General features: G+C 43.5%; 1 protein-coding gene and 1 pseudogene across 2 annotated transcripts in view; both read right to left on the minus strand.

The window, feature by feature from the left end:
* Positions 1-13,244: 13,244 nt before the first annotated feature.
* On the minus strand, positions 13,245-28,498 carry LOC123482418 (annotated as a pseudogene).
* Positions 28,499-40,457: 11,959 nt separating this feature from the next.
* Positions 40,458-72,089, minus strand: part of LOC121582900 (protein FAM189A1-like) — a 53,010-nt gene continuing 21,378 nt past the window's right edge. Inside the window, exons 2-11 of one of the 2 annotated variants that reach the window (XM_045209968.1) lie at positions 68,887-68,997; positions 62,625-62,756; positions 58,113-58,220; positions 52,782-52,942; positions 46,526-46,673; positions 43,025-43,103; positions 42,496-42,852; positions 41,840-41,911; positions 41,279-41,598; positions 40,458-41,123 (exon numbers count right to left, since the gene is read on the minus strand). In XM_045209968.1, the coding sequence (XP_045065903.1) occupies positions 40,908-41,123; positions 41,279-41,598; positions 41,840-41,911; positions 42,496-42,852; positions 43,025-43,103; positions 46,526-46,673; positions 52,782-52,942; positions 58,113-58,220; positions 62,625-62,756; positions 68,887-68,985 (1,692 nt within the window). In that variant the 5' untranslated portion in view covers positions 68,986-68,997 and the 3' untranslated portion in view covers positions 40,458-40,907. Of the gene's footprint in view, positions 41,124-41,278; positions 41,599-41,839; positions 41,912-42,159; positions 42,853-43,024; positions 43,104-46,525; positions 46,674-52,781; positions 52,943-58,112; positions 58,221-62,624; positions 62,757-68,886; positions 68,998-72,089 lie in introns of both variants that reach the window. The other variant, XM_045209967.1, reaches the window with a different exon arrangement.

Raw genomic sequence — 72,089 nt, forward strand, 5'->3', positions numbered from 1 at the left:
CTCTCTATCCACCACTCCCATTGCACTGCAGAGAAACCCACTGCATCTGCATTACATTACCATGGGGCCTGGCCTAAACAGTGATCACACTTTCTCAACAGATCCTAATATAACAAAGTCCATTTACTTCAGATAAACATTGAGGAATGTGAACCCACCATCCCTTTTTTCAGTCACTACTGTAAAGTTTCCATCCCTTGTCAAAACGTGTGGTGGACAAAAATAAATGTATTACCCAAATGAAATTAGCAGTTGATTACAGGGCAGGGATTCAGGGAGCGTATGTGCCTTGTACAATATTTCCATAGATACAAGACAAGTAGTCAGACTTATTCAATACATGCCAGAGGGAGGATTATTTACAAATGAACACTAGTCTTCACCGTGATGAAGCAATAGCTGTGATGTTGAACTAGCATAACTGGGATGTTATGTGTTACTATTGATGTAATATGACAGCATTAGTGTAATTGTAATGCCTGCAAGCCCCATGGGCACAGGGGTGTCAGTCAGTGTGAGCAATCCAATGCCGCAATGGAGAGGGGAGCATGAAGGTTTGCAACAAGTCATGGATTAAAAATAGCTTCAAATCCAGAGACACAAAAAACAATATAGCCAGTAAATAACATTTATGAATGAAGGAACAACCTAGCTCTCTGTTAGGCTAAGCCACGCATCAAACAAGGCCCGCGGAACGAATCCGGCCCATGACACATGTCTATCTGAAAGGCACAATGATTTGGGGTATCAATTCATTTTGGCCCGCTTCCATGCCGCCCATGATGCGCTGCACTACAAGTCACAGCAAGCACTGCCAACGTGCTGCACGGCAAACAGCAGTGCATTGCCACACACACCAGCGTGCTGTATCATATCACTAATGGCACTGACTGAATCTTCTCCCAGACCAAAAGTTTAAGGTGTTGTAGTCTAAATGTCCAAGCCAAGTTTCAGTTCCAACTGGTCATTGCTGTAGCCTACAGAAAATGTCATCTTTGTTGTCAAAAAGTTAAGATAAAGGATTCACACGCGGGTATAAATGACTACTAAAGGACAATAGGACACACAAGCGAGTATAAATGAGTCAACAGTTGAGTCCTCTGCTTTATGAAATTACAGCGCTTGCATCTGTGAATTCAATGTCAATTGCTCTGCTTTCGTGTGTCCCTTACAGCACGCAGCAAAGGGAAAGTGTACCGTACAGTCCTCCTAGGCTACAAAAAATGTTGAAGTCTGGGTTTGATTTAAAGCTGAACAATGAATAACCGAAAAACAAAACATTACAATAAAACACCATGCAAAGGAGAAATGTAGGCCTATGACAACATGAGCAGTAACCTAGGCTTGCTACTCAACTACAATACATTTTGAGTGCACCATACAGAAATACTGCATTCAACTGCACTAGTGATCCATGCAGTGCAAAAAAATGAAAAACATGTTTAAATGTTACAACTACCTAGTTATGTTTTTGTTATTTGGGAGTTATGAAATACTTTTTGATTAGGGTCGCAGCATATTATGCACATCTGCAAGCATAGCAGCAAAGGCTGGACAAACATGACTTAATCTCTTTTGTTTTAATATGTTAAAATGCTATATACAGCTTTATGTACATAAGTGGATATTATAAAGGGCCATTTTCTTGGCAATAAAAAAATGGCCCGTTTGGGTTGCGGTTGTATGCACATTTTTTTTTGTAAAAACAAACAATAGGCTATGTCTGGGCCGCAAATTTGTTGTGTTTTTTCCCCAATATGGCCTGTGTGCTGATTGAGTTTAACACCCCTGGGCTAAACCATCCAAGGAGCCAGCAGAACTTCCAATGCAGCAGAAACGGCATGCCTCAATTTTGCCTGCAGAACTCAGCATGGATGCAAGAGCCAATGAACATGAATCACACACACAGTTCCTCTAGTCACAGCATGCCTATTTTTTACCATCTCAAAGCATGACTCATTCACAGTTTCCAACAAACCAAGGCTGCTGCCAGCAGCACCAGAAACACTATACTGGGGAAGAGGATTTCCTTTTTTCTTTCTAAGAACAAAAAAGGAAATCTATGGATATATAATACACAAATCAAGTAAGGTTGTGGATAAAGCTATATTTCTAAAAACTACAGTACAGACTATCCATTTTCACTGCCCCAGACTTGTTTTTCTGAAATTACAACCAGCTGTTACACATGCTACAAAGAAAATGACATCTATAGTAGCTAGATGCTAGCTACTCCCGCATACACACGACTTGCACACCATTATACCAGAGCGCTTTCAAAAAAAAAAAAAAATGTTTGAAGCGGTGTGACACAGTGATTTAAGTTGTTAAAAATGTAAACAGGGTATTACCTCATTTTATCGTGGCTCAGTTTACCCTACAGCAGGGTTATTCAACTAAATTCTTACGGGGGACAGATTTGAAAAAGGTTACAGCGGGGAAAAAAGTATTTAGTCAGCCACCAATTGTGCAAGTTCTCCCACTTAAAAAGATGAGAGGCCTGTAATTTTCATCATAGGTACACATCAACTATGACAGACAAAATGAGAATTTCTTTCCCAGAAAATCACATTGTAGTTTTTTTAATGAATTTATTAGCAAATTATGGTGGAAAATAAGTATTTAGTCAATAACAAAAGTTTCTCAATACTTTGTTATGTACCCTTTGTTGGCAATGACACAGGTCAAACGTTTTCTGTAAGTCTTCACAAGGTTTTCACACACTGTTGCTGGTATTTTGGCCCATTCCTCCATGCAGATCTCCTCTAGAGCAGTGATGTTTTGGGGATGTCGCTGGGCAACACGGACTTTCAACTCCCTCCAAAGATTTTCTATGGGCTTGAGATCTGGAGACTGGCTAGGCCACTCCAGGACCTTGAAATGCTTCTTACGAAGCCACTCCTTCGTTGCCGGGCGGTGTGTTTGGGATCATTGTTATGCTGAAAGACCCAGCCACGTTTCATCTTCAATGCCCTTGCTGATGGAAGGAGGTTTTTCACTCAAAATCTCACGATACATGGCCCCATTCATTCTTTCCTTTACACGGATCAGTCGTCCTGGTCCACTTTGCAGAAAAACAGCCCCAAAGAATGATGTTTCCACCCCCATGCTTCACAGTAGGTATGGTGTTCTTTGGATGCAACTCAGCATTCTTTGTCCTCCAAACACGACGAGTTGAGTTTTTACCAAAAAGTTATATTTTGGTTTCATCTGACCATATGACATTCTCCCAATCCTCTTCTGGATCATCCAAATGCACTCTAGCAAACTTCAGACGGGCCTGGACATGTACTGGCTTAAGCAGGGACACGTCTGGCACTGCAGGATTTGAGTCCCTGGCGGCGTAGTGCATTACTGATGGTAGGCTTTGTTACTTTGGTCCCAGCTCTCTGAAGGTCATTCACTAGGTCCCCCGTGTGGTTCTGGGATTTTTTGCTCACCGTTCTTGTGATCATTTTGAGCCCCACGGTGAGATCTTGCGTGGAGCCCCAGATCGAGGGAGATTATCAGTGGTCTTGTATGTCTTCCATTTCCTAATAATTGCTCCCACAGTTGATTTCTTCCAAACCAAGCTGCTTACCTATTGCAGATTCAGTCTTCCCAGCCTGGTGCAGGTCTACAATTTTTGTTTCTGGTGTCCTTTGACAGCTCTTTGGTCTTGGCCATAGTGGAGTTTGGAGTGTGACTGTTTGAGGTTGTGGACAGTTGTCTTTTATACTGATAACAAGTTCAAACAGGTGCCATTAATACAGGTAACGAGTGGAGAACAGAGGAGCCTCTTAAAGAAGAAGTTACAGGTCTGTGAGAGCCAGAAATCTTGCTTGTTTGTAGGTGACCAAATAATTATTTTCCGCCATAATTTGCAAATAAATTCTACAATGTGATTTTCTGGATTTTTCCCCCTCAATTTGTCTGTCATAGTTGACGTGTACCTATGATGAAAATTACAGGCCTCTCTCATCTTAAGTGGGAGAACTTGCACAATTGGTGGCTGACTAAATACTTTTTTCCCCCACTGTATTTATATTATAATCTTATAAAGAGCTTTCATTCAAATTAAATGTTGATAGAAGTTCATTTTGAGTGCTTTAAGATCAGCCTAGTTCAGTGCATCAAATGGTTTAAACAACAGAACACATTTGTACTTTAACACAGTTGACCTGCATCACATTAATTAACTTCTACTTTCCTGTCTGTTTTACATGCATAGCCTCATCTTTTGTTTTTATTTACACATAGAAAACCTTTTATGCATGGCATCTCTCAGTTGACCAGCATCAAATTCTGTCCCATTTTCTTCATTATTTTCTCTTTCTCCTTTTGTTGTCGTTTTTACACAGAAACCTTTTATGCATGGCATATCTCAGTTGACTAGCTTTTGCGGAGAAGTCTCTCTCCCACCGCATCAGTAGAGAACGGGTTCCTATAACAAACTGCACCACCCCTGTGGGGACTAACTTTGCAACAACATTTTATGAGTTTGCTTTCAGTTTATCTAAAAACTCAGACATCACGGGAGTGATCTGTACCGATGACTGAATATAGTTGCACAGTGTAGGGAAATTGAAGGTTTTGTTTGAGCTTAAATCAGGAGAAAATAACATTTTGAAAAGTCAGTTTTTCCAGTCATGTCAATGACTCCCCTGTAGTCCCAAATTAAGTCAATTCAATTGATTGAAGATGTCACAAAAAATAAAAAATAACCTGATACAAGCTCCTCAAGCATTTTCACTAGATATGTTGATTTCTTGTGGCAGCAATCACGGAAAAAAGCAACCATCTCCTCCATAAGCTCACATAGGCTGCTCTCGAGAGCATTATTACCCTTGCTTAGCCACCGAACATCATTATGTAAACGTAGATCATGATTCTCAGCAGACTACAAAATAAGCGATGTTGCAGGCTAGGATGTTGATGGGATAAAGTTTATGATAGTCCAGAGTTAAGCACAAAGCACGCTCTGGTGTATCAGGCAGTGTAGTAATCTCATCCGCGGTTAAAGGGCCGATAGACGGGCAGACAGACCCTGTACCCCTGTTAGCAACACTGATTGGCTGTAACTGGTATGTTGGGTGATATTAATTGACAGCACTTAATGGGCGGGACTACAGGAAAACAGATTCTCCCATTGGAGAATATTGAACGAGGGCTCCGTTTGGCACAAAAAAATCTCATTTTTGCTTTTTTTATATGAACGTAATTAATCAAAGGGCCATTCTAAATTGATAAACGTCCAGTTGAATAGCCCTGCCCTAGTGTATGACCACATTTATAATTTTCCAAGGAGTGCATGAAAAGTTCAGTTAAATTGTTTGCATCAAGACCAATCTTGAGTTGGCCTGGTATCCAAACTGAATATCAATATTCAGTTTGGATTAATCACCAACACTCCACTTTACTCCCAAAATACATACAACACGGTACCTAATTGTAGGCAAGACAAACCTGTTTTCACGATTTCTGGTAGGTTATATCAGTGGTTCCCAACTTCGCCTACCCACTGGGAGTACTTGAGAAGACTCATGGGCCTACTGGTAAAATGCACATGGGCGGGTACTCCGGGCAGAGCAAAATTCAGTTGGTGGTACAGTAACCGAAAAAGGTTGGGATCCACTGGGCTATATAATCAAAATAAATAAATCACAGCATGTTTTTGGACTCAATCAAGTTTTACCTGATTAAGTAGAATACTATTGGAAATTAATGTTGAAAGTTCTATTAATATTCCTTAAACATAGTTTGAAAAAGATGTTGTGGCTGCTTCCTGTTGACAATAACTTAATTTTATTAAATGAGCACCTTATAAATGGCATATGAACCAAAAACCCTGTTGGTTTGAAAAGTAGCAATAAATCACTCATATCGATTGGGGAAATCAGGTTGCACGTCCGGTTAAAACTAGCACAGCTCAAAAACCACAGGGAATCTGGGAATAATTTGTATATGACTGGTAGAAGACAACTTGAAGACAGCCAGCTACATTGTGAAGTGTTGCATTTTGATTGAAATGGGTCGCCATTGAAGTGTAACACAACACTTTTTTGTTAATCACTCATATCGATTACACGTTTAAATCAATTGAACTGGGGCAAAACGTTTGGGTTGTAAGCACTGTTAAAACGTACATTATACAAAGACCACTTGGAATAATCTAAATTATATATGATTGGTTAGATGAGAAATTGTAGAAGGCTTCCATCTACATTTTGGAATGGCGGATGTTGATTTCAGGAGGCTGCCATCACAGAAAAGTGACCAAAACACCTTTTCTGTGGTGACCAAAACACCTTTTCTGTTAACTTCAACGAATCATGACCCGGCATAGGATATCAAGTGACATCGGTTGGCTGCTATTTAAGTGATAGTTTGACTGTCAAATCTGTGTATTGATGTGGCCAGCGACTTTTATAGAGAGACCACCCGGAATTTGCCGTGTCAGATTTGATTTAGAAACTGAAGTCCTAAAAACCCCAGAGCGTGTGACAAAATCAACGGTACAAAAACAAAGATAATTATCTGTTTTAAGCAACCAATCTTATGTCATCGTGATGACTAAACTTTGATGCTAACATCACCAATCAGAGGTAAAAAAGATGGGTAATTCCCCCCAATCTGTTAAAAATGTGAGCTTGAGTAACGTATTAACACATTGTCCACATCAAGGAAGGTAGCGCAACCTAAATTAATGAAATATGGCAAATTCAATATTTTAATGTAGGATGATGCAAACTCACAGATGCACAATTTAAAGGTCGTGAAGCACTTATTTGTCAATGCCAGAAACACATAATAGTGACTAAGAGCTCCCAAAGAAAACGTTCCCAAATTACAAAACGGTTAAATCAATTGTTATATTATGTTGTTCTAAAAGTTGGGTTTGAGGTTCTCCAAATCAACACTAACTTCGGAAAAAATCCCACAATGCCCGCGGTCAGCGTCACACGATGAATGAAAAACTTTGTCAAAAGTGGGATTAATGAGAGGGAATAAGGTGGGCGAATTGGGCATCTACTCATCAATCTGCAGGTCACATTTCATCCCTGAGAACTTCCACGGCGATCAACAATGGAAGGAGTGTTTCAGCAAGAAGTTGCTTCTCAAAGTCCCTACCACCAATGTGGCTTTAAAGCATCTCAAAACAGCCAGCGGCACCAGCCGAGCCCAAGCATTATCATATGCTTCAGTGAGCATGGAAGTGAACCGGGTAAGTGAAAGAGCTATGCTAACATTAGCTAGCTATAACGCATTTAGCTCACGTCTTCCATCTAAATAACACTGATAAAACTAACCAACATGTAAACATGTCTGCCAGTAGTTGGTAGCTAACTGCTGATGCTGTCATACTATAGATAGTACAAGCCTATGGGAAAGAGTAGTTTTGTCTACGACGGAGGTCACTTACTATACAGAGCAAGTTTAAGGTGTTTGTGGGGGCTGAGCGTTGAAGTAATTCGGCCATTCTGTGGCTCAAGGGGAGTTTTCTATACAGCCTGCCGAGTGAAACGTCGGCCATGGATCTGATCGCGGATCTGGTGGCATTTCAGAGAAGCCCCAGATACATGTTTTCTTTGGAGAGGTTGATTGTGGATTTTGCTCGATAGGAACGTTTATTTTAGCTTGATAAAAATATGCCATTTAGCAGACGCAAGGACTTACAGTGCGTGATACATTTTTGGTTGAAGGGCGTGCTCCAGCTGGTAAGAGGACCACAGGATCAATGTTGTCACAGTTACTTATTGTTGAAGAGGCAGCTGATAACATTAGCTTGCTATAGCTAGCTATCCTCTTCCTCCATATCTGAATGAATTTGTGGCCATTTCTAGGAAGCAAAATAAGTGATCTCGATTTTGTTTGTGTACTGCCATATGTCAATAACATAGCTAAGTTTGTCACTGGTGTGGGCTAGTAAATATCCTAAACCTAGCCAGCTACTGTAGACTGCAAGCTAAAACTGGAGAGAAGGAGAAGAGAATTCACTTGCTTCATCTGCTGGTGGCTTGATAATGTTCACGCAGATACATATTTCCACATATAATTGATGAAATTACATTTTTATTCTATAAATATTGTAATTGTGTCAATATGTTGTGAATATTCTTAAAATCCTCACAGCCGTTTTCTATATTAAAAAGTGAAAGTGCCACTTACAGCTTACCATGTACATTAGGCTACAGGCAATATGTTCCTCCACCAAGTGAGTCAGAAATTACGATCTTACGTTCAGGGCTTTCCTTATATGCGGGGTGCATAAATTGTACAATTGTAAACTAACAAAGATTTTTTCAAGTTAAAACCCATGTATATTTAAGCAGTAAGGCACAAGGGGGTGTGGTATATGGCCAATATGCCATGGCTAAGGGCTGTTCTTATGCAGGACGCAACGTGGAGTGCCTGGATCCAGCCCTTAGCTGTGGTATATTGGCCATATACCACAAACCCCTGAGGTGCCTTATTGCTATTATAAACTGGTTACCAATATAATTAGAGCAGTAAAAATAAATGTTGTCATGCCCGTGGTACACGGTCTGATATCCCACAGCTGGAACCATTAAACTATTATTATAAAGATAAATTATAAACTAACTATTAACTTTTATAAACTGGGTGGTTCGCGCCCTGAATGCTTATTGGCTGAAAGCCGTGGTATATCAGATGATATACCACTGGTATGACAAAACATTTATTTTTACTGCTCTAATTACGTTGGTAACCAGTTTATAATAGCAATAAGGCACCTCGCGGGTTTGTAATATATGGCCAATATACGCGGCTAAGGGCTGTGTCCTAAGAACAGCCCTTGGCCGTGGTATATTGGCCATACCACACCCCCTCGGGCCTTACTGCTGAAACATACAGCACCAACTTCATAAATATCTGTTTATGTCCATTATAGGCGGCAGGTAGCTTAGTGGTTAAGAGCGTTGCGCCCAGTAACCAAAAGGTCGCTGGTTCTAATCCCCGTGCCGACTAGGTGAAAAAATTGGTTGATGTGCCCTTGAGCAAGGCACTTAACCCTAATTGCTCCTGTAAATCGCTCTGGATAAGAGCTTCTGCTAAATTACTTTAATCGGGGGCTCTAGAAAGAGTTCCCATAGTAACTGCAACAGCCCATTCATTCGCCCTCACTACTAATTGTTTGGTGGTGGCAGTGCATCGTTACATAACATGTTAACATGTGGGAGGTATGGTTAGATGAGGGGATGGCCGTTCAACATGAGTGGCAAGTGGGAACACCACTCACACTTCCTTGAAATAGCTAGTTAGCTAACTAAGTTTGTTCATGTCTTCTGGCAAGTTAAACGACTTGTCACTGTGCAACATGTTTCTGATTCCTTCGTGTAATGGGTCAATGCTGGTTGCAATTCAAAAGAAAACATGGAAAGCTTTTGCACTTGTTCCACAGCTATAGTTACCAACTAACTTTTCATATGTCCATGGACGGCAACCCTATCCAGGCTTGCATACACAAAGTGGGCGGGAAATTAAAGCTTGCTACCGACCACTCGTGTCCAGGTAGAAGGCCTGAAAACAGGACACGAATAATAACTAAATAGCTAGCTAAACCTCACGCGAGTTCCCAAGCTGCTAACAAGTAACAAATATCGTTCGAATACAGCGCGGGAGGTTAGTTAACGTTAGCTAGCCGTGGCGGCTAGCCCGCTAGCTAGCAAAAAATATAGTACCTAAATAACTAACTACTGTACCTGACATTTCTCACTGTCCGTTTTCAACTGAGAAATGTTAGCGGTTTAGCTATGCATTTAGCTGTTAGAACATTTAGCTAATGAAATTAAACTTAGCTTGCGAGAGGCTGGACATAACATTTTAGTTCCTTGTTCTGTCCAAAGACAAATTTGACTAGCTAGCTAGTGTACCGTTAGCTTAGCAAAACTTAACTACCACTACCCAAACTTCGCTAGTTAGTTAGCTACCTAGCTTGGCAACATGGATCTAGCCAATTAGCTAGCTATTTAGCCAATAGTTAGTTAGCCAAGACTATTGCAAATGTACAAGAAATCAAACCAACATTTACAAAACCATTCAGTAATTTTCCGCTGCAAAAGGGTTACCAGGAGGCCGAGATTCTAGCAAGACAGAGATCAAGTTGGCTGGCTAGCTACTGTAGATTGCTGTTGTCCATGCCATGGGGGCGAGAAAGGAAAATATTTATTTGTACGTCACTCACACATGCTGAAAGACGCTTGAAATAATCCCTACTTACTTTACAGTACTCCACAGTATCTCGAAAACGAGTTGACTGATCAAGCACTGCTGGCTGCCACGGTGCGGACAGCAGCTTCTTCTTCTTATTGGTACCTCTCTGCCTTTGCTGTTTTTACGAACCGTCTAGTAGCTGATACTGCGATGTGCTCCCAGACGCCATTTCCCGCCTCCTCACCCACACTCTTTCGGTGGCAGATACCCGGATGACAGAGGACCGCTTGAGCCAGAGGCGTCAATGAGGTGGTTCGTTTATCTGTCCCGGGTTACCCCCGGTGCGAGGAGTTTAGACTGGGTTAAGTGATTGCATTCGTTTTGGAACCGGGCTGCTCCCGGCCGACGGCAAAGTCGGCTCAAAACAAAAGTGATGTATTACACGAGTTATAATGCATTTAGCGAGTTAAGTGTGCGGATACACGGTTGGGTTGAGTGTAGAGCGGTAGTTATAGATAGGTTTCTGTGTTTTCACATGCAAAGTTATTGCTTTGGATAAAAACGCTTTACCTGCCTTCCCAATGAAAACTAGTTTGAAAATTCAAAAATTTATTTTATGGAAAGAGATGTATGTTTCTGGACGATGCACCGTGCTGACATGACCAAGCGGCGCAGTTTACTGTTTGATTTGAGAAGGGCGCTCCTCCCTCCCCGCTTTCGCCGGATGACGTGCCGGGCCATTGGCCGGTTCGACCCGGCCAGCGTAATATAACTCTATTTTTCCTTTGCGTTGGCACATGAACTCACACCCCTTTCATTTGAATAACAGTACAGTACCAGAGATACTCTCTGCCAGTACATACCGTTACCTGGCCCTGAATCCCCCGAGCACCCATGAGTGTGGTTCCTCTCGAGGTTTCTTCCTTCCGGGGTATTTAGTAGTTTTTTTTCTTCCATACAGCTTGTGGTTTTACTTGCAATTGCTTGATCTTTGGGGTCTTCTATGAAGACTAATAACGCTTACAAATGTTGAAAGAAAGAGCGAGTAAAATGTAATTTATTCATTGAAAATACTATAAATGTTATGGTGGCTTTATGGGCATTTGAACTGAATCAAGATCATCTGGTGATGTGGATTTGATTACAACAGAGAGGATTCTGGTAACACTGACATAGTATATATACAAAACGTGAAGAACACCTGCTCTTTCCATGACATAGACTGACCAAGTGAATTCAGGTGAAAGCTATGATCCCTTATTGATGTCACTTGTTAAATCCACTTCAATCAGTGTAGATGAAGGGGAGGAGACAGGTTAAAGAAGGATTTTTAAGCCTGAGACATGGATTGTGTGTGTGCCATTCAGTGGGTGAATGGGCAAGGCAAAACATTTAAGTGCCTTTGAACGGGGGATGGTAGTAGGTGCCAGAAGCGCACCGGTTTGTGTCCAAGAACTGCAACGCTGATGGATTTTTCACGCTCAACAGATTCCAGTGTGTATCAACAATGGTCCAACACCCAAAGGACATCAACCAACTTGACACAACTGTGGGAAACATTGGAGTCAACATGGGCCAGCATCCCTGCCACAAGCACATGCAGTTTTCCCATTGTCAGTCAGTCACATTTTCAGGTGAAGTACAGTTCACATGCACATTCACAAGAGGTTACAATTTATTTTTTTATTATTTATAAATCATGGATCAAAAAGGAATTCAGGGGGAAACAATTGTTTAATTACTTGTATCAATAATACCACTTAAGAATTATTTATTATTCTTCAGTATGAAATGATAAATTAATTGCCCCCAAGATCAGTGATACCAACAGCTTTTAATAATCCCCAGCAGATAAGTAACACGTTGGAATTTGAGGGAAAACTTAGCTGGGGACTGGCTGACTGGTTCACAGTTATATCCATTAGCATCTAAATTGTACAGTTGTAACAATTAACTACCCAAATATCTTAATTACATTATGATCTTGAAAAACCAAAACATCAGCAGCGTACATTCAATATGCCGACCTTCCATATGAAATCACCAACTTTTAGACAAACAAAACTGATTTTATGCTTATTATTTCAAGGAAGAATAGTCTCGAGTCCTACAGTTAAAATAGAAACAGTTCAAATATGTACATCTATGCCTACTGTAGTCCATTCTTATTAGCAGGACAGGTGTGCATTGAGCTTTTAGTCCTCCACAGGATTCCTAATTCTAAACTGGTCTAAGTATTGTATCCAGCTTCAAGACGTTCTTCAGGTTGATTAATAAAGATTGCATGCACTGTAGAGTGTTATGTCTGTGACAGAAATAATATGAACAAAGAGGTTTAAGCCATGAGAAGTCCTTGGCATAAGGCATGTTTGGCGCGGAAGTTGGGGCTGCGTTGGTTGGCGCGGCTGTGTTTGAAGTGTGGGCGTCCATACAAGAGTCCAACAATAAGAGAGAGTCAAATTCATTGACACAGTTCGAGCAGCAGTTTTCAGGTTTTTTTTCTTTGTCAAGCAACAGCTGTCCCAAATCAGAAGGGAAACATATTCCTTTTTAGGTAAAGACAAGTAAAATTAAAGTTCCCCATTTCAAGCAATATGCTATGCCTGCCAGTCTAGGTGACCAGGTCAGCAACAGAGTCATCTAAGCCAGCGAGGTTCTGGGCCAAACTGGCTCTTTTCAGACCCACTACAGTCTATTCTTGCAGCTGACAGTTCATTCAAAGTAGTAAACAAAACAAAAGCCTTCATAATCTGTCATGAAAAAAACATTACAAATGTACACTGTATAGCACTCTTGTACATTATATCATTGTAATCGCTAAGGGAATTCTAATACCAAATAAATTATAAAATCATTATTTGCAAGTCAACGGCTGCACAGAACCATATTATCATGAATTGTTTTATAGATTCAATGATACATGGTTTCAGGTCAAACTGCTTCATGGAATAATAATCTGTACCGTGTCTTCAGAATAGTCCATCGCCATAAGAGATGCACCTAAAACGTCTTCATGATTCCAACCCAGTCCTAAGAATGACATCCGAAGCAACAGTGAAACAAAATGCGGAGGACATAAACCCTTTGCTAGAATTTGCTATCCCACTCCATTTCAGTAAGATCCTAGAGCGAGTTGATAAGGTTTACAAAATGTCGATGGCTTGACGTCTCTTTCCATAGTCCACTGCCCGGTCTCCTGCATGTCTCGGTCTTCATCATCTGAAAGGAGATTGAGGACAGAACATCAGGGAGTAGTCATCTCTCTCATCCGTAAATAACAGCTGCTAGATAGATTTAAAAGGAAATCCTAAAGATTATCATTAGGAATGCTCAATAGAAGAGCAACATATTGTATGTATTAGTCTTTGTCCCATGTCGGCCATAGAATTCCTTAACACTACTTTGTCATCACAGTAGCCTATTCGAAAATGGCACTTTCAATGGCAGGAACAACAACAGCTGTTATAAATGGCGTGATTTACATTAAAGGTTACACAAAACACTTCACAATCTAACCTGTCGTGGAGAAATGAATAACAGCTGTAATAATGATAAGACCAGAACGCACATGCATTTGAAACTTCGTACTACTCAAACACAGCATCTATTCATCTACTGCAGGTGTACACAGATGTCCAGTGGGCACAGACAGGTGGCGGAGCACAGACAGTGGGGAAGCGCACAGCTGGATGGGGCATGCAGACATTGGAGTGGAGTCACACAGAACCATAAGTCACTGAGGGAGAGAAGTGCCCCTATCCACATGTAGAGGTAAGGCTTTATTGTGGTATACAATGATGGGAGGCTTGCCCTCCAGCCTAAATGATCCACTGAACAGTCCTCAGGCTTAGACCCTGAGGGGTGGTTGGTTATGGATGTTCCTGAGACAGGAATGGTGGGTAACTCAGGGTGCTGTGAGCTATGGCCGAGCTGGTGGTACTCAATCTAATGCAGGGGCAGCAGGAGTGGAGGAGGGAGAAATGGTGATACAGCTGGACTTGAAGACCCCTGGCCTGGCTCACCTTGGACGTCTTCCTCCCCACCATCACCATCCTCTTCCTCATTGTAGGCCAGCTCGGCCTGCTTGTCCGCCTCGTACTCACCCACGTTCCCATCGTCCCCATTGTAGTCCGCCAGCTTAGAGCCGTGTGGATCTACAGGGGACTCGTTCTCTTCAAAGAAACGCCTGTAGAGGCAGAGAAGGGCCCCATCAGGAAGGGAGGGAAGCAAAGAGATTGTGACAGAGTCAGAAGAGAAAGGAGGGAGAGAGTGAATGAAAAGAGAGGATGATGAAACTAAGAAACGGAGGGTATGAGATGGACTGAAGGAGGAGGTGATGGGTTGGACAGTAAGGTATGAGAGGCAGGCATAGTATATCATGTTTAAGGTTTTTGGGGGAGAAAAAAAAAGTAATTGGCAATGAAGTGAGGTCAGTGTAAAGGAACTTGGGAGGAAAACATGAGTGTGTGTATGTGTGGTGCAGAGTGTGTGAAGATGAAGCAAGGAGAAGGGTAGCTGGCAGGGCAGCTGGTTGGGGTATTGTTTGGAGAGTAGGCAGCGAAGGGAGGGAGGGAGGGAGCAGAGCTGAAGCCAGGCAGGCAGCAGGAAGGAACACCCCGAGACCCTTGAAGTCAGGGGCCTCTCTCACTGTGCGTACTCTATGGCATCTGGCCATCTCTCAATTCAGTCTGTGGCGACAGCACCTCTAATATGAATGACTTTATGAGCAGTGTTGAGGAAGGTTTGTTAAACCCTGATAGCTAGGGAAGGCAACCACTTATAGTAGACCTAACGCAACCTTGAGAAAGAAAACTCTAGATAGGGCTCGGGACTGCAGAGTGCGTTCAAAAATAGCTTATGTAATTGTAAAGGTTATGTTGTAACCTTGACACATCTGCAAGTGAGAGAAGCTCTTCTTACTGGGACGCTGCAGTTACATTTCAGAGTAAAGACACAACCACAGCATAAGTCTCCATGTGTCACATCTCCTGTGTACTGAGAGGTCCTCAGTCTCCTCCCATCCCCACCAGCCTTTGGAGGCACTCACTCTGTCTGTGACGCAGGGGCTCAGCAGGCTTGGGGTCTCTGGCATGCCGAGGTTCTATAGGGTTGGGCACCTGGGCGGGGTTAGGAGGCAGAGGCAGTCCTGCCCCTTTCCTCTGTACACCATCTGCTTTCATCACATTGTCAGGAGCTTCAAGGAGACAGCGAAACAGAGGTAGCATCAATAATGACTTTTCTGTTAGAAATATTTCACCAGAAATTTGGTCATCCTTTGGGCTTTTCATTTCAAATGTACAGTAGAGAGGTTTAGGTGAACTCTGTCCTGTAGTACTGAATGTGCTCCTTCACAGAGAGCTAGCCTACAGTTTGAAGGAGCATGTTTTCAATCTCCGGGAGAAAAGGATTAATCACCTTTAAAAGACAGAGGTTGCCAAACAGAGAGCAGAGCACTGCGCCAACAATACTTTTTCCCTCCATTTTCTACACAAACATTCCATGAAAAAAAAATCTGAACTAAAAACAGGAAGCCAGCATGGCTCACGTTTTATGGCAGCTAGTGTGGAGTTGAAGAGAGGCCAAGAGCAGCGGGAGCCTCTGCTGCACACAGCCATTAAGAGCCCAGTCAGAGCAGTACCCAGGCCATGGCCTCAAGTCTCAAACTCAATGGCAGACACATGATAGCATGTCACCACTAAAGCATTACTGTTCTAAATAAGTGGTTTTGTCTCTGTGCAGCAAAACTAATAAAGTAAATTGAAAATGCAAATATGTAGTGTGTGGAGCATGAGTTGAGTTGACATACCTCTGCGGTCTGTGCTGCTCTCCGAACTCATCTGCCTGGATGGCTGCCTTGTTGTCCTCGTCAAAGAGGATGGGTCTGTCTGCCACCGCCTGGGGGGCTGCTGCTGGAGGGCCCCGCTCGCCCCCTCCATCCCCAACCCTAGGACCTTGTCCTGAATCTGGAGCACAGGCCGGTCCAGAGAGAGGTCTCGACTCAGCCCCTCACCTGCCCCTGCACCCGCCTGCTCCCATACCGGCCCCCACCTCTCTTAACCCAGTATCAGGTATCTCTATGTGGTTCTGGGGTGATGGCTGGCTTCTTCAGAGCTAGAGACAATGAGAGGGGAGGAGGACAGTTCCACTTGATATTTGAGCAATGATATTTTGACACAAACTTACTGCCAGGGTCATCATCAAAAGTAGAATAACCAGAGAGAATAAATACTCACCAAATTGCACATCATCTATTTTTCCCACTTCACTGTCCTCAATACCAGGCATGCCAGCATCATTGCCAGGCTTACCCAAATCTTCTGTGCCAGGAGGGAGGGGGAGAGAGAGATTGGGGAGAGAAAAGAGTGGATGGGGTGGAGGGAGAGAAGAGTGGATGGGGTGGAGGGAGAGAAGGGATGGGGAGAGAGAAGAGAGGGGTGGAGGGAGAGAAGAGTGGATGGGGTGGGAGGGAGAGAGGTGGGTTAGCTCTGAAACATATTACACAGGCAGAATGTGGCAATATGAGCTGGTTGTAATGTTACCTTTGAGGTCAGTGTCTCGTTGGTGTGTGGCCACAGTGTGGTGCTCTTCTGCTGTCTCCACCTCAGTCCCTCCTTCTGCAGCTCCGACCTTCCTGCTATCCAGCACACTCTGCAGAGGGTGTGGGAGGAGAAGAAACAGAGAGGGAGGGATGAATATAATCACTATTGCTGGGTAAGCAAAGAGTCACAATGACTAAGTGCAGAGCTGCTGACATCCAGGACAAAGGGATATTCCACAGTGTATGATCTATGAACACCAGCAGGGGGGTGGTAGACAACCACTTACATTACAGGGAAAGGAAGAGGTAGGGACATCATGACTAGGTGCTCTGATAGAGGGCCTCACCTTTCTCAGCTCCACCGCCTCCTCCTCCAGGGTCTTTTTAGCTTCTTTATACTCGTCCATTAGTTGTGTGATTTGACGCCCACACTGCAAACTAACATACACACAAACAATTGGTTAGACAAATCAGAGAGAAAAGCAATGAAGCTCGTGTTAGAATTCACACCAATGGCTATATTGGTGCGATAGTCATTATAACCTCAACTTTGCTGTGATTTTGTGAGCCTAGAGCAAGAACATGAAAGATTTATTGAAAGAGTTCATTCTCTGTACCTCTCATACTCCAGCTTCCTCTCCAGATTGGTGCTGTTCTTCTTCACCTCCCTCAGCTGGATCTCCTGCCTCATAAACTCCTGTTTCAGCTCCTTCAGCTGCTCTACACCCCCCAAAAACACACAATATAACCTTAGGGTTCATATTCTATGCACAAATGCAATTTCAACCATGCAGGATATTAGGCTACAGCTTTAGTGTTGGACAATCATTCAATAAAGAAACTAGGAATGACAACATTGCAAATCTGTATGCATTAGAGTCCACTTGGGACTTGAGATAAAACATCTTAACAGCACTAACAGCATTATGCAAACTGCTGTTACTGCTCCAGGCTCCATCTATGGTAATACAAGCCCATACTGCCTTCTGCTAGCCATAAGACCCCAACAGAAGTGTGCCCTCTGCTGGCCAGTGTCTGCTCTTACCTTTCAGCCTCACAATCTCCGACATCTGTGCTGTGACATCACCCTGCACCTTCATCTGGGAAGGACAGAAAAGAACATCAGTCTGAGGAAAGGTCACCAGAACATTGAGAACCTTTGTTATCATCGTAATGCCAAATACAACCGGTTTAACTGGAAATATAAAGTGGCTGAACTAGCCTAACTGGAAGGATGACATTTTTATACTAAGGCCAGGTGCAATAGCACTTTAATGTCAGCTCAGCAACCGAGATATCTAGCTGAATAAAGGTTCTGCTGAGTGAAAACTCTGCTTGCAAAATGCTCCATCGGATTCATTGTGTCTGACCAGCCGAGTGACTAGAAGACCATCTGCAGCCAGATAGAGTCAGATTAGATGGAAGAGAGATCCTAGGGACAGCCAGGCTGAGGAAGTCAGAACAGACCACAGAGCAGCAGCTTTCATTAGATCTCCTCTCCCCTTCATAATGAAGCCTGATGGAGGGGAGAGAGGGAGACCTATCTAAGATGAACACATCTATGGCTCACTGTAATAGGAATATTTAAGATGAATAAAGTTCACATTCAGTTTAGAGTGATTAACAATGTTTAGCATTTTTATCGTTTCCCTTTCTGTAATACAGAAATGGTTTCTAGTGTTCTGTTTGTGACACTTGGGTTGATGTCACTAAACTGGATGCTGTATGTTGTGGGTTAAACTCATATCTGTTGATAGTGATTGACGCCAGACTGGAGGTACAAGGACACAGTGATTGCGATTGTATTCTGTGAAACACTGATTCTGTAGCAACTTACAAAGTCCATGCCTTTTGTTTTGACTTCCCAATAGCCTCTCGGGTTTACAGAACCGTTGTCTGCTGTTTAGAATATAAGGGCCTTCTCAGAGAAGACCAGTTAGACATTTTCTCTGCTTCTGTGTTGGAGGTGTCTCCCTGTTGCAACTTGTAAAACAGAATTGATTTACGATTGACTTTCTGTGACTGCTCTTTTGTTCACCTGGAAATTCCTTACATCCCCAGACCGCTTAGAGTGAAACCAGCTTATAGTCAGAACAATGTGCTATTGACCCATTACACAATGACACACTGACCGCCTAAGGAGTTATTCCACTTCTTTTCATACATGTACAAAGACAAAATTCAATTGCAAGTGTTTTTGTTGCCTCAACGAGAGGAGAGCAGCTGTGGCTTTGAGGTAGATTTCAGGAGCAGCAGGAGGGTGCAAGCATTGATCTCAGGGGACTGAGGGAGGAGGTGAATGTGAAATGCAGCTGGGAGAGAAACAGAGGAGGATGGAAGGCCATCCCCAGGGCTCTATTTGTGCATGCTTAGAGGACAGAGAACGTGAAGTGTCTACATGTCTGGTGTCTGCACATTTCTGTGTCCATATGCGCAAGTTTGACAGACATTAGCCTACGTGGCCACACCAACACCTGAGCTGTATTAACGTCTATTCATGTATACAGTTACCTTTGTATTGAACATAATATAACACAGTAAAAGAGGTGAGGCTGAGTGTGTGGAACATTAGGCTACATCAAATAAGAGTAGGTATTTGCGTTCTGTGCTCAACATAAATCAAGCATGTTGTATCTGTGGATTTGTTACAAAGGCATTATGAGATTAATTTATGCATACATCCTGTGTTCAGTTTCATATTTGTGCAATGGTTATACACGTTGCCAGATGTAGGCTACACCTATTTCAAAAGAGAGAAATCCTAATTTATCCAGTTTGCTTTCCTTTGTCCGGACTTTCCTCCCTACCTTGACCACAATAAAAGACGGCTCAGCGCCCAGTGTTACCCAGTGACCCAAAGAGGGAGCCATTGTCGCAGCCCTCCTCATTGGCAGTACAATCAGTCACAGCAGGGAGCTACTGCACATGCACTGCCAAATATACTTGGTATCCTCTCCTCTACCATGTACAAAGTAAATGCATTCACTTGGTAGAACAAATTAGTAGATGCAATACTCCATCTTTTGAATATACCAAACCATATCTAATTGAAAGCGCTCAAGCTGTCCAAAATCCAACACAGGCCATATATGTCCACTCAGGTCAGTGGCTGAGAGACCACAGATGGCAGACTGAGTGAGAATCTGTCAGACGAGAGAGTTCTGTCCTCCTGAGCCCCTGACTGATCCAGACAGGCCCCTCTCTGCCCTCCACTCAATTATACCATCTCCCTTATCTGGGGTCTGACTATGTCTCTAAAGACCAGCCAAACATATAACCAGTCAGAATGAGCAAAACTGTCATCAGTGTAAGGACAGGAGATTAACTTGCGAAAACACAAGCATAGGACCATCAAACCTAGGAGCTTCATAGACCTACTGTATTCTACACCATCAATGCATGAAATAAACTAAGACAAAAGTAAGCGTCAAACCCAGCCCGGAGAAACCAAATCGATTTGAGCATGGTGCAGACACCAAGGGGATGCCTTGCTGGCTGGGATTACCCTTTCAAGGTGGAAGTAACCACAGGTCAAAAGAGATCACTACTTTATTTGCCTGCCCCATACATGCAATCCAATACTAGTCTCTCCCAAAGCAGATTCTCTCTCTGATAGCTCCATTGGCCCAGTCACTAAACAGTGTGTTAGGCTGCCATCATGTCTGATATTCCTTCTTCATGTGGTCATGTTTGTTCATTGAAGGGAGGAAAAGCGAAGGAACCGCTCAATGAGTAAAGAAACCGTTCTTTATAGGCTAAGGAGGGAATAGTATCCATTCGGGCACCCCCTATATGACTGTCCCACAGACAAACACCTCCCCCACAAATGAGATTCACGTCTCCATCAGTAGCCACTAGCCACCAATCAAATCACACGGGTGGATTCTCCAGGGAGAACAAAGGGCTTGAATCAAATCCACACAGAGAGGGAGAGAAAGAGGGGCTCAGGACTTTAATGAGACAGAATGCACAGAAGAGGAGTGTCAGTAATTACAGCATCAATGTCAGCCATTGTGGAGATAAAAGCTTCATGCTGTCACCTTCCCTGAAAAGAGACACTGAGTGGTTCAGTCTCTCCACCTAATCTGCTGTGTGGAAAATAACAGTGCTCTTTCTAGGCACCCACAAAGCACACTGCGGATGTGGAGACCGAAACATTAAAGCAAAGCACCTCAAAGACTTTTACATCATGTTGCTTCTCTATCCTTCAGCCCTTTCAGCAGTACTAGGAGAGGACTATTGGCATAACTAGGCTATGCTAATACACCTTGATTCCTACTACCACCACAACTCAAATCCCATTCCTGATATGGTGTGTGACTGACAGTTACTAACACACCCTGTCCTTGGTAGTGGAGTGGAAACACCTGCACAGGAGGAACAGAGTGAACAGGATGCTGGTTAGGGTTGGGCGATATTACGATAGCATCGTTCTATCGACGACGATTGACAACCATCGTCGATGGCGAACTGACATGATGTGAGACAGTTTAGCCTAGATAGTCTATTAGTCACATGCACAGGGTCGCTGATGTAACCACAGGGTACAGTGAAATTCTTATGCGCTGAGCTACAACAGTGGAGGTTAAAAAGAAGGTGAATTTAGACAATATTTGCCTATTTCAATAAATATGTTACAGTGCCTTCAGAAACACCCCTTGACTTTTTCCACCTTTTGTTGTGTTACAGCCTGATTTTTAAATGGATTAAATTGAGATTGTGTGTCACTGGCCTACACACAATACCCCATGTCAGTGGACTTATGTTTCTAGACATTTCTTTTATTAAAAATGAAAAGCTGAAATGTCTTGAGTCAATAAGATTTCAACCCCTTTGTTATGGCAAGCCTAACTAAATTCAGGAGTAAAAATGTGCTCAACAAGTCACATAATAACTGGCATGTACACTATTATTTTATTTTTTTGTCATTTAGCAGACGCTCTTATCCAGAGCGACTTCTAGGCGCAATTAGGTTAAGTGCAAGTGCACAGACAGATTTTCACTAGTCGGCTCGGGATTACGAACCAGCAACCTTTCGGTTACTAGCACTACGCTCTAACCACTGAGCTACCTGCCGCCCCAGGCATGATTTTGGAATAACTACCTCATCCATGTACCCCACACATACAGATAATTGTGAAGGTCCCTCAGTCGAGTAGTGAATTTCAAAACAGATTCAAAAGAAAGGGCACCCATTGGTAGATGGGTAAAAAATACAAATAAAGCAGACATTGAATATCCCTTTGAGCATGGTGAAGTGGATTAATTACACTTTGGATGGTGTATCAATACACTCAGTCACTACAAAGATACAGGGCATCCTTCCTAACTCAGTTGAGGAGAGGAAGGGGGGAACCTCAGAGATTTCACCATGAGGCCAATGGTGACTTCCAAATCAAATGTTATTGGTCACATACACATGTTATTGCAGGTGTAGTGAAATGCTCTAAATGCTTTAAAAACTGTTAGAGTTTAATGGCTGTGTGCAGAAAACTGAGGATGGATCATCAACATTGTAGTTACTCCACAATACTTACCTAAATGACAGAGTGAAAAGAAGGAAGCCTGTACAGAATAAAATATTCCAAAACTAAAAGTAAAACTGCTAAAAAAATGTGGCAAAGAAATTAACTTTATGTACAGAATACAAAGCATTATGTTTGGGTCAAATCCAACACATCACCGAAAGTGCCACTTCATATTTTCAAGCATGGTGGTGGCTGCATCATGTTATGGGTATGTTTGTCATCGGCAACGAACTAGGAGTTTTTTTTGTAAAAAATAAAAATAAACTGAATAGACTTGAAAACGGCTGTCCAGCAATGATCAACAACCAACTTGACAGAGCTTGAAGAATATATATTTGTTGTATTTTGTAATGTTTTAAATGGAGCAAATATAGTACAATCCAGGTGTGCAAAGCTCTTAGAGACTTACCCAGAAAGACTCACTGCTGTAGTCACTGCCAAAAGGTGATTCTAACATGTATTGACTCAGGGGGGTTGAATAGTTATCTAATAAAGATAATTTTATTTTTTCATTAATGTTCTACAAATGTTAGAATTTTTCTTCCACTTTGACAGAGATCTTTGTGTAGATCGTTGACAAAAAATAACAATTAAATCACTTTTAATCCCACCTTATAACAAAATGTGGAAAAGTAAACGGGTGTGAATACTTTCTGAAGGCATTGTATGGGCTAAAGCACCCCATTGTGACATTACTTCACATTCACTGTAAACAATGTAACTCTTGACACAAATCAGCTACTTTGACCACTTTCCCAACAAGTTAGACAAAATGTTATAGGATATGACATCTTGATCAACCTCTCTGCTATTCAAATATGGAATCAGAACAAAAATATATTGTACAGATCTAACGATACAGCTGTTTTAGTATCCACATCAATAACTTGTTGTATACATTTTTTCAATTTGACCACTTTCCGAACAGACAAAAAGTTATGAGAGGGTATGAAATCTTCCTCTACTATTCAAATCTGGAAATAAGAACAGAAATATCTACTACCTATAGTACAGCCTTTTAGTAACAAACTAATTTAGCCAACTTTCCACTGTTGAATTAACTGCTGGAACTTTTCAGAACTTTCAAATATATAACAATGGGGGAGCACACTCTAAGCATGAGAAAATTGATGTTTCTCAATATCGCATGCTATCGCCCACACTCTCAAGCGCCGAGTGCATTCTCTGAGGACGTTCTCTTGAGTACATTATTGTGAGGACGAGTGTGGAGAACGCATAAAACATTACATTTGAGAAGCTTTACTTGCAGTACTTTATTACCTTACGCTGCACCTCCACTGAACCTTCTTCCAGCCAGGACAATGGCAACAATAGAAAATGAAACAAGATAAAAAAGCAAAGCGTTTTACTTATCCAGCTAGCTAAGTGTTAATCTAGCCAGCTAGTTCAACAGGCAAAATGACCTCAAATGTTATGCAAGGTAGATGTCAAATCTTTGTAGGTAGCTAGCTAGCTAACAATTATTAGTGACTATCTGGCTAGCTAACAGTAGTAGCTAGCCAGTTAGCCCTATTGACTTACTATGGGCTTGCAACTAAGCACACTACAGTGGGTATTGTAGGCAAGTAAACATACCAAAATTAAACAGCATGTATTTATTAACGTATCAAGATAAAACATAGTCAGGCAACATATAAGATGTGAATAAGCAACATTTCATTCCGAAGTCGGAGTGTATTTTCTCTCGCTTCAGCTCAAATAATGACCGCCACTTTTACGTGGTTGCATCACATTTCTGTGCATACTTTATATTGAAGCTTGCGTCGACGCATGCTTCAAAATATCGTGCAAACAGAGTACGCGTTGTCGAGAAGTGCCCTCTTCGACATACATTGATTTGGACTCATACTCCGACCCTCCCGTACTCAGAGCACGGTGTTATGCATTTGAGAAACACCAAATGAGCAAATGTGACTTTTGACACAAATCAGCTACCTTGACCACTTTTCCCAACAACACATCATAGATAAAAAACTTAAAAGGGTATGACACCTTGGTCTACTTCTCTGATATTCAAATCTGAAATCAAAACAGCAATAATTACAACCAATCACAAAATAAGCCAGTATAGGTAGAGAATCATTGTACCATCTAAACCACTGTGAAATATATTTTTCATAACCAAAAAATATTGTATTTTCAGCTGGTGTACAAAACTGAAGTAAAGACGCCAAAAACTAAAAAGAACGGGAAGCATAGAAATAGTGCACATAGAACCGATCTACCGCTTCTTAAACTTGCTTTTAATGACAAATCATAACTCATATTTCTATGTCTTCTGTACTCTATTATTACAGTTTGCATATACACTGTGGTATTGTAGTAAGAGAGTGGATAACAGTGTAGTAGGCTATCGTCTGAGTGTAGTTATTTGTGTGATAAAATGACTGATCTACAGTGGGGAGAACAAGTATTTGATAACCTGCAAAATTGGCAGGTTTTCCTACTTACTAAGCAGTGTAGAGGTCTGCAATTTAAAAAAATCCAGAAAATCCGTTGTATGATTTTTAAACCGTAATTAATTTGCATTTTATTGCATGACATAAGTATTTGATCACTTACCAACCAGTAAGAATTCACGGCTCCTCACAGACCTGTTAGTTTTTCTTTAAGAAGCCCTCCTGTTCTCCACCTATTACCTGTATTAACTGCACCTGTATCGAACTCGATTCCTGTATAAAAGACACCTGCCACACACTCAATCAAACAGACTCCAACACTCTCCACAATGGCCAAGACCAGAGAGCATGTGTAAGGACATCAGGGATAAAATTGTAGACTGCACAAGGCTGGGATGGGCTACAGGACAATAGGCAAGCAGCTTGGTGAGAAGGCAACAACTGTTGGCGCAATTATTAGAAAATGGAAGAAGTTCAAGATGACGGTCAATCACCCTCGGTCTGGGGCTCCATGCAAGATCTCACCTCGTGCGGCATCAATGATCATGAGGAAGGTGAGGGATCAGCCCCAGAACTATACGGCAGGACCTGGTCAATGACCTGAAGAGAGAGCTGGGACCACAGTCTCAAAGAAAACCATTAGTAACACCACTACGCCGGTCATGGATTAAAAAAATCCTGCAGCTCACGCAAAAGGTCCCCCTGCTCAAAAGCCCAGCACATGTCCAGCGCCCGGTCTGAAGTTTGCCAAGCTGACCATCTGGATGATCCAGAGGAGGAATGGGGAGAAGGTCATGTGGTCTGATGAGACAAAAATAGAGCTTTTTGATCTAAACTCCACTCGCCGTGTCTGGAGGAAGAAGAAGGATGAGTACAACCCCAAGAACACCATCCCAACCATGAAGCATGGAGGTGGAAAGATCATTCTTTGGGGATGCTTTTCTGCAAAGGGGGACAGGAGGACTTGGGTAACGATTGAGGGAGGGAGGATGGATGGGGCCATGTATCGTGAGATCTTGGCCAACAACCTCCTTCCCTCAGTAAGAGCATTGAAGATGGGTCGGCTGGGTCTTCCAGCATGACAACGACCAGAAACACATAGCCAGGGCAAACTAGGAGTGGCTCCATAAGAAGCATCTCAAGATCCATGGAGATTGGCCTAGCCAGTCTCCAGACCTGAACACGCAATAGAAAATCTTTTTGGAGGGGAGCGCTGAAAGTTCGTATTGCCCAGCGACAGCCCCCGAAACCCTGAAGGTCTGTATGGAGGAGTGGGCCAAAAATCCCTGCTGCAGTGTGTGCAAAACCTGGTCAAGACCCACAGGAAACGTGATGATCTCTGTAATTGCAAACAAAGGTTTCTGTACCAAATATTAAGTTCTGCTTTTCTGATGTATCAAATACTTATGTCATGCAATAAAATGCAAATTAATTACTTAAAATCATACAATATGATTTTCTGGATTTCCTCTTTTAAAAATTCAGTCTCTCAATTGAAGTGTACCTATGACCAAAAACTACAGACCTCTACATGCTTTGTAAGTAGGAAAACCTGCAAAATCGGCAGTGTATCAATATACTTGTTCTCCCCACTGTAACTGCCCCACAATCCAAAGTAATAAAGTTGATAGTGTAGTCTCAAAACAATCAGACCAATTATTTTACTAAATGTAACTTTGAATATATTTAACTGCTTGGTTTTAGTAAAACATTTAAAACTTCTTCCCCTACCACAAAGACACTTGTAAAGAGTTAAAGTCCCACCAATTTTTCTTCATGGAGAATGTCCATCTAGTTTATTTTTCTATTATTTAATGAGGGGAAAGACTGCTTCTATCCAGCCCATGATGTAGGCCTATAACCTAGCGCACTATGGTAAGACAGCCCGTTCCTCACACAGTCACTGCTCTATCATGTATGCGCCACACTGACACACACACAAACACAAACCTGTTCTGCTCCTCCACCAGAAAGGAATATTAGAAAATATTTGCCATTGCCTGCACTTAGCCTCTGTCCAGGCTTTTAAAAATCATCTTTCGTCATGATTCGTCCAGTTGCATTCAATTTCACACTATAGGCCAACTGTCGTTTTATTTTATTTTATGGAGGGTACAATAGGGGTACATATGGGTACATAATCACAATAGGACTAAGGTTGACGTCGCCCAACCCTATCACTGGTAACATCAGAAAATAAGATCCTGATATGGGACAACGAGCAGATTAACGCTGGGAAAAATCTGGGATTGGTATTACACTACACCATCCCTCATGTTGAACAGAAGATTTGCACTGTTGGACACCATTAACATTCAGGAGATGAGCTGTAATTAAAATATACAATCCGGTTTGGGCATGGCTAGCCCACACAATCCGAAGAGCAAACATCCGTGTGGGTACGGCATAATGCTAATGAAAGGTAGGCCCTCCCCTTCAGCTGTTCTCGCCACACCTCCTATGCAATCTGATGCGGCACATAAGCATACATTGCGGCGGTTGGGACAAGAGGGGGGGCAGACAATGTAGTAAGGGTAAAAAGAGGCTGGTCCCCAGCACTGGGCACACAGACAGGCCCTTGCAGAGGGGCCCCAGCTGGGACTCATAACCCCCATGTCTGCAGGGAGGGAGACTATACCTCCTGTCAAATGACTAATATAAGAGCACAAATACACACCAATAAACAATGTGCAAACTGCAATGCAATGCCAGGTTAGCAGGCGCTATTGTGATGGGGAAAAATGAGTTTAGCTGTTACACGATATGGCTTTTGAAATCACCTTTGAAATTCAAAGGATCTGATGGCTATCACAGCTGAAGTAGATAAACAATATTTTAGTTTAAGTGGTTAATTTATGAGTTTAACCTAAATTTAAAATGACATCAAGACTCATTCCTTGAATTAGGAAGTAATTAAAAAAAGGTGTCACTTAGGTTGTACTGATGTGTACCTCAAACTCATCTCTAAGGCTTAGATGACGACAATGCACTGGGACAACCCACTTTCAACTTTGGCTTGCTTGCGTGTGTGTTTTGGGCATTCAAAACATTGCTGGAGACTGCTCAGTCTTTACCCATGTTGGTAGGTGACACTAGGTTTTGCCCTCTACTGTAATACAACAATAGGATGCAGGTGCAAGGCTGCTTTCCACCTGTCAAACCTCTGGCACAGTTAGTTCATATGCCTGAGACCTGCATGAACTAGGAAGCATAGTTACTACAGCTGGATGAAGTGATCTAGTATCGAGTCCTACCCACCTTTTCATCTGTGCACTTTTTGATGAGTGCTTCACGAGCGTGCAGCTTGCCCTCCAGCATGCTGTTATCTCCTTCCTTCTGATCGATCTGTTTCCTGTGCGTGTCTACCTGCACCATCAGCTCCGAGTTGCGCTTCTCCAGTCGACTGCGCGCCGCGTCGGTCCGCTTCACCTGTGTCTGCACCTCAGCCAACTCGTCCAATAGGCGCCCTTGCTTGTTGGACACAGTCCAGTAGTTGAAAGACAGTATGGCAATGATCACCATCAATGCGATCAGGATGAAGGACGGCAGACGGCCTCCCCGTCGGTTTGCGCCAAAGCCAACCATTTCAGAATGTGTTCTATAATTGATCTAGAAAAGCCTATACTTCCACTGGTAAACAAATTGGGTAGCTGACATGCCGTTCAATTACGGCAAACATACAGCCACTGACATAGTCAATAAAGAAAGCATTTGTATCAAACCCCAATCGAGTTAATTGCATTAGCTAGCTGCAGGAAATGTGGGGAATAGTTATTCACGCGCCTTCCCTCTTCCGCACAGTTGTCGCCTGTCTTGTTTGCATTCATCCAATGACGCTGTCAGTGGATGAAATGCATCTGCAGTGGATGAAATGCATCTGCAGCGACGTGGCCTAAATGCAATAGCAAACACTAGCCAAGCATGCAAGTGCCAAATTATTTAACTATCTAACGAGTGCAGAGTCAAATTATCTGAACGATTCTGGTGGGCCGTGAATCGTTTCAAGACAGCTAGAAAAAGTGTATTTATCCACCAAATCGTAAACCTACAGTTGCTAGCTAACACTTTAGCAACCTGATTGCGCTAACACAGATTTACCAAACTGGTTTGGCTAGCTGCTTGCCCTGAACGTGCTAGTCAGACACACTTGAAAGCAACTATTGTCATCCTAATGATACATCTTCATTATGCATTTTAATTATGTATATAGAAAATACTGTATTCAAACGTTAATCTAGCTAGCTAGCTAGCTAACCTTTCTAGCGCTATCCAATGCAATTCAACGAAGTCGCTACGCGTTAACTGCTAATCCTAGGAGCTACTACGCGAGATAGCAAAAGGGTAGCAATACGTTCTTTGTAGCTAGCTACTAGACTCATTTAAATACATTAACACGTGGTAAACGCTTATTTTACCGATAGATAACAATTTCCCTTACTAGCTGGCTAGTTTGCTGTAAGATTCCTACTCTGATCAGTTTTGTTTTACCCCTGTCCCCAGCTTCGAGCCTGTCTTGTCTGTTGATATGGTTACTTTAGCTACTTCCACCTTGCTTGGCTGGCATATCGTCTGTTGGTGCCTCTTGACTCGTGGACGCCAAACGCAAGCGACGTTGAATACAGTGATTAGCTATATCGTTATAAAGGTTAGACAGTTAACGTTACATTGACAAACGACTAACTAATGTAGAAAAATCTAGTTTATCAAATCATTGATTTCTGAAGTGTTGCCAAGACGTGCAAGGTGCATGGTTGGGTTAAAGTGACAGTACAATTATCCAATCATGACATACGTCTTGCAATAAAGAGCACATTCTATTGGGTACCTCTTGCAAGTTTGGAAGCACATTGGATGACAGAAAAATGACATATGCGGGGTTTATACAGATCATGAGGGGGGGCTGGTTTCGGATTTCTAACGCGCTGAAGTTCCGTGTTCGTAGGCAGGGCACCACACAGTGGACAGAAATATGATATGATTCAGGATCATCAAGTCAAATTTACCAAAAATGTTGGTGTCTGACTCGGGTGGAAATGTGTGTGTGTGTGTGCAGGGCCGGTTCCAGGCATAAGCTAAATAAGTGGTCGCTTAAGGGGCACCAACCAATTAGTCTTATTATTTATATATATACACTACCGGTCAAAAGTTTTAGAACACCTACTCATTCAAGGGTTTTTCTTTATTTGAACTATTTTCTACATTGTAGAATAATAGGGAAGACATCAAAACTATGTAATTACATAAATGGAATTATGTAGTAACCAAAAAAGTGTTAAACAGATCAAAATATATTTTATATTTGAGATTCTTCAAATAGCCACCCTTTGCCTTGATGACAGCTTTGCACACTTTTGGCATTCTCTCAACCAGCTTAACCTAGAATGCTTTTCCAACAGTCTTGAAGGAGTTCCCACATATGCTGAGCACTTGTTGGCTGCTTTTCCTTCACTCTGCCGTCCGACTCATCCCAAACCATCTCAATTTGGTTGAGGTCGGGTGATTGTGGAGGCCAGGTCATCTGATGCAGCACTCCATCACTCTCCTTCTTGGTAAAATAGCCCTGCTGCAGAATGCTGTGGTAGCCATGCTGGTTAAGTGTGCCTTGAATTCGAAAGAAATCACAGACAGTGTCACCAGCAAAGCAACCCACACCATAACACCTCCTCCTCCATGCTTTACGGTGGGAACTACACATGCTGAGATTATCAGTTCGCCCACATTGCATCTCACAGAGACAAGGCGGTTGGAACCAAAAATCTCCAATTTGGACTCCAGACCAAAGGACAAATGTCCATTGGTCTAATGTCCATTGCTCTAATGTCCATTGCTCATGTTTCTTGGCCCAAGCAAGTCTCTTCTTATTATTGGTGTCCTTTAGTAGTGGTTTCTTTGCAGCAATTCAACCATGAAGGCCTGATTCACACAGTCTCCTCTGAACAGTTGATGTTGAGATGTGTCTGTTACTTGAACTCTGTGAAGCATTTATTTGGGCTGCAATTTCTGAGGCTGGCAACTCTAATAAACTTATCCTCTGCAGCAGAGGTAACTCTGGGTCTTCCATTCCTGTGGCGGTCCTCATGAGAGCCAGTTTAATCATAGCGCTTGATGGTTTTTGCGACTGCACTTGAAGAAACTTTAAAAGTTCTTGAAATGTTCCATATTGACTGACCTTCATGTCTTAAAGTATTGGTGGACTGTCGTTTCTCTTTGCTTATTTGAGCTGTTCTTGATATAATATGGATTTGGTCTTTTACCAAATAGGGCTATCTTCTGTATACCCCCCACCTTGTCACAACACAACTGATTGGCTTAAACACATTAAGAAGGAAAGAAATTCCACATATTAACTTTTAAGAAAGCACACCTGTTAATTGAAATGCATTCCAGATGACTACCTCATGAAGCTGGTTGAGAGAATGCCAAGAGTGTGCAAAGCTGTCATCAAGGCAAAGGGTGGCTATTTGAAGAATCTCAAATATAAAATATATTTTGATTTGTTTAACACTTTTTTGGTTACTTCATGATTCCATATGTGTTATTTCATAGTTTTGATGTCTTCACTATTATTCTACAATGTAGAAAATAGTGCAAATAAAGAAAAACCCTTGAATGAGTAGGTGTTCTAAGACTTTTGACCGGCAGTGTATATAAATGTATATATATATATTTTTTTTTTATTCAGTTAGGGTCTCAACTTACTATTAAAGGTGCAATACGCAGAAATCACTACGCCATTTCCTGGTTGCTAAAATTCTAATAGTTTGCCTAATTTCAGTTTATGTGACAAAACAATCAATGTCTTGTGTAGCGAATCATTGTACCTTCTAAACCGCTGTGCAATACAGTGGCTTGCGAAAGTATTCACCCCCCTTCCCATTTCTCCTACTTTGTTGCCTTACAACCTGGAATTAAAATAGATTTTTTTGGGGGGGTTGTATGATTTGATTTACACAACATGCCTACCACTTTGAAGATGCAAAATATTTGTTATTGTGAAACAAACAAGAAATAAGACATAACAACAGAAAACTTGAGCGTGCATAACTATTCACCCCCAAGACAAACAATTGTGCAGCCCTCCTGAAATATAAGTGCTAGTCTCTTGGGGATAGTCAAATGAGCTTCCAGCGGTCTCAAATCTCTGGGTCAAGACTGAAACAGGTTTCCCTCAAGAATTTCCCTGTATTTAGCGCCATCCATCATTCCTTCAATTCTGACCAGTTTCCCAGTCCCTGATGATGAAAAACATCCCCACAGCATGATGCTGCCACTACCATGCTTCACTGTGGGGATGGTGTTCTCGGGTGATGAGAGGTGTTGGGTTTGCGCTAGACATAGCGTTTTCCTTGATGGCCAAAAAGCTCAATTTTAGTCTCATCTGACCAGAGTACCTTTTTCCATATGTTTGGAGAGTCTCCCACATGCCTTTTGGTGAACAGCAAACGTGTTTGCTTATTTTTTCTTTAAGCAATGGCTTTTTTCTAGCCACTCTTCCATAAAGTCAAGCTCTGTGGAGTGTACGGCTTAAAGTGGTCCTATGGACAGATAATCCAATCTCCGCTGTGTAGCTTTGCAGTACCTTCAGGGTTATCTTCGGTCTCTTTGTTGCCTCTCTGATTAATGCCCTCCTTGCCTGGTCCGTGAGGTTTGGTGGGCGGCCCTATCTTGGCAGGTTTGTTGTGGTGCCATATTCTTTCCATTTTTTAATAATGTATTTAATGGTGCTCCGTGGGATGTTCAAAGTTTCTGATCTTTTTTAATAACCCAACCCTGATCTGTACTTTTCCACAACTTTGTCCCTGACCTGTTTGGAGAACTCCTTGGTCTTCATGGTGCCGCTTGCTTGGTGGTGCCCCTTGCTTAGTGGTGTTGCACTCTGGGGCCTTTCAGAACAGGTGTATATATACTGAGATCATGTGACAGATCATGTGACACTTAGATTGCACACAGGTGGACTTTATTTAATTAATTATGTGACTTCTGAAGGTAATTGGTTGCACCAGATCTTATTTAGGGGCTTCATAGCAAAGGGGGTGAATACATATGCACGCACCACTTTTCCGTTATTTATTTCATTTCACTTCACCAATTTGGACTATTTTGTGTATGTCCATTACATGAAATCCAAAAAAAAATCGATTTAAATTACAGGTTGTAATGCAACAAAATAGGAAAAACGCCAAGGAGGATGAATACTTTTGCAAGGCACTGTATGTTCTTCTTCTTCGATTAGGTTTAACGGCGTTTGGCATCCAATAAATGTTGCATTACCGCCACCTACTAGACTTGAGTACAACTCCCTTATACTTTGCTTGAAAAAATAAATAAACAAATACCCTACCATCTAACACTACACTCACATAAAAATAACTAATAATAATAACACCAACCTACTCCACTATTTAAATCTATTTAGTCCTACCTCAGGCCAACAACCTGAAAAGATGGGACACCACCACTTAACACAGCCTGTAACTCTTCTGATGTTAAGTCTCGCACACCCAAATACCTCTCTGCAGCTGCCACCACAACCTCAATTTTCTGCGACTTACGTTCCATCCCTGCAGTACAGTTGATAACCATTGCTATAAATGCTAAAAATCCAATCTTACTGAAACATATATCACTTGTTGGCCTATATCTCTGTACTGGTATAGATCTACTACTCACACCACTCCTCTCAGGATCCCTCCCCTTGACCCATATTCCTCTACTTTCTTCACTGCCTCAGCATATGACAACTTCTGTACTACTCTAACCCTGAAAAACCTCATCCTGCCTCTCGCGCATGGGACATTTCTGATCTCGCTGTGCAATATATTTTCAGTAACCACAAATATGAGATTTTCAGCTGTTTGAATCTGGTGTACGAAACCGAAGGTAAACTAAGCAAATACCAAACTTAAGCATGGGAAACATAGAAATAGCGCACATAGAACATATATATCGCTTCTTAGTCTTGCTTTCGATGTGAATGACAGATCTATAACTCACATTTCTATGTGAATTTGGTCGAGTCACCCAAAAAGTTACATATTGCAGCTTTAAGAATAAGAATAGTAGAATGCACCAGGTGGAAAATCACGTTTTTGACTGTACTGGACCTTTAAAACTGCAGCGTTTTCTCTACGCCTTATGGCAAAATGTGTAGAATTGCAGTAAATTAACATTAAAACATACATTTTTCTCTCCACTGTCAAGAGGGGGGCCACTAAAATAATTTGCAGAGAGGTGGGGGCCCCCCAACCAAGTCTCGCTTAGGGCCCCCTAAAGGCTAGAGCCGTCCCTATGTATGTGTGTGTGTGTGTAATTTCTCATTGTATCTACAACCTCAAAGAATGAGAACCAATCAAGAATCAGAACAGACACTACACTGAAGGTGTCAGGGTGGCAATTGACAGAAAATAAGCAACTTGATAGCGTCACGTTGATGTAGGCTACAATAACCAGGTTTCCATCCATGCTCATGTCTCCACCCTAACAATGGGATAAGCTTAGGTCCAAAATAAGCCCATAGAAATGCATTGGGCTTATTTTGGACAGATTTTTTCAAGAGTGAAACCTCTCGCTTCGCCTCTTCCACTCTGTTTCCATCCAACCATTTCATGCGGATGGAATGCATAAAAAAAATGTCACGACAGGCCTTATGGAAACAGCACATTTATATGTACAATTTGACTGTAGCTAAATTTCCAACCAATTGGCGACAGATTTTCATCCGAATATTCTAGAATCGGCATTAAAAAAAGTGCATTTCCCCACCAGTTGTGTTTCCACCAAACGGACACGTTGCAGATAGAAATCATTGCATGATGACGTAGTGCATACAAAATGTACTTTTTCGCTTACATTTTCATTTACCGAATAAAAATCTAATGTTCAATGTGTTTCCATCACATTTTGAACTCTACCGATAGTTTTGTCACAAAAACTGTTGCGTTAAATAGCCTACTCTGGTCTTGGCACGTGCCCTCTAGCCAACAGCTTGCAGATAGCCTACAGTGCAGGTAGGATGTGCGGTAGGCTAGTCTACATGATGAGATTATTATGGAGAATGTTTTTATTTGTCAAACGGCAGTCAAGCATCGATCATCATGTCACCAGAATAAGATCCTCGATATTTATTGGAAAGGAGCATAAAGATCACAGTGCACTTTCACCACCCTGTGAAGTTCATCATAACTTGTCATCTGTAGCCTAATAAACTGCATATTTTCCCGAGTTGTAGTGGGAGGACACAACATATGCATATCATCGTGTGACTCCAAGTTTACTGGTTATTATATCAATATTTGCAAAGGCGTTTCCACTGCCATTTCTCGCATAATTAATTTTAATGACACAAAAAGATCCCACCATATCGAACAAAGAAATGATCTAAAATTGTTTCAAAACTTCCTGTTTCCATCACAGCTGTCATGATTTTTTTGATTTGTCAAATGGCAGTCAAGCATCTATCATCATGTCACCAGAATAAGACCCTAGATATTTATTGGAAAGGAGCATCAAGCTCATCACCTTGCACTTTCACCACCCTGTGAAGTTCATCATAATGTATTTAATCTGTAGCCTAATAAACTGCATGGCATCACAAGTTATTATTATATCAATATTTGCATAAAGGCGTTTCCACCACATAATTCATTTTATGGACACAAAAAGATCCCACCATGTCTAATGAACACATGATCTGTCTGCATTTATAAAATTGTACCGAAACTTCCTGTTTCCATCACAGCTGTCATGATTTTTTAAATATGGTATGACTTTACTCGCATAAAAACTGTGGAGGGGTCCTTTGAGCTTCGGCAGCTAACTGCTTCCATAGTATGTAAACGTGGTTAAAGAGCGACTGCCTTTAAAAAGCAACGAATCCCTTTGAAAACAACCTTTGTGGCATCATTATGAGCCAGAAACAGTAATTCTAGTGTCAAAATCTTTCACTGAGGATGGGAGGACATGTCCCTCCCCACATTATGAAATTGCATTTTTGTCCCCCACAGTTTTATCATTGGAATGTGATACAAAACGAGGCAACGGTGTGCTTTAGGACCATGCGGACGCGTCCGAGCGGTCGGGTAGGCTAACAAAAATAAATGTCCCCCCCACTTCTAAAACCAAAGTTGCCCCCCTGGTGAAAATTGACTACAAAGTGTAAATAGGATCATTTTGGTCATAAGTGAATCTCGTCTAAAACGGAGATTGGAACATCCATGCATCACAACGGTAAATGAAGGTTGGGTTTTGATTTGACATGTTCATTTGCCCACTAACATGGGGTGAGCAGCTGCGGTGATAGCTCTCTATCCAATAGCATAGACAGTGTGACAGACCTGCTCAGCAGCTCTGACTGTTTACATAAGACAACACATCACACATTTTTTTACTTGAGAAATACTGCACCAAACACCTATAATTACAGATTTCTTGAGTTATCTTAGATTCATTCTGGGGATTTTGAGGAAGTGATATATGCTTCTGCGTCTACAGTGTCTCGTGGGGGACAAACATCATTAACCAAATGCGGAATTGGTCAGGAAACACATCGTCAAGACTGAAATCTCGTTTTTCGAATGAGCAACAGAAAAACACAAGTGCCAATCGGCGTGTTCAGTGGCTCTTTAATGTTGACAAAACTAAATTCCTAGTGTTTGTGATGCCCGCTATTTGGTGCAACAGAGACCCGGTGGAGAGTGGGGTGAAATAGAAGAGTCACTGTCTGTTCTTTTGAGTTTTGATGTTGAGTCTTTACTTGACAAAGTAATGTTAGGATATATCAGTTATCCAGTACGAGGTTTTGTGCCGAACCCGCTGTAGTGTTTCAGGTGCCAAGTGTATGGTCATATTGCAGCAGTGCGTAGGAGGAAGATTCCTAGATGTGAGAAGTGTACAGGAAGGAATGAGACAAAGGAATGTGTAGTATCGGTGGAAAAAATTGTGTGTGTTAACTCTAGGGGTACCCATGGTGCTGGAGATCAGAAGTGTCCGGTTAGAGAAAGGCATGTTGAGGTTGCTAGGATCAGAGTAGTGCAGAAGGTGTCATATGCTGAGGGAGTGAAGATAGTAGTAGAGGAAGATGGGTCCAGGGCGAAGGATCCTAAGAGGATCCCTGTGAGTAGGATAAGGCCAGTAGAGATTGAAAGGAATAACATGTGCTTCAGTAAGTGTGTTTCTTAGCGTCCATGCCATCGTTATCAATTGTACCGCAGAAATGGAACGTAAATCACAGAAAATAGATGTTGTGCTGGCAGCTGCAGAAAAGTACTTGGGTGTAAGTGATTTTACTGCAGAAGAGTTACACGGTGTGTTGAACGATAGTGTCTTGTCCTCCCAGGCTGCTGGCCTGGTGTAGGATCAGATAGTGGTGAGGTTTTAAAGGGTCTAGGGTTAGTTGGTACTGCAGTTTTTCTCCCTTTTCCCCATCCTTTGTCCCGTCCCTTTTTGTCTCACAAAGTGTAATGAATTCCCACTCCAGAACAGTAGGCGGAAACACAGGGCTAGATAAGACAAATAGATTAAATAGAGAGGCTGTGACAATACAAATTTAAAGAAGAAGAAGGTCAGATATTTTTTGGGTTGGTGAAATAGATTATGCGACAATTGCGATGGAAACGCTTTTATGCACAAATATTGATAGAAAAACCATAATGTCGTAAGCGATGATGTTGTAGCCTACTTACACCACGACATATAAAAGCATGTAGAGTTTATAGGCAGATGGAATAAGTTATGATGAACTTCATAACTTATTTGATAACTTCATAACTTATGGTGGTTATATGCACGGTGATGAGCTTCATCCAAATGTTCTAATAAATATCGAGAGTAGGCTATAATTTGAATGACGCTGTTGCTAGCAGATTGTAATGGGCTGATGTGATGCTCCATTAGCCATTACAGGATAGGTACTGTTTGGCGTAGCAGTGAATTTTCGACCAACATTAACTATCTTCGTTCTTGATTCGGCCAAACATGTATCTTCTAAAATGTCCGTGTCCAGTTGCAGGTGGTTCGTTAGAATTTGTAAAATGCTCAGTTATTAAAATAAATAAATGTTTTGCTCCATGAAGTAATGCAACAATGTGTACGCCGCCATTTTGTCTATTTCAAATCTTCTCTCACTGATTGAGACAGTTGGGTCCATCCAGGGGTGAAAGTAAGGTGGTACTGTCCGGTACAGAGTCCCAGCAAAATAAATAGTGGGGGTACACCATACCGGTAAAACATGAGCCTATCACAATAATTAAAACAAAATGTCAAAAAAACTGTAGGCTATTACACCATTATTTATCATTACCGCATGTCAGAGGCATGAAAAACTTGAAAACGGGTGGTATAGCAGCCTATATACTCCAAAATGCGATGTGGTTCAATGAGAACACTGACATTTTAGGCCCACAGAGATCCTTTTGAAATAATAGGGATTCTATATGTAATTTTATGATTAGACCCATCATTTTTTGGGTGCGTGCACACATAGTCCCATATCGGGACAAAATGTAATCTACTTTCACCGCTGGGTCCACCCCAAAGTGCCGCATGTCACGATGACACATGTTCAAAACATCTATAAGTGACTTTCTTGAGGTTCACAATCATTTTTAGATACTTTCTCATGATTTGGACTTAATCTTAAAACATTAGCATATGGAAACAGTGCCAGGGATTGCTGTCATACCTTGTCCATAGACTGCTTACAGGGTAAGGAAACCAATATGTCATTTTGTAATTTGGGTGAACTATCCCTTTAAACTTCAATTGATTTATTCAGTACATGAAAACTTAAGTGCAAAAGTCATTTTATATACACTACATCATCACACACAGCATTTTATCCGCTAATAAGTCAGTTTGATGGAAACACTTCTGTTGGGAGAATGTGCATATTGTTTCTATGCTGATTTTCTATTCACCTGAAAATCTATCGCCAATTGGATGTCAACCTAGCTGATCCAGAATAGTTTATAAAACCACAAGCTCTTGATATTTCGTAAGTTACAATGACCAAGGTTTTCTAAATATTACACAATTTGTGTGTTTTGTACATAGATACAGTATTTTATTATTCTTTAAAACTATTAAGTTGCGCCATGTACAGTGAGGGAAAAAAGCATTTGATCCCCTGCTGATTTTGTACGTTTGCCCACTGACAAAGAAATGATCAGTCTATAATTTTAATGGTAGGTTTATTTGAACAGTGAGAGACAGAATAACAACAAAAAAATCCAGAAAAACGCATGTAAAAAATGTTATAAATTGATTTGCATTTTAATGAGGGAAATAAGTATTTGACCCCCTCTCAATCAGAAAGATTTCTGGCTCCCAGGTGTCTTTTATACAAGTAACGAGCTGAGATTAGAAGCACACTCTTAAAGGGAGTGCTCCTAATCTCAGTTTGTTACCTGTATAAAAGACACCTGTCCACTGAAGCAATCAATCAGATTCCAAAATCTCCACCATGGCCAAGACCAAAGCGCTCTCCAAGGATGTCAGGGACCTGATTGTAGACCTACACAAGGCTGGAATGGGCTACAAGACCATTGCCAAGCAGATTGGTGAGAAGGTGACAACAGTTGGTGCGATTATTCGCAATGGAAGAAACACAAAATAACTGTCAATCTCCCTCTGCCTGGGGCTCCATGCAAGATCTCACCTCGTGGAGTTGCAATGATCATGAGAACGGTGAGGAATCAGCCCAGAACTACACGGGAGGATCTTGTCAATGATCTCAAAGCAGCTTGGACCATAGTCACCAAGAAAACAATTGGTAACACACTACGCCGTGAAGGACTGAAATCCTGCAGCACCCGCAAGGTCCCCCTGCTCAAGAAAGCACATATACAGGCCCGTCTGAAGTTTGCCAATGAACATCTGAATGATTCAGAGGAGAACTGGGTGAAAGTGTTGTGATCAGATGAGACCAAAATTGAGCTCTTTGGCATCAACTCAACTCGCCGTGTTTGGAGGAGGAGGAATGCTGCCTATGACCCCAAGAACACCATCCCCACCGTCAAACATGGAGGTGGAAACATTAAGCTTTGGGGGTGTTTTTCTGCTAAGGGGACAGGACAACTTTACTGCATCAAAGGGACGATGGACGGGGCCGTGTACCGTCAAATCTTGGGTGAGAACCTCCTTCCCTCAGCCAGGGCATTGAAAATGAGTCGTGGATGGGTATTCCAGCATGACAATGACCCAAAACACACGGCCAAGGCAACAAAGGAGTGGCTCAAGAAGAAGCACATTAAGGTCCTGGAGTGGCCTAGCCAGTCTCCAGACCTTAATCCCATAGAAAATCTGTGGAGGGAGCTGAAGGTTCGAGTTGCCAAACGTCAGCCTCAAAACCTTAATGACTTGGAGAAGATCTGCAAAGAGGAGTGGGACAAAATCCCTCCTGAAATGTGTGCAAACCTGGTGGCCAACTACAAGAAACGTCTGACCTCTGTGATTGCCAACAAGGGTTTTGCCACCAGGTACTAAGTAATGTTTTGCAGAGGGGTCAAATACTTATTTCCCTCATTAAAATGCAAATCAATTTATAACATTTCTGACATGCGTTTTTCTGGATTTTGTTGTTGTTATTCTGTCTCTCACTGTTCAAATAAACCTACCATTAAAATTATAGACTGATCATGTCTTTGTCAGTGGGCAAACGTACAGAATCAGCAGGGGATCAAATACTTTTTTCTCTCACTGTATCTTCTGTAAGCATGGTCTTCTGTGCCTCTCGCGCCTCCTAAAAAAGTATGTTATGTTCAAATGATATACCATTGTTGAAAGAAGGAGGTCGACTACAACATAGAAAGTCATATTTTATTGTAACACTGATAAGAATGGTAACACATTGAGGTAAGTTAAATAATCCACTTCTGTCAAGTTCTCTGTCCTGCAGTGGCACACAGTGGCACACAGCCAATCAGAGTTAGAATCCACAAAGTCTGCAGGAGCTAGTACCATCCCAAGTCTGTCCAGTTCACAGTTTTAATACAAAGTTGTTTTTTTCCTTTTGATAAAGTAGAGCACTAGTTTTTCATCATGACATCTCCATTTAGTTGGCTTACAAGTGTATTTTACAGGGTTAAGACTGTTAAAAAATCCCCTGAGGGAGAAGAGAACATTCTGGTGTTTTTGATATGAGAGAGAACAGAAGCCAATCCACTCCAGACATGACTTGCTGAGTCTGTTTCTGCTGATGTCTTGGCACGGTCTCACAGGGCACTATGAGATAGAGATAGGGGTTGAGTCCTTGGTGGGGAGGGAAGGCGGTCAAAGGATGGTCTCTCTACACAAAAGGCTTTGAGTGCGTTCAGAGGGTGAGGGAGAGGAGTCCAGGGGAGCAGGGGGGTTGGGAGGCCCTGGTGCTGTAGGTGGACGGCGCAGGGATGAGGAAGGGGAACTCAAGGCCCCACAGCTTTGGAGGTGCAGGTCTTCATGGGCACGCTTCCTTGGGCTGCCGATGATGCGTTGTGACTGTGTCATCACCTGTGCAAAGTAACAGACACAAACAAACAAATCCATAAATATAACTGACCAACAATTTAGACCAGAATGATACAACAATGGTTTCATTAAGTTATCAGACCAGCTTATTTTATGCATTCATATGCATTCATACTCATGCCCATCGATAGACGTACCTGATCTATGACATTGGCACTGAATATAGCTTCCTCCATGTGTCTCTCGTCAGACTTGATGACATACTTGATGCTGTTGACCACTTGCTGGACTTCTGGAGGTAAACTACAGTTGGAGTGCTCCAGGAATTTGGCCACCAGGATTTTGGTGTCTTTATACGTCTTGAGGTCAGCCAGAGAGTGTGGGCGCTCATTGGAGACCGTGTGCAGGGCTCGTGGTTTGAGGCGGATGTCCACTTTCCTCCCCTCCTTCTGCTTCCTGCCACTGCAGGTGCTGACTTTGGCAGCAGTGTGGAGAGAAGCTGACACCTCTGTAGACTCTGAACATACCGAAGACACAAACAGACAACAACATCCAATCAGGCGGGACTCAACACATTCAACACATTTGCACATTCTGTAGGTGAACGCTATTTTCTCCTACGAGTTGCTGTTCTAAATGGGTGTTTTCGCCAGAGGTACGTGTAGACTGCCAGGTTAGGTGGGGAGTGACCTGGTGGGGAAATGTGAAAGGCATACATTGTTGAGAGGTGGTAAAGGCTCTGGTGTGGTGGGCGTTACCTTGCTCTGGTGAAGTCTGAGGAGAATCTTCAGGAGGAGGGTTGCTTGCAGAGGGGCAGCCACAGCTGTCACCTGCAGAGGGAGATGTTAACTTTATGGTGAACAAGTACTCATGCTAAAGTATATTATCTGCATTTCACCAAATTAAGTGATGCTAGTTACCTATAATTGTATCACTTATCACTACAGTCACAGTGGCAAGTGTGGTCTGATTAACCCTGTTCATCTCAACAGTAATGACAGAATCTTTCCTAACCAACATGTTAGTGCAACAACCCATGAGGAGCAGTGCCGTGCCGACACAGGAGCAACTAACGTACTTCCAGATATGGAGGTACAGGAGATAGGGTCGCTGGTGGAGCGTACGATTCGAGCCAGCTTGAGATACCGCCTGCCAGACCGGAGCATGCGGGGTCGCTCTGCGGGCGCAGAGGTAGAAGGGGGCTGCGAGGCCGGGGAGGAGGAAGAGGAGGATGGGGACCACACACTGAAGCACAGCCGGGAGCCACGGGGCCGGGCAGGGGGGGACGGGGAGGGGCAGGTAGGGAGGCTCTGGGCTGCTGAGGCTGCCTCTACGGAGGCTGTGGATGCAGAGGTGGAGGCAGAGGGCAGGGAGGGAGGAGTTGGAGGAACATGAAGAATCAGCTGCTTCCTACTGGCTCGTTCTCTGAGGTGTGTGTGTAGCGTTGCTCCTCCCTTGGCCTCCTCGTGCTCCAGTGTGTTGATGTTCTCTATGGACCAGTTTGGAGAGCGGGGAATGGAGTCCTGGTTGTGGGAGGAATCGCTGTAGCCAGTGTCGTTGAGCCGGGCCGGGCCATGATGGCGGTGGGAGAAGCGGGCACTGAGCTCTAGACTGATACAGCTGCCATCAGTCGGGGCGGTGTGCAGCGTGCCGTAGGGAGAGGAGTCAGAGCCCTGCACCTCCAGGGAACAGAGATCCTCTGAAGAGCAACTGTGGTCTGGAATTTCTGCCACCTCCTCTGATACCATTAGAGAGGCACTGTCCACAGAGGCTAGGACAGGACACAGGAGAGCACAAGCATCAGCTGCACAGACCAAACTCCAGTACAGGCATAGATATCAAACATGGCTAAACCCTATGGATGAGATACACCAGCCTGTTCACACACACAGTCAATGTGGTGTGAGGGATGGCTGTAGTGATAGTGATTAAGCCTTCCTTACCCTGAGTACTGAGACCAGCTGTGGTGTTTCTCTCACAGAGGCTGGACTCAGTGGCCTGCTGATCAATGCTGGTAGTGACCTGCAGAGAGGAGCAAATGGACACACACACACACATAAATTATTAGTTCTTACAGTTAACAAAGGAGACACATTTCCAAAGGGATAATGAGTGAGGGAACCAAATAATTCTGCCATTAGTGAAACCCATATTAAAGATGAGGAACAGGTGGGAGAGGCGGAGAATCCTTTTGGAGAACATCTGTCAGAGGCCTCTGCTTCTTCCCGACACATCTGGCAACCATGTGCTCATTACCACACTCTGGCCAGTAGAGGGCTCTCCAAGCACACATCATCCACTCTACATCAGGAATTCCATTGGGATTTTAGAGGTGGTGAACTGTCACTATAATGTGGTTTTCTTAGATAATTGTATGCTTATTATGTTATGTGTTATGTGTGCTTGCTTTCTCATCCCATCATGATGAGTATTTCTAAATCATAGCAGTGAATATGAAAAAGGATAACCAGGGTCTTAGAAGCATGTAATGCTGTGTAGTGTCTGTAGTACCATTTAATATACAGTATGTTCCAATACAAAGCCTCAGTCTTACCGTTCATAAGCTGCAGTCACCTGTACAAACTGATCATTTGGGGTCCATGCCTCTATTCTAGTCAACCTGCTAGGTGAGCGATGAGAGTGGGATCTAGATCCCTCCGATTGCAGCTGCTCCCCTATGAGGCATACATCTAACAGCAACCAGTGCCCTCAGGTGCTCTCCCTGCATCAACACTTCAAAGGCATGTACTTCAGGTGAGAAAACGCTATGTTGATTTGACCTCATTCACAGATTCTTTGTTAGAAGATCATTTTCAGAAAATCTGTGCGAAAAGCTCTAAAAGATGCGGGGAAGCCTTTTGGTATTACATTTTAGAGCAAATAATATATGTTGAATTTTTTTGTTAAGCTTGCATTCAATTGCCACTCCCTGTTGCACACAACAAGCTTCCATTCCCCCTGTCACAAGGGGATGTATGGCTGATTTAAGATGAAATCGTCAACCCTGTTACAGTCAACCCTGTTACTTTATTTGGCACTTAATAGGCAATAACTATAGTCTTTTAAAAAATGCAACCTCAAGAGATGGGAAAAATTGAACATGTGCTCTTTATGACAATATTAAAATGAGATGAAATCAAATGTTTGTTTTTTTACCAAGTTACACTTCTCGAATGCACCGAATTGGTGGAACGACCCAGCTGCATTAAAACAGGAAACCAACTATATTCCTTGAAGAAGTGACAACTCCCATTTTCTCCAGGTGGACAACAATAGTACCTCCATGAGTTCATAGGAAAAACAGGATGTTACATTAAACTCATCAAACTGAAATCTATACCTGCTCTGATGTTCTAGCAGAAAAGATGTGCCTTCTGTATCTCATCTAAAATATACTTTTTCCATCACACCTATAGTGCATTCGGAAATTATTCAGACCCCTTTACTTTTTCCACATTTTGTTAGGTTACAGCCTTATTCTAAAATGGACTAAATAAATTGTTTTCCTCATCAATCTACACACAATACCCCATAATGACAAAGTGACAACAGGTTTTTAGAAATTTTAGCAAATTTATTAAAAATAAAAACAAAAATACCTTATTTACATAAGTATTCAGACCCTATGCTATGAGACTCAAAATTGAGCTCAGGTGCATCCTGTTTCCATTGATCATCCTTGAGATGTTTCTACAACTTGATTAGAGTCCACCTGTTGTAAATTCAATTGATTGGACATGATTTGGAAAGGCATACACCTGTCTATATAAGGTCCAACATTTGACAGTGCATGTCAGAGCAAAAACCAAGCCATGAGGTCGAAGGAATTGTCCGTAAAGCTCCGAGACAGGATTGTGTCGAGGCACAGATCTGGGGAAGGGTATCAAAACATTTCTGCAGCATTGAAGGTCCCCAAGAACAACAGTGGCCTCCATCATTCTTAAATGGAAGAAGTTTGGAACCACCAAGACTCTTCCTAGAGCTGGTGGCCCGGCCAAACTGAGCAATCGGGAGAGAAGGGCCTTGGTCAGGGAGGTGACCAAGAACCCGATGGTCACTCTGACAGAGCTCCAGAGTTCCTCTGTGGAGATGGGAGAACCTTCCAGAAGGACAACCATCTCTGCAGCACTCCACCAATCAGGCCTTTATGGTAGAGTGGCCAGATGGAAGACACTCCTCAGTAAAAGACACATGACAGCCCGCTTGGAGTTTGCCAAAAGGCACTTAAAGGACTCTCAGACCATGAGAAACAAGATTCTCTGGTCTGATAAAACCAAGATTGAACTCTTTGGCCTGAATGCCAAGCGTCACGTCTGGAGGAAACCTGGCACCATCCCTACGGTGAAGCATGGTGGTGGCAGCATCATGCTGTGGGATGTTTTTCGGTGGCAGAGACGGGGAGACTAGTCAGGATCGAGGGAAAGATGAACGGAGCAAAGTACAGAGAGATCCTTGATGAAAACCTGCTCCAGAGCGCTCAGGACCTCAGACTGGGGCGAAGGTTCACCTTCCAACAGGACAACGACCCTAAACACACAGCCAAGACAACGCAGGAGTGGCTTCGGGACAAGTCTCTGAATGTCTTTGAGTGGCCCAGCCAGAGCCCGGACTTGAACCCGATTGAACATCTCTGGAGAGACCTGAAAATAGCTGTGCAGCGACGCTCCCCATCCAACCTGACAGAGCTTGAGAGGATCTGCAGAGAAGAATGGGAGAAACACCCCAAATATAGGTGTGCGAAGCTTGTAGCGTCATACCCAAGAAGACTCAAGGCTGTAATCGCTGCCAAAGGTGCTTCAACAAAGTACTGAGTAAAGGGTCTGAATACTTATGTAAATGTGATATTTCAGTTTTCAGCTAAAAAATCTAAAAACCTGTTTTTGCTTTGGGGTATTGTGTTTAGATTGATGAGGGAAAAAAACAATTTAATCCATTTTAGAATAATGCTGTAACGTAACAAAATGTGGAAAAAGTAAAGGGGTCTGAATACTTTCCGAATGCACTGTATGTGTGTGCTGCTGTCTTACAGGAGGCCTTATGAAGTCAGCAGTGAATTGGGTCATCTGCAGAAGGAAATGTCACACATCTTTATTATTTATCCCTTATTAGAGCCTGTGGCAGTCATTTACACACAGAGAGAGAGGAGCATAACATCCTCTCACCTCACTAATCATCAACCCAAATAGAAACTAGCTAGCTTCTCTCTGTGTACTTCTCCTTCTCTCTTTGTGATCTCATACAACAACTTCTTCTGAAGTCAAAATGCCTTTCTTAGCACTCTCCTTTGTAGTTGTGTTCTTACAGTATGCATGTAAACAGGAAAGTATTCAACAGTGAGAGGGGTTCTAAACTATTCTCAGACTGTGAATAGAGAATGTATAATGTTAGAAGAGGCTGGCTAGTACACTGGTCTTTTATGAGGGAAGGATGGTAGTGGTACTCACCTGACTGGCAGGGGTCTGCCCCATCCCCAGCCCCACCACAGACTCATATGACGGGGGCAACTCAGAGGGGTAGAGGGTCCCAGGGCTGTTGATGGGCACTCCATAGATGGCACTGAACGGGGAGTGTGGGAAGTCCAGATGTAGACTTCTGAATGAGAGAAACAGGAGGGAGGAAAGGTGTGAGGAGAGAAAGAATACAAATATCCTCTTATTCCTCAATCCAGCAACACTTCAATTTAGAGTGAACACACACATTCAATTGGTTGAGAAACACTAACAAAACTGTTTATTGCTTTTCATGTGTCGTTAATTAAAGATATCTCACCCATGCAAGAGCCATCTTTTTTTTAATTAAAACCCATTCTCCTGTGAAGTGGCAAAGTATAAAATACAACTTGAGTGTCGGAATCAATCATCCAGCACATGATGATGTCATGACATGTTTCTGCCCTCAGCTAGGGGACTCAATAATGGCTTCCTCTACATGTTTCTATTTACAGCCTAATTGACAACAACACATGGCATCTAGCCAAGCAGCTGGATCAGCATGCTTTCAAAGATGTGGGAATAGAACTGACTCTCTTATACCAAGGGGAAGGAGATCAATGGCACATTTACACAAGGCCATGGATGTTACCAGTGCTCCTTAACAAACCACTACAACATTCTAATAGTCTGTACTGAGCATTGTGAGTGGCTTGGACCAAGGGCTCCACAGAATACATATTTAGGCCTGATCACCGACAACGATGAGACAGCCTATAGGGAGGAGGTCAGAGACCTGGCAGTGTGGTGCCAGGACAACAACCTCTCCCTCAATGTGAGCAAGACAAAGGAGCTGATCGTGGACTACAGGAAAAGGAGGGCCAACCAGGCCCCCATTAACATCGACGGGGCTGCAGTGGAGCGGTCGAGAGTTTCAAGTTCCTTGGTGTCCACATCACCAACAAACTATCATGGTCCAAACACACCAAGACAGTCGTGAAGAGGGCACGACAACACCTTTTCCCCCTCAGGACACTGAAAAGATTTGGCATGGGTCCCCAGGTCCTCAAAAAGTTATACAGCTGCACCATTGAGAGCATCCTGACCAGTTGCATCACCGCCTGGTATGGCAACTGCTTGGCATCCGACGTAAGGCGCTACAGAGAGTAGTGTGTCTGGCCCAGTACATCACTGGGGCCAAGCTTCCTGCCATCCAGGACCCATATACTAGGCGGTGTCAGAGGAAGGCCAAAAAAATTGTAAAAGACTCCCAAATCATAGACTGTTCTCTCTGCTACCGCACGCCAAGCGGTACCGGAGCGCCACTCAAGGACATTCAGAGATTTGTCCCGAAGCCACTCCTGCGTTGTCTTGGCTGTGTGCTTAGGGTCGTTGTCCTGTTGGAAGGTGAACCTTCGCCCCAGTCTGAGGTCCTGAGCGCTCTGGAGCAGGTTTTCATCAAGGATTTCTCTGTACTTTGCTCCGTTAATCTTTCCCTCGATTCTGGCTAGTCTTCACCGTAGGGATGGTGCCAGGTTTCCTCCAGACATGACGCTTGGCATTCAGGCCAAAGAGTTCAATCTTGGTTTCGTAAGACCAGAGCATTTTGTTTCTCATGGTCTGAGAGTCCTTTAAGTGCCTTTTGGCAAACTCCAAGCGGGCTGTCATGTGTCTTTTACTGAGGAGTGTCTTCCATCTGGCCACTCTACCATAAATGCCTGATTGGTGGAGTGCTGCAGAGATCGTTGTCCTTCTGGAAGGTTCTCCCATCTCCACAGAGGAACTCTAGAGCTCTGTCAGAGTTACCATCGGGTTCTTGGTCACCTCCCTGACCAAGGCCCTTCACCCTCGATTGCTCAGTTTGGCCGGGCGGCCAGCTCTAGGAAGAGTCTTGGTGGTTCCAAACTTCTTCCATTTAAGAATGATGAGGCCACTGTGTTCTTGGGGACCTTCAATGATGCAGACATTTTTTGGTACCCTTCCCCAGGTGTGTGCCTTTCCAAATCATGTCCAATCAATTGAATTTACCACAGGTAGACTCCAAGTTATAGGAATATCTCAAGGATGATCAATGGAAATAGGATACACCTGAGCTCAATTTCGAGTCTCATAGCAAAGGGTCTGAATACTTATGTAAATCAGGTATTTCTGTTTTTTATTTTTAATACATTTGCAAATAATTCTAAAAACCTGCTTCGCTTTGTCATTATGGGGTATTGTGTGTAGATTGATGAGGAAAGCAATTTATTTAGTCCATTTTAGAATAAGGCTGTAACGTAACAAAATGTGAATGTCTGAATACTTTCTGAATACTTTCCGAATGCATTGTATAGCTCAACATGTAAACAATGTGAGAGTTTAGCTATTCTCTGCTTCAGATGACAGATCCCCATAAGGTCAGTGATGCATGCCATATGATAAGCTGCAAAATGGATTCAGATAGCTGATATACTGAGACAATAAAATAAAATAGATTGGAGATCTTACAACTAGACAAAAAGGAAATGTTCATTTGAGAATACAACACAGAAACAGACACATTAGAGACAGAACCCCTTCTCTTCTTTATTGCAGGATTGTGATTAATCAACACTGACACTAGTTCATTTTGAATAATAGTTTAACAATTTAAACATCAACTTGTTTAAATTGTTAAACTATTATTCAAAATGAACTAGTGTCAATGTCAATGTTCATCACCACAAAATATACAAATAAGCTAACTCGTATGTAAAGATTAGACATCTTAGTCTAAACAACAATAGAACATTGAGTGGTAGTAACAAGTAGGCTATTATTACTAAATCACAATTTCAGGTGAACAAAATACTCCAAACCAGCGGTGACCAACCTTGCTCCACTGATCCCTGATCTACTGGGTGAGCAGACTTCTGTTCCAGCCCAGCAATAGCACACTTGATTATAAACTCATTAGGTTTGATAAGTTGAATCAGGTGTGTTTTTGCTGGACTGAAACAGAACCCTGCACACCTAGCAGACCTCCAGCAGGGCTGGCCTGGTCCAATTGTAATAGGTTTATACATTGTGTGTGATGTTTAACTGTGTTTTTGTATACATGTGCTAACATGTACCTATGTTAGCACATGTTGTTTACAAAAATACCGCTGGTATACACAATTGCTGTGTGAGAAGGTGTTAACGTTAGCCATTGTTTTGTAAATGTAGGCTGAAAAGTACCAGTGGCCTGGCTTTGGCCCCAAGTGAGAGCAGGTCCACCAGAGCCATGGCCCAGACACAGGTGCCGGCCCACGTGGATGGAAACAGAAAAGTCTGAGCCTTTTAGGTAAAACACTGGGATAAATCCTATATGGAAATGCACCATTAGTCTCTTGGGACATTCATTAGACCTCTCTCTTCATCTGCAGACAGGCTTTCACAGCTTTCCATATCTGAGGACAGAAAACATCACAAAGAAACAGGCTTCATTATACTGAAATTAGTCAGCACTGAACATTATGTTGCTATTATCTCTCTGTCCTCAAAGTTTTTCCCCCTTTGGACTGGAACTGGATAATCTTTTCATAATGTCCTCCCACAAGGTTACCTGCCCTGTCCAGTAGCCTATACTCTCCCTTTACTGAAAGCTGGAGCTGCAATTTCAGACTCTTCCATGGCTGTTATCTACAAATGCATTTGGAGACTGTTTTTAATTTACAATGATTACATCAAGATACTGTAGTTAGCTAATAGAAAGTTAGCTAGATGATGACATTGAATTCACTTCGCTAAACAGTGTATAAAGTTAGCTTGCTACCTAGCAGCTCAGTTGAGTTAGCCTACAGTGGCCTACTAGTAGTGTAATACATTGTTTTTTAACATTTCAAAATATATTTACTTACTTCAATAGGTTCTCCCACTACCTCCGTTTTTTCAGCCCTTATCTTTAATAATAATGGGCAATCTTCAAGATTTTTCGGTGGTAGCAAAGCGCAGCCAGCAGCCATATCGACGAATGGAGACAAGGTAAATGTCACGATCGTCGAACAGAGAGGACCAAGGCGCAGCGTTGCGGGTGAACATATTTATATTTAATGACTAGATCACACGATCAAAACAAAGAACGAAACGTGAAGTCCTTAGATACACAAACCAAAAGGAACAAGAAACCACAAAAAAACAAAGTGCAAGACAAACAGTTAAATATGGCTCCCAATCAGAGACACCCAGCTGACACTCGTTGCCTCTGATTGGGAGTCACTCAGCCCAACATAGAAAATTAAACATAGACTTACACACCCTGGCTCAACATAACATAGTCCCCAGAGCCAGGGCGTGACAGTACCCCCCCCCAAAGGCGCGGACTCCGGCCGCGCCAAACAACCACAACAGGGGAGGGACCGGGTGGGCACTCCGCCTCGGCGGCGGATCCGGCTCGGACACGACCCAGGCACGGGTTGTGCTGGACTGACGACGCACACCCCTGGCTTGATGCGTGGAGGAGGAACGGGCCGGACCGGGCTGGCGAGCGCACCCCTGACTTGGTGCGGGGAGCAGGAATGAGCCGGACCGGGCTGACGACGCACACCACTGACCCGGTGCGGGGAGCTTGGACGGGCCGGACCGGGCTGGCGACGCGCACCACAGACTTGGTGCGGAGAGCAGGAACGGGCCGGACAGGGCTGACGACGCACACCACTGGCTTGGTGCGGGAAGCTTGGATGGGCCGGACTGGGCTGGCGACGCGCACCACAGACTTGGTGCGGAGAGCAGGAACGGGCCGTGCCGGACTGACGACGCACACCACTGGCTTGGTGCGGGAAGCTTGGATGGGCCGGACTGGGCTGGCGACGCGCACCACAGACTTGGTGCGGAGAGCAGGAACGGGCCGGGCTGGGCTGTCGACGCACACCGTAGGCTTTGTGCGTGGAGCAGGGACAGGCCGGGCTGGGCTGTCGACGCACACCACTGACTTGGTGGGAATGTCAGGAACAGGCCGGGCTGGGCTGACGACGCGCACCACTGACTTGGTGGGAATGGCAGGAACAGGCCGGACCGTACTGGGGACACACACCACTGGCCCCACGCAGGGATCAGGAACGGGCCGGACCGGACTGGTAACACACCCCAGTACCTCTCGCCGTGCCTCCACACTTTCCCTCTCCTCTGTGCCCAGTGGCCCCCTAACCTGGCGGCCTTCTCTGCCAACGCTTTGCACCGCTCTAACCCAGTACACCTGCTGGCCCGACGCCGTGAGCCCCCTAAAAATTTCCTGGGGGTCTCTCCTCCCTCTTGCCAGACTCGCAATCATCTCCTCCCACGTCCATCCTCTCTCCTCGTCACGCTGCTTGATCCAGTCGAGGTTGCCACGGAGATCTGCCAGCGATGGCTCCTGAACACGCTGCTTGGTCTGGTTAAGGTGGTTTCTTCTGTCACGTTCGTCGAACAGAGAGGACCAAGGCGCAGCGTTGCGGGTGAACATATTTATATTTAATGACTAGATCACACGATCAAAACAAAGAACGAAACGTGAAGTCCTTAGATACACAAACCAAAAGGAACAAGAAACCACAAAACACAAAGTGCAAGACAAACAGTTAAATATGGCTCCCAATCAGAGACACCCAGCTGACACTCGTTGCCTCTGATTGGGAGTCACTCAGCCCAACATAGAAAATTAAACATAGACTTACACACCCTGGCTCAACATAACATAGTCCCCAGAGCCAGGGCGTGACAGTAAAAAGTGTGTTTGTCGACAGAGCAGTTTAGAACGTGTTGTGACGTTTGACTTAACCAGCGTAATCCACTTTCAATTTCAACAAATATAAATCGCAGCCTGGCGGCCACACTTGATCATTTGAAAACATGCACTACAGGTGTGTGGGGGGAGGGTTCTTGAAATTTAACAGCCAATCAAAATCAAACCGTTTTTGCAATACAAAATTCTCCAGGCATGACAATGACATGATTTTGGCGGTATGGCAACGCGAGCCTATATCAAACCCAATGTGACAGGTGCCAAAGGAGATGCTACAGCCAGTCATTCAAACAGGCATCATTGTAATGTTGTAAACCAGCTGTAGAGGAGAGGGCTATGTTGGTCAGCCAACACTCTGTCTGGTGGGAGGTTGTTAGGAGGTCAGAGTGTTGTGCTGCAGTCAGTACATCTGTACGTCTATCACCGAGGTGCAGGTGTTGCGTTTTGTTGCTTTGCTGTGGTACCTCTGTTCGCCCATCACCGGGGTCCAGGTGTTGTGTTGTGGTATGTTGTGTTTGTTCTGTTTTGTTGTGTGATGTTGTGTTGCGATACCTCTGTCCGTCCATCACCGGGGTGCAGGTGTACTCTGGGGGGTAGTAGGGTGGTGGAGGGATGGGTGGGATGAACTCGTCAAAGTCAAGGGTCTGGTGCAGGATGGTGCCGTGGGGGGTCATGCAGTCAGCGCTCAGGGCTCGTGCTCTGTGTGGCATGAACTGAAACAGACAGAGAGAGACACAAACCAGGCTTTTATTTCAGAGACAGTAAACCGTTGTCTATTTGTCTCATTCTGAAAGCTTTATACTGGGACCATTGTATGTGTTAATTTCAACAACATTCTATAGAAAAACGGCATCCAGAATAAGGTTATCTAGCAAACACAATTCTGTTTATTTTTGGAGACTTGGACAAAGGAACTACATGCAGTAGCAAGCGTCATTTTCGGTGGCAAAGTCGTTAAGGGCAGGACTAATAAAGACAGACACAATGGAGCAGGCTTTAGTAGGCAGCTAGCTTTATTCCTGGGAGCTGAAATCTTTCCTTGTGAAATGGGAATTAAGCCAGATTGAGAGGGGCTCTATGAGTGTACTGGGAATAGGAGGAGACAGGCCCTTTGTCATTCAACCTCCTGTGACCTAACGGCTGTACAGGCCAGTTTAATCTCTCCTGGTCTGTGTTTTTAAAACAGTGGCGTGTCTCACATTCCTCCTGCTCACAACCAGACGACGATGTGCCATTGAGAAGTGCCCATTCAGGACGCACTGCAGTTCAGCCTGTCTACTTTGAAGTTCAAATCTGACTTTGAGAAATGTGCCCATCTGTCGCTTTGTATCTGCCATCAATCATGTGTCATACAAGAACAGCATAGCAAGTTTACATAGATATATTCATTATCAGTCAAGGACAAAGATATGAAAACCTATCATTGAAATTCTGACTGAATAGTAAAACCTTGCCCTTACCAACCAAATCTGTATAATCTGTATAATTTTACAAAAAGTATTGTTTTGCATTTTCTTTTAGCCACAAAAGATCAAGAAACTGAACCAGGTGCAAAATCAACCTTAAGCTTATGGTCCTGTAGCTCATTATGTCTGTGCATTGACTGTGTAGCTGGGATCACTAGTGATGTCTTGTATTGCCACCCTGTGCTCTGAGATTAAACTAATCCCCTACTGCTCCAGTTGGCTGCAGCCTCCGCTCTAGCCCCTGCACCAGTCCCATTGCTAGTCCCTACATCTGCCCCAGCTCCAGCCCCAAACTCCTGCCTCACTAATATCATTCAGCTCTATCAATCTCCCACCCTGGGTTTATCTGCCATATACCCATCCAGGAGGCCACACAATTTACAGCTCAGCTCATAAACTGTACAAATCCTTCTTGTATACAATGTTAAACTTTATGCTCCAGAGATATTAAAGGGGTGCAGACAAACTCTGTGTCCGCTGATATTGCTTTGTTTTAATGGTGGCTATGAGGGCGCTACAGCCCACCAATTATCTGGGAAAGTCATTCTAAATGGGCTGAGAGCATTGCTCTGAAGGGCACAGGGACCAAATCAAATCAAATCAAATTTTATTGGTCACATGCGCCGAATACAACAGGTGCAGACATTACAGTGAAATGCTTACTTACAGCCCTTAACCAACAGTGCATTTATTTTAAACAAAAAAGTAAGAATAAAACAACAACAAAAAAGTGTTGAGAAAAAAAGAGCAGAAGTAAAAATAAAGTGACAGTAGGGAGGCTATATATACAATAGAATAAAGTGACAGTAGGGAGGCTATATATACAGGGGGGTACCGTTGCATAGTCAATGTGCGGGGGCACCGACTAGTTGAGGTAGTTGAGGTAATATGTACATGTGGGTAGAGTTAAAGTGACTATGCATAAATACTTAACAGAGTAGCAGCAGCGTAAAAAGTATGGGGTGGGGGGGCAGTGCAAATAGTCCGGGTAGCCATGATTAGCTGTTCAGGAGTCTTATGGCTTGGGGGTAGAAGCTGTTGAGAAGTCTTTTGGACCTAGACTTGGCACTCCGGTACCGCTTGCCGTGCGGTAGCGAGAGAGAACAGTCTATGACTAGGGTGACTGGAGTCTTTGACAATTTTGAGGGCCTTCCTCTGACACCGCCTGGTATAGAGGTCCTGGATGGCAGGGAGCTTTGCCCCTGTGATGTACTGGGCCGTACGCACTACCCTCTGTAGTGCCTTGCGGTCAGAGGCCAAGCAGTTGCCATACCAGGCGGTGATGCAACCAGTCAGGATGCTCTCGATGGTGCAGCTGTAGAATTTTTTTGAGGATCTGAGGACCCATGCCAAATCTTTTTAGTCTCCTGAGGGGGAATAGGCTTTGTCGTGCCCTCTTCACGACTGTCTTGGTGTGTTTGGACCATGATAGTTCGTTGGTGATGTGGACACCAAGGAACTTGAAGCTCTCAACCTGTTCCACTACAGCCCCGTCGATGAGAATGGGGGCGTGCTCAGTCCTCTTTTTTTCCTGTAGTCCACAATCATCTCCTTTGTCTTGGTCACGTTGAGGGAGAGGTTGTTGTCCTGGCACCACACGGCCAGATCTCTGACCTCCTCCTATAGGCTGTCTCATCGTTGTCGGTGATCAGGTCTAGCACTGTTGTGTCGTCGGCAAACTTAATGATGGTGTTGAGTCGTGCCTGGCCATGCAGTCATGGGTGAACAGAGAGTACAGGAGGGGACTGAGCACGCACCCCTGAGGGGCCCCCGTGTTGAGGATCAGTGTGGCAGATGTGTTGTTACCTACCCTTACCACCTGGGGGCGGCCCGTCAGGAAGTCCAGGATCCAGTTGCAGAGGGAGGTGTTTAGTCCCAGGATCCTTAGCTTAGTGATGAGCTTTGAGGGCACTATGGTGTTGAATGCTGAGCTGTAGTCAATGAATAGCATTCTCACGTAGGTGTTCCTCTTGTCCAGGTGGGAAAGGGCAGTGTGGAGTGCGATAGAGATTGCATCATCTGTGGATCTGTTGGGGCGGTATGCAAATTGGAGTGGGTCTAGGGTTTCTGGGATTATGCTGTTGATGTGAGCCATGACCAGTCTTTCAAAGCACTTCATGGCTACAGACGTCAGTGCCACGGGTCGGTAGTCATTTAGGCAGGTTATCTTAGAGTTCTTGGGCACGGGGACTATGGTGGTCTGCTTGAAACATGTTGGTATTACAGACTCAGTCAGGGACATGTTGAAAATGTCAGTGAAGACACTTGCCAGTTGGTCAGCACATGCTCGGAGTACACGTCCTGGTAATCCGTCTGGCCCTGCGGCCTTGTGAATGTTGACCTGCTTAAAAGTCTTACTCACATCGGCTACGGAGAGCGTGATCACATAGTCGTCCGGAACAGCTGGTGCTCTCATGCATGCTTCAGTGTTGCTTGCCTCAAGCGAGCATAGAAGTGGTTTAGCTCGTCTGGTAGGCTTGTGTCACTGGGCAGCTCGTGGCTGTGCTTCCCTTTGTAGTCTGTAATAGTTTTCAAGCCCTGCCACATCCGACGAGCGTCAGAGCCAGTGTAGTATGATTCAATCTTAGACCTGTATTGACTCTTTGCCTGTTTGATGGTTCGTCGGAGGTCATAGCGGGATTTCTTATAAGCGTCCGGGTTAGAGTCCCGTTCCTTGAAAGCGGCAGCTCTACCCTTTAGCTCAGTGCGGATGTTTCCTGTAATCCATGGCTTCTGGTTGGGGTATGTACGTACGGTCACTGTGGGGGACGACATCATCGATGCACTTATTGATGAAGCCAGTGACTGATGTGGTGTACTCCTCAATGCTGTCTGAAGAATCCCGGAACATGTTCCAGTCTGTGCTAGCAAAACAGTCCTGTAGCTTAGCATCTGCGTCATCTGACCACTTTTTTATTAGCCGAATCACTGGTGCTTCCTGCTTCAGTTTTTGCTTATAAGCAGGAATCAGGAGGATAGAGTTATGGTCAGATTTGCCAAATGGAGGGCGAGGGAGAGCTTTGTATGCGTCTCTGTGTGTGGAGTAAAGGTGGTCTAGAGTTTTTTTCCCCTCTGGTTGCACATTTAACATGCTGGTAGAAATTAGGTAGAACGGATTTAAGTTTCCCTGCATTAAAGTCCCCTGCTACTAGGAGCGCTGCATCTGGATGAGCGTTTTTCCTGTTGATTAATGGCCTTGTACAACTCATTCAGTGCAATCTTAATGCCAGCATTGGTTTGTGGTGGTAAATAGACAGCTATGAAAATATAGATGAAAACTCTCTTGGTAAATAGTGTGGTCTACAGCTTATCATAAGATACTCTACCTCAGGCGAGCAAAACCTTGAGACTTCCTTAGTATTTGATTTTGTGCACCAGCTGTTGTTTACAAATATACAGAGACCGCCACCCCTCGTCTTACCCGAGTCTGCCGTTCTGTCCTGCCGATGTAGCGTATAGCCTGCTAGCTGAATGATATCATTGTCGTCGTTCAGCCACGACTCCGTGAAACATAAGATATTACAGTTTTTAATGTCCCGTTGGTAGGATAACCGTAATCTTAAATCGTCCATTTTATTCTCCAAAGCTTGAACGTTGGCTAATAGGATTGATGGGAGAGGCAGTTTACTCGTTCGCCGTCGTATCCTTACAAGGCACCCGGATCTGCGCCCACGATATCTCCGTCTCTTCCTCACGCGAATGAAGGGGATCTGGGACTTGTCGGGAGTCTGTAGAATATCCTTCGCGTAAACGCCTCGTTGAAGAAAAAGTGTTCGTCCAACGCGAGGTGAGTAATCGCTGTCCTGATATCCAGAAGCTCTCTTTGGTTATAAGAGACGATGGCAGAAACATTATGTACAAAATAAATTACAAATAACGCGGAAAAACACACATAATAGTACAATTGGTTAGAGGGCTGTAAAACGGCAGCCATCTTCTTCCGGCGCTGTTCATAGCGAGCCATATTGATTTCCCTGATGACAGCAAAGCATTTAGGTTTTGGGCACAGTCATTGTTTCCCTTGTAATGCGAGAGGGTCATTTTAAGGATAGCATGCCTTTTAAGGTGAACATATTACCAACTACATTGTTTTCTTCAAATCCTCTGTGGTTTTTAGCGTGATGTGGAGATTCTGAATTGTTCTGGGATGGGTGCCCTTCGTGATGTGTGTTGACATTATCTAAGCTGGTCAGACCGAAGACAATTCATTCCAAATCTGTGTGGTACTACAGTACTACTGGTACCACTACCACCATCTGAGGGGGAGAATTATGAAACCAGCATTAGAAGGCCAGGCGTGTTTACCTTTCATGATGGTTCAGAGCTGCTCTCCATAAGGCTATATATCAGTCTCATTGAGTCCAGGTCAGACAGAGTCAGAGACAGTGGCCATTGTGTTCTCTGTCACACTACTTACGATCTGTAGCACATCAGTGGAGACCATCTGCATGCAGCACATAGCAGTGGCCAGGGCACAGACGATGGTGGAGATGACATTCAGGGCACACACACTAAACAGGAGCTCCTACAGGACCCAGGCAGAGGGAGAGAGGGAAGAGGGAGAGGGAGAGAGAAGGGAGAGGGAGTCACATTTGAGCCACAGTGAGGAAAGATTAGCAAATATTACAGCATGAGAACACAAGAGAGGAGAGCAATATAGAGGGAACAAATTAATGAGAGACGGACTGAAGGTGACACAGACAAGGGTGATGTCATTACCAAGGCGTCACAGCACAGCGGGGACTAGCTAGCAGGGGAGCAATGCAGAGGAAGGATACAGTACATCATAACAGCAGCAAATCGCCCCTTAAATCTGAGAATGATCCAACCAAGAACACAGTCACCCTCATAGCTCAGCACTGTATTTCCTGCAGCGCCATCCTCTTCCACTCATTAAACCATGTGGGAATGAAGCAATATGAATCCCTGCCGGCCCTGACACTTCAGGTCATAAAAGCCTGTTTACAGACAGCTAGCTAACTGCAGCCCAGACTGGCTGCTTTGAACCCCCTGTCAGCTGCATTGCTTACAACCACAGGAACAGTCTTGAAAGAAATGAAACACCCACACTGGCCAGTAAAAAAATTGTGTGAGTTTGACATTTGCCCAAGCTCTCTTTTTATTTTGACATGTGTTCACCATTGGGAGGCAACCAATGTTGAAAGTTGTTGAGGTTATGCAATGGATTCCCATTGATATGACAGGTGAAATCTCTGATAACCTTGGTATTGTTGTGACCAGAGAGCTCGAGACTCACACAGACTTTCACAGATACAGCCTACATTTGGCAGGTGAGGTCCCGAGTCTATGAAACAGATCCTTTCTCAGTCAGTTCCTTTGAGAAACACATTGTGTGATGAGCAGGCAGCTTAAAGCTAACGCCTGCCTCTCTGGAGACCGACAGGAGATGGGAATGAGGAGGGGCCTTACAGAAACACTGTGAAATCGGACATCTCATCACCACCATGGACCATGGTAACCAACCAAGACCATGAACAGTGGTTTAAGGCCCAGAGTTTTTCTGTTCAGGTTGCATGGTCAAGAAAAACTCCTGTCCCGAAAACAATCTCCTATAAGGTTGGTATGTGGAGTACTTCAACACAGCTTTACAATAACAGCTCCATTGTAAACGAGCATGGATCAACATGGAACCATCTCTCTTCCTAGTCTCTGTAGGTAAGGTGATAATAGACCCCTGAAGAGGCGTCTGTGTTCCAAGGTTATGCACTGACAAAAACTAATTTATTGAATTCTCAGCAATAATTAATATGCATACTAGTGAAATTGAACCCCATGCAACCTGAAAATAGGCTCTTGATTTCACCACATGTTGCTTTTCTTTGTTACTTGGCTAGACATAAAGGTGAAATAATAAGCCGGTAAGTGTCCTCACCCATACAGTTCTGTTCTTTTTCTAATAGCTATCTTCTGGCATTCTGATCATGTGGATACTGAATAGGGAGAAATGCACAGCCTGAGCTAAGCACAGTGAGGACCACAAATTACCATGGTATTTGACTCTCATACTAAATACTGTGCTTACATTTTCAAACAGACAATAGAGGGCTATTATGGGTGAACAATGTTTGTTTGGAACACAGTATTATTTTCATAGGGATATTCACTGCACATAGAAGTACCACAGTATGGCATAGTGTCAGAGTAGCTGTGGAGAGATATTTGACAAGGAGAGTAGACAGACCTATAGGTCAAACAAGAGGCAGATCTGTCACTTCTGGCCTTCAACAATGTTCTATCACTTCCCTGTCTGGCCTAATATGATCAAACCTTAACATGCAAACAGGATAATGTTATTAGTTCTGACTCAGTCACTTTATTTGACACATGGGAACAAAGTGCTAGCTTGGCAGAGACACTCCTGTGTACTTAGAGAGATTAATAATACATGTAGATTGGTACTTGAGTATAAACATGCATAGTAATGGATTTACTCTTTTCAAAAAGGAGACATTTAGTTTATTTTCCTTTGCATTATATCTTGTTTGAGGTGTTGACAGAGCTGATTTCTCCTCATCTTTTTGGGATACGTTCCTATTCCATGCCTTGTTAGTCACACAAACCCAATCCAGATACTGGGAGTATCAGGAGACACATGTCCTCATTCAGTGTACTGTAGCCTATTTTATTATTTAGTTATTTTTGCAGTGTTGCATCACCTTGTGCATCAAATCTACCAAACAAACCGGCATCAATGGTAAGTTCAATGGCTCACTCCGGGGGAAAGGAATAGACAGAGGAGGACGCAAAATGAATGATTCTTGAGCTTCACTTACAATTTCAAGGAGAGAGAGAAAAATAGACTGATATTCCAGAGATCTAGGCATTGAATATGTACTGTACATGTCATTGTTCAGTCGCATCAAAAGCATAATGTGAAATAAAAAGTATAGATTGGAATTCAAGTTTTGAAAATCCCAATGTTATGTTTTGTGGAGTTTCTGGTATAATGTTATTGCTGTTTTGTTGCTGTGCGAAATCATGCTGTTGCTTTGTGAAGGAAGATTAGTATGCATAGCATATACACTACCAGTCAAAAGTTTGGACACACCTACTCATTCAAGGGTTTTTCTTTATACATTGTAGAATAATAGTGAAGACATTAAAACTATCAAGGCAAAGGGTGGCTTTTTGAAGAATCTTAAATATGAAATATATTTTGTTTTATTTAACACTTTTTTGGTTACGACATGATTCCATATGTGTTATTTCATAGTTTTGATGTCTTCACTATTATTCTACAATGTAGAAAATAGTAAAAATAAAGAAAATCCCTTGAATGAGTAGGTGTGTCCAAACTTTTGACTGGTACTGTACATTTACACTAAATCGTACATTCATAAAGCGAATACTAAAAATACCCTTCATGAGTCATGGGCTATATTGAACATAATGACTTGTAAGTGTTTCTAAGTGCTACATACATGTATTCCCTGTGAAAGAAATGAACACAAGCATGTTGTCCATGGCAACACACTATAAGTCACATCTTTATAAACTAAAAATACAACTACATATTATTGTTCCATTTTCATGGGTTTTGGGCGATCCTAAAACACAGACCGCCCATTTGTGTAGTAGCTGTGTTGTATACATCTGCCTTGCAGATGTGAGAAGAAATATTACGTGTGTGTGTTTTCCCTGGCGACTAACAATTGCATATTGACATGGTAAATCATGTCAGGGTAGCAACTGTAATAATACCTTGAAGGAAGCTGTTAATAGGCTGTTCATACAGAGTTTAACCTCCCTGAACACAACAGCCCTGCCTGCCTACCTGGAGCCAGGCTGGGGTCAGGAGCTCCATTGCCAAGGTTACACACCCCGCCTTCACTCAGGAATCCACAAATTAACTGAATCCTCGCTCCACACTCATTACTCATGGCTTTAGGCAATGACAGGAGAAAATTCAGGAAGAGGAACATGTTATTTGAAGCACTGTGAATGAAACCAATCCTTTGTGGTATAAGTATTAAAATATATATGGGGAAATGAACCTATTCTCTTTTTTACAGAAAAAAACAGGTTCTGTTTTTTACAGGTTCTGGTTTGAAATGGGTAGTTAACTGTGAACTACATTGATACGTCAAAGTGGTGACATACATGCAATGCATCTAACTGGCTAGGCTGTGTATTGGAGGGAAGTTTCTAGGCAGACAGCAGCAGTTTTACTTATCACCATTCATATCTAGACAGAGGATAATGGAGAGCTGTGATGGCCATTGCCTTATGTGACATCTGACATAACTCACCCTATCTGACTTCCTTAGCACGTAATACAGTTTTATAGCATCCATTCGGACATATTTTTAATGGGCTATGATCATGATGACTAACAGGGTTTGATCTTTCCTCTTTCATACCCATGCTTCATTTTAAAGGGACTTTTATTTAGTTATCAATGTTTAATAATCAATCAGTGGCATGAAATGAAAGCATGTGAACACTGTAATCCAATTAAGATGTAGCTGCATATAGATCACCATGCCGACAGAAGGCTTTTCAGTTCATATAATCTCCAGAGATCATGAACTGAGCGAACTAGCAAAGCCAAGCCGACAGACCATGCAATTAATGACTAAGAGCTATGTGTGGAGCAGGAGACAAATGAGGATGTCATTCTCAGTTTCCTATTCTTTTATGAGCCTATACGTTTCAACTTGTGTTTTACATTGTCTGTGCATCAGCTAAGCTCCCATTACTTGTTATTCATTACACAGAGGAAGTACAGAGTAGGATAATATTTCAGCTTGAAGAGGATCAAGTTATATGAACAACATAACATAATAGGAATCATTTCCTTAGAACGAGGCTATAGAGTACACATCAAAGAAGAAATGGTGTAACATACACATACCTGTCTATTCACACACATGCACACGCACACACACACTCTCACACTTCCACCCACCTTGAGGTGTTGGCGTATGGTATTGCAGTCGCTCAGTGGATTCAGTTTGAGCGTCTCTCCCAGGTTGTTGCAGCTGGAGCTCTGGTGCTGCAGCTCACAGCACACACACACACCGTCACTGTCAAACTTTATCTGGGGACAGAAAGGACATGGGGTAAGTAAAGGGGCTTTGGATACCAATGAGACCTCACTGTACTCTTTCCCACACTTGATAATGTTACAACACACCCTAGCCCTGTGTCTTCTCTTCCTCCCCTTGCATAAAGCAGAATCTTAAGGCTTCTCTATGATGGAGATCAGACTTGCACCTCTGTCTCTGCCCGCTCTGATACTTTCCCTGCCAGAATACACTCTTAGAAAAAAAAGATGCTATCTTGAACCTAAAATGGTTCTTCGGCTGTGAATAATCCTTTTGGGTTCCATGTAGGACCCTTTCCACAGAGGGTTCTACATGGAACCCAAACGGGTTCTACATGGAACCATAAAGAGTTCTCCCTGGAACCAAAAAGGGTTCTCTTATGGGGACAGCCGAAGAACCCTTTTTCTAAGAGTGTAGGTCTCTAACATGACAACAGCGGGATCTACAGTGCAGGAGGATTACATAACACAGTGAGTTGTAAGGCAGAGTTAACAGGGGTAGGATCTTAAGGTGCTGCTACAACTACTAACTATGTGACCCAGATTGTAAGGAGGTGGGACATGAACCTACCCATCACAGGTTAATTGCATGGGGGAGTGAAGTCCATTAATATTTCAGTCATAGTGGGGAATGTATGGTCTCCAAGGAGTCGTGTACAGTAGCAAGGGGAACTGGGGAGAGGCATTTAGTCTCGTATGCTAATCACTCAGTCAGCAGTAGTGGTGTGCTGCTGGTGACAATGACAGATCTCTGGGCCGTTGTTCTAACCTGGCTCTATACTCAACACACTATGAGGAATGCAAGCTCTACAGGGCAAAATGTGACTCTCTCTCTCTCTCTCTCTCTTTCTCTCTCTCTCTCTCTCTCTCTCTCTCTCTCTCTCTCTCTCTCTCTCTCTCTCTCTCTCTCTCTCTCTCTCTCTCTCTCTCTCTCTCTCTCTCTCTCTCTCTCTCTCTCTCTCTCTCTCTCTCTCTCTCTCTCTCTCTCTCTCTCTCTCTCTCTCTCTCGCTCTCTCTCATACTGTGGAGATCCTTGGAGGAAGTAGGCTCATGTGTGTTGATGCATGATGTGGTGTACATGTTTGCGTGTTCCACATGCCCCAGCAGACTAGACGACACACAGGGGGTCTTGCAGTATGTCAATGCCATATGAATGAACAATTACATTAGAATATCTAAGTCTGCAGAGCAGCACAACCATTGCAGTGGTGTTGTTTTTATTTAATGATACAGTGTATGACAGCCAATTCAGGTGATTTATTGCATACTACAAGTGATAAGGGTTTTGATACAATGTAAGATACCTTAGATAAGGAAGCTCTATATTTCTGCAGATTTCTACGTTTTGAATGTGAAACGGCGCGTGAGTCACTAGACACAACCGGAGTGGTAATCTGTCAGCCTTAGCCACATGAGCACTTCACATAGGACCCATCATGCATTTCACCAGACCATCCAAAACAGGCTTGATGAGACAAGTGGTTTTTCATTAGCCCAGAGAACCACCGCCATCAATGGAGCAAGCCTTTTAGTTCACCAATGGAGCAAGCCTTTCAGTTCACCAATGGAGCAAGCCTTTCAGTTCACCAATGGAGCAAGCCTTTCAGTTCACATACAAAAAGAGAACACATCCTGCTCTGCTCTGGTTCCTGCTTTCAATTCCAGAAGCAGTGAAAAATCTATTTCTACTCAGACAAAAACTGCATAAAAGTGGTTGATCCTTTCCAAAAACATGGGATAACCTCTGAACTAGTTATGCCTTCTGAACACATTATGCACCTAAGCCCAAAGCATGCCCAGGGAATGCTACCGTTTGTCCTCGGCATACTCTGGGACTCTATCAGGTAGGCCAGCAGTCCTGATGGTGATTTTAGTGTACATCATGTGCAGGGCACTAGTGATACCTGTCACCTCCTCCCTCTTCCCTCCTCCCTCAGCCCTCCATCACATACAGACTCAGAAATATCCTAAATGATGCAATTCATTTTGCAGCAATCACAATACATACCGGTTAAATCACATATTTAAAAACAATATAATCAGAATAGCAAAGGATATTTACAAGGAGGTTGGCAGGATAGACAGGCTCCCTGAGAAATAAGTCTGGTTCTCCTCCGCTCTGCAGATCATTCCTCTTCACAGAACCTCCCTTCTACGGGCCCAAACACGTTACATCACAACTCGTGTCACCCGTCCCTAGTGTTGATGACGGGCGTAAAACATCTTGATAAATGTCTTGAGATGTAATGCCATGCCAAGCTCCATTAGGTAGCGTCAAACAGTGGCTTTAATGTCAACTTCCTGGAAGTGATTCAAAGAGAGGGCTTAGGCAGTGTGTCACAGGGAGGGGAGTGGTGCCATGCTAAAACGTTTATTTGTCACATGCGCCGAATACAACAGGTGTAGACCTTACCGTGAAATGCTTACTTACAAGCCCATAACCAACTGATAGCACACTCTCTGTGTGACCAGGTCCAGTAAACTATTACGTCACTCCGGCAAGAATACAATTTACAAAGCTAGGTTTCAAGTTGAGTCAACAGCTCAATAGGACATTTATGGATTTCTAATGTATACATTATTTTGATTTATTCACTATGCATTTCAAATGCAACATTGGTTGTTCATGGTGATGAAATACTCCAGTCGGTTGGACTATACAGGTGAATTACAGCTAACTGGAGAAAGGTCACCTCAGGAGCCTGGAGGGAATAATAGATAATCCTTACTTGGAATGGAAATGAATTCAATAAAGCCTAGCGGTGTTTATGTCTCCACTGCAAAGCCTGCAAACAATGTCAGAGTGTTTAATTGATTAGACCAACTAAATTAGAATTCCCATGTGATTAATGTGGCTAGAATAGCGGATCCTCAGTGTAATTATCAACAGCAGTCATGTGAGGAGAACCATCCTCAGTTTAACTATTATGATGATCCGTTTTCCTCTTATGCTTTCTGCTTGACAGATTTGTGTTATTTCCAATGTTCTAAAATTATAAGAATAAAACATTCGTTTTTTGCAAAGAGATGGTTTGACTCAATATAACTAGAGCCTAGTTGTCTTTGCCTCCCCTGCTTCTAGGTCTGTCTGTGCTTCTAGGTCTGTCTGTGCTTCTAGGTCTGTCTGTGCTACATGGTCTGTCTGTGCTACTGGGTCTGTCTGTCCTACTGGGTCTGTCTGTGCTACTGGGTCTGTCTGTGCTTCTAGGTCTGTCTGTGCTACTGGGTCTGTCTGTGCTACTGGGTCTGTCTGTGCTTCTAGGTCTGTCTGTGCTTCTAGGTCTGTCTGTGCTACTGGGTCTGTCTGTGCTTCTAGGTCTGTCTGTGCTACTAGGTCTGTCTGTGCTTCTAGGTCTGTCTGTGCTTCAAGGCCTGTCTGTGCTACTGGGTCTGTCTGTGCTTCTAGGTCTTTTCTACTGTGTCTGTCTGTGATTCTAGGTCTGTCTGTGCTTCTAGGTCTGTCTGTGCTACTATGTCTGTCTGTGCTACTATGTCTGTCTGTGCTACTGGGTCTGTCTGTGCTACTGGGTCTGTCTGTGCTTCTAGGTCGGTCTGTGCTTCTAGGTCTGTCTGTGCTATTGGGTCTGTCTGTGCTATTGGGTCTGTCTGTGCTTCTAGGTATGTCTGTGCTTCTAGGTATGTCTGTGCTATTGGTCTGCCTGTGCTATTGGGTCTGTCTGTTCTACTAGGTCTGTCTGTTCTACTAGGTCTGTCTGTGCTTCTAGGTCTGTCTGTGCTACTGGGTCTGTCTGTGCTACTGGGTCTGTCTGTGCTACTGGGTATGTCTGTGCTTCTAGGTCTGTCTGTGCTTCTAGGTCTGTCTGTGCTTCAAGTCTGTCTGTGCTACTGGGTCTGTCTGTGCTACTGGGTCTGTCTGTGCTACTGGGTCTGTCTGTGCTTCTAGGTCTGTCTGTGCTTCTAGGTCTGTCTGTGCTACTGGGTCTGTCTGTGCTTCTAGGTCTTTTCTACTGTGTCTGTCTGTGATTCTAGGTCTGTCTGTGCTTCTAGGTCTGTCTGTGCTACTATGTCTGTCTGTGCTACTGGGTCTGTCTGTGCTTCTAGGTCTGTCTGTGCTTCTAGGTATGTCTGTGCTACTGGGTCTGTCTGTGCTATTGGGTCTGTCTGTGCTATTGGGTCTGTCTGTGCTTCTAGGTATGTCTGTGCTTCTAGGTATAATAATAATAATAATATGCCATTTAGCAGACGCTTTTATCCAAAGCGACTTACAGTCATGCGTGCATACATTTTTGTGTATGGGTGGTCCCGGGGATCGAACCCACTACCTTGGCGTTACAAGCGCCGTGCTCTACCAGCTGAGCTACAGAGGACCACGTGCTAAAACGTTTGTCTGTGCTATTGGTCTGTCTGTGCTATTGGGTCTGTCTGTTCTACTAGGTCTGTCTGTGCTTCTAGGTCTGTCTGTGCTTCAAGTCTGTCTGTGCTACTGGGTCTGTCTGTGCTACTGGGTCTGTCTGTGCTACTGGGTATGTCTGTGCTTCTAGGTCTGTCTGTGCTTCTAGGTCTGTCTGTGCTTCTAGGTATGTATGTGCTACTAGGTCTGTCTGTGCTACTGGGTCTGTCTGTGCTACTGGGTCTGTCTGTGCTTCTAGGTCTGTCTGTGCTACTGGGTCTGTCTGTGCTATTGGGTCTGTCTGTGCTATTGGGTCTGTCTGTGCTTCTAGGTATGTCTGTGCTTCTAGGTATGTCTGTGCTATTGGGTCTGTCTGTGCTATTGGGTCTGTCTGTTCTACTAGGTCTGTCTGTTCTACTAGGTCTGTCTGTGCTTCTAGGTATGTCTGTGCTACTGGGTCTGTCTGTGCTATTGGGTCTGTCTGTGCTACTGGGTCTGTCTGTACTACTGGGTCTGTCTGTGCTTCTAGGTATGTCTGTGCTTCTAGTCTGTCTGTGCTTCTAGGTCTGTCTGTGCTACTGGGTCTGTCTGTGCTACTGGGTCTGTCTGTGCTACTGGGTCTGTCTGTGCTACTGGGTCTGTCTGTGCTTCTAGGTCTGTCTGTGCTACTGGGTCTGTCTGTGCTACTGGATCTGTCTGTGCTACTGGGTCTGTCTGTGCTACTGGGTCTGTCTGTGCTTGGTGCTGGGGCAGACTGAAGCCGGGAGAGAGATGGTACATCGGGCCGTATTCTGGATAAGGGAATGCAGGATGTCCTGTGGAGCCGCCGCTGACTGCAGTGCTGATACAACCCCACACAACAGCGGTCACAGAAAAGAATAGGCAGGCTAGGGGCTTGAGCTGTTGTTCTGCTATAAATAACCCCTTCATGGCCATCCATTCAGCACACACAATACACAGTATACAAGCACACTGCGCTATTCAGAGCTGGAGCCATGTAGAGAAGTACGGTATTCAAATATTTGCTTCCATTTTTTATCTCCTAAAAGCTATTTTTTTTTTTTATAGCTTATTAAATACTAATTAAATGTTCAGTCTTTTCTTTTACAGAGAAAGCCCTTTTAGAGGACTTTGAGAACTGTGATTTTCTATACCCCTAACATCATAGTTGATCTCGGAACTTTAGTCTTGTCATGATACTGTAGATTCATGTAATCTATGCAAATATGACGCACGCAACTCCTTCCCCAGACTGATCCTAACACATACGTTCTGCCACGCCATCTGAAATCGGGCAGCTCTGTGAATTTGACACAGGAACAGAAATGAAACCTGCCGCAGACAGCAGACAAATTGAAAGCGCTCTCTTTCCCCAGACGGCGGATGATTATGTTTTTCTTAATAATTAAAGTATGCGCTCCAGTGGGTAATCAGACAGACAGACGGCACTGAGCCCTAATATTAAGAAGGACGTGGAGTGGCTGACGTTAATATTTATTTTTACTGTGAGCTGGGCGGGTGGGGTGGTGCTCTGCAGACTGATTAAACTGGTGTATGAGACTGACAGATCCCAGACAGGCTAGGGCCTTTCAGCATCAGGTGCCACACTTCTCCCTATAGACCTCCTTCATATGAACAGGGGCCCCACCACATCCACCGGCCCCTGTTAAGATGGAAGAGATAGAGCACCAGTATTGGCCCCTGTAGATGGGAGAGATAGGGCACATGCAGGGGGGACAGAGGGGGTAGAGGGGCAGGGCACTGGTCTCTCACCAGCTGACAGTCCTCCAGAGAGTTGACCAACTGGGCGTTCTGGCAGGACAGGATGGAACCAGCCAGGTTGAGCATCACACACACCGCCGACAGCAGCATGAAGAAGGTGATCTGTGGAGAGACAGAATAGAGATGATGAGATTTATAGAGCAACAGTAGACCAACACAATACAGCCATAACATCATGTCCTCTAGTAAATGTACAGGCATTCACTAGTTGATATAATTTTCATTTTTTCTTGTGGTAGGCAGTAATGTGTTTGTTATGCATGATTACAGTGAGAGTGAAGGCTTCACCAATCAATATTGACTGATTGACTGATTACATTGAGTCATCAGGGGCAGGAAAAGGCAGCAGATGATCACAGAAATCAATAACCCTTTTTCTCAAACTAATTAAATCCATCTAAGATAAACTTAATCTAACCCATGGCTAACCCATCTACTCAGAGGTTAAGAGAACAAACACACAGACATATTGACATTTGACAGACCAACTCTTTACATTGCTACTAGTAACATTGTCCCTTATAGTTACAGGACTGTCCTTGACCCTTATATATTTTCTCCCAATGCCGTTCCTATCTAGTGCCACCTGAAGACCTAAAGCCCTGATGACGGATGGTCAGGCAGAGGCACCAATCTGCTCCTAATTCCTCAGCCCAACTCCAATCAACACTACTGCTTCCCTACAGCCTGATAGATCTCTTCTGTGGCAATCTTCCCCCTCTCTGCACTGTCACCAGAGTAGCTACCTCCATGTTCCCCCTCTCTGCACTGTCACCAGAGTAGCTACCTCCATGTTCCCCCTCTCTGCACTGTCACCAGAGTAGCTACCTCCATGTTCCCCCTCTAGTCCCCCATTAAAAACAAACAATTATTTCATAGCTGACAGTCCCAGGAAATCCATCCTGTGAGGAGAAATAGAGTGAACATTTGGGCTCCTTTAAATCACAGTTCAAGTGTAATAGAATGGGTTTAAAGCTTTCAGAGGCCTCCACCAGTAGATTACAAGGCAGAGCCGGGTCCTGTATATCAGGCCTTCGTCCACACATAGCCTGTTTGATTTATAGCCCTGGTCCTGGTGCTGGTGCTGGGGCTGGGGCTGATGGAACATTAACCCAGACGGGAGGGCCAGGAGGGAGGGGAGGGACACAGGGGACGCCAGCCCAGCCTGGGGGTGGGAGGGAGGACAAGACACATTTACTGAGAAAGACAAAACAGACACACGTACAGATGGAGAGGAGGAGAGGGAGCGAGGGAACGAAGGAGGGACAGAGGGAGAGATGGGGTAAACAGATGGAGCGATACGTTTAAGTGCTTTTCACCATGACAGAAAATTGAAGGATTGAAAGGTTGATCGGTACGGTTCGATGGAGGTAGACCACTATATCAGAGGAGAAACACACTACCCCAGGCATTATTCCCTGGCTGTGTGCCCTTGGAGGAAATGCCAGGGGTACAATAACACACAGGATGACACTGGCATAACACTGACAGTAACTGGTTGTCAGTAGAAATATGACTACATCCAACGAACTCCATGTCTTCTCAATGGGAACCATGGCATAATAGCCAATAAGGGGGTGAGAGAGATGGTGGTTTCAGTTGGACTTTAAGACTCAGGTCTTTAAGACTCAATTCAGCTGCTACAAATCTATTAATTTAAACTAAAACATGAGGAGGGAGGGAGAGAAACAGTTTGAAAGGAAGAGTTAGATCAGAAGATCAGAGAAAGAAAATGTATTGAATATCTGTGTGTCTATGGGGCGGTTTCCCAGACACAGATGAAGCCAAATCCTGGAAAAGCATTTTCAATAGAGAATGTCCATTGAGCTGTTTTTTGGTCCAGGACTAGGCTTAATTTGTGTCCCGGAAACTGCCCCTTTTGTATATGTGTACTCTTACGCACGCGCTTTTCATTTCTCGCTTGAAATGTGCATGAGGGTGTTTAAACACAGATCTAAAAGTGGACCTGTATTTCCATGTTGATATGTTAATTAACCTGGGATTGTCACATCACTGAATGTGTGTGTGTGTGTGTGTGTGTGTGTGTGTGTGTGTGTGTGTGTGTGTGTGTGTGTGTGTGTGTTACTAAACTAAACTGCCATATGGTAAGAAAAGATGTTCACCTTCAGAGAGACAGTGACGGTCAACATCTTCAGAGTGCTACTTCCCATGCTTCAAATGCCTCATCACTGACATTAAAGGAAACAAGCAGCAAACTGAGAACTGACATTTTTATTACTTTGTGTAAAAACATTATTATCGCTTGACTGAGAATAGAACGTGGCTATGACAATGACCATTTTGTAAGGCAGAGATTGAGCAGAGAGATCGTTCCTCCAACATTAGTCCTAAAATGCCTTTTAATGAGAACCTCTGAGTGTTCGCCTCATTGCCAGCTGAGCACAGCCAATCAAATTAACTGCTCTATCTCACAAGGTTTTCTGCTGCTATCTCTGTGGCAATTCACACTTGGGAGAAAATGCCCAATAGTTCGAGGTACATTTCCGTAAAACAATCATATATTTACACAATCATACTAAATATGTTGTTACAATGAGTGTTTACTGTTTAGATTGTGGTGGAACTCACACATTTCCTCTCAATATGAAATCAGACTCACCAAGGATGCTCTGACAAGACTTCACAGGTCAAATCTGAGAGGAGCAAAACCAGCATTCTATTCTATTTGTTTCTATTCATTTATTTTCCATATTTGTTTCCATTATCTTCCTTTTTATTGCTTTCCATTCATTTGATTCAGCACCAATGAGAAGGCAGGCAGGTAAGTGTCTGCAGTAAATCTAATGAATAGCTGAGTTTATCGTCTGTGCCTTATAGCTAACCTGACTGAATGGCTGTCCTTTTAGAGGATGCCATATTTCACCACACATACCTGTCTCCTGGGCTAATGAAAATGTGTGGCTCCACACTGGCTCTGTGTTCTAATTACCATGTGGGATCACATTGCACTGTTTAACAGACACTCATTAATTACCGTCCGCCACCATGCCCCCAGCATGACAAACAGGCTGACTGACAGACTGACAGACACTGCTAGGGCATTCCATCAGAGTTGGGGTCAATTCCATTTTTTATTCAGTAAATTCAGGAAGTACACTGACATTCCAATTCAGTTTACTTCCTGGACCCCAACTCTGCATGCCACTGAGGGACTGAGGAGATTTACACCGTGT

Source organism: Coregonus clupeaformis, chromosome 32, assembly GCF_020615455.1.
Source record: "Coregonus clupeaformis isolate EN_2021a chromosome 32, ASM2061545v1, whole genome shotgun sequence".
NCBI classification, from domain to species: Eukaryota; Metazoa; Chordata; class Actinopteri; order Salmoniformes; family Salmonidae; genus Coregonus; species Coregonus clupeaformis.